The 72089-nt window shown below is 29.8% G+C and overlaps 2 protein-coding genes, 1 long non-coding RNA gene and 1 pseudogene across 5 annotated transcripts; 2 read left to right on the top strand and 2 right to left on the bottom strand.

Moving 5' to 3' along the window:
- Positions 1-10354: 10354 nt before the first annotated feature.
- LOC114396363 (probable serine/threonine-protein kinase PBL3) lies at positions 10355-13855 on the bottom strand. 2 transcript variants are annotated; one of them, XM_028358291.1, is made up of 7 exons: positions 13546-13855; positions 12429-12757; positions 12151-12286; positions 11774-11910; positions 11560-11683; positions 10898-11195; positions 10355-10827 (listed from the first exon to the last, which is right to left on the bottom strand). In XM_028358291.1, exons 1-7 carry the CDS (start codon positions 13607-13609, stop codon positions 10803-10805), a joined length of 1113 nt encoding a protein of 370 aa, XP_028214092.1. In that variant the 5' UTR covers positions 13610-13855; the 3' UTR covers positions 10355-10802. The 2 variants fall into 2 exon arrangements, with proteins under 2 accessions (XP_028214092.1, XP_028214091.1); XM_028358290.1 differs by having other exon boundaries at positions 10355-11195.
- An 8241-nt stretch (positions 13856-22096) lies between these two features.
- LOC114397006 lies at positions 22097-36530 on the top strand (annotated as a pseudogene).
- Positions 36531-38742: 2212 nt separating this feature from the next.
- On the top strand, positions 38743-43927 carry LOC114394524. The gene is made up of 3 exons (XR_003662784.1): positions 38743-38895; positions 41483-41635; positions 43502-43927. It is a non-coding gene; the product is annotated as an uncharacterized LOC114394524 (long non-coding RNA).
- On the bottom strand, positions 39508-45923 carry LOC114394523 (transcription factor MYB124-like). 2 transcript variants are annotated; one of them, XM_028356130.1, is made up of 13 exons: positions 45707-45923; positions 45069-45216; positions 44913-44959; positions 44756-44812; positions 44568-44640; positions 44091-44146; positions 43815-43994; positions 43557-43738; positions 43259-43404; positions 42209-42723; positions 41926-42131; positions 41499-41644; positions 39508-40168 (listed from the first exon to the last, which is right to left on the bottom strand). In XM_028356130.1, exons 2-13 carry the CDS (start codon positions 45144-45146, stop codon positions 40058-40060), a joined length of 1797 nt encoding a protein of 598 aa, XP_028211931.1. In that variant the 5' UTR covers positions 45147-45216; positions 45707-45923; the 3' UTR covers positions 39508-40057. The 2 variants fall into 2 exon arrangements, with proteins under 2 accessions (XP_028211931.1, XP_028211932.1); XM_028356131.1 differs by lacking the exon at positions 45707-45923 and adding an exon at positions 45290-45619.
- Between the last annotated feature and the right edge of the window lie 26166 nt (positions 45924-72089).

The raw sequence follows: 72089 nt of genomic DNA, 5'->3' as shown, positions 1-72089 counted from the left end.
ATTCTTTCTTTTTTTTCTTATTTTTTTAGTTTAATTTTTTTTGTGCGTGTTGGATCGTTTGGTTGTTGCATTTTTGTTGGACATATTCCCAACAATACTTATTGATTGAATATGATCTTTTGCTTCAAATTTTAGTGTTTTGCTCCTGCATTTGTGTTTTTAACTTCTTTCTTTGAAATATTTATTTTTGATGAAATAAGAGTCAAATATTAAAGGAAAAATTGTTATTTCCTTAAGAAAGATCCATTCACAGAGTCCATTGTTAATTTGTTATCGAGTATTTAATAAATATGTTAGGGCAATTTTATCTACTTACATATTTCAATTGACGTTAGTTAACGATGTTAACAAAAAAGAGGTAAAAGTAATGTAAAAAAAGGGGTATCGGGTGTAATGTGAGAAAAACACAGGGGGTACGAGTGTAAAGATGTTAGGATAGTTTTATCTACTTACATATTTTAATTAATTGATGTTAGTTAACGATGTTAACAGAGGGGGGTAAAAATAATGTAAAATAATGTAGGAATATTGGGTGTAATTTGAAAAAAATATAAGGGTACGAATGTGATTTACTCTTTTTATTTTTAATTTTTCTTGTTGTAAAAAAGGTAAATTATGAAAATAGTCATTCATTTTATAACGATTTATGTTTTTAGTACTTAAAAAAGTTTGATTAGTCTTAATTACGCAAAATGTTTTTGTTTGTGATTTTAGTCGTTCCCACTAACTTAGACCGTTAAACTTAATAATTAATAAATATTAATTTTATATAAATTATATTATTATTTTACACGTGTATTTGGGTCAATAATGAAACTGTAAGACTTGGTGTCTAAGTTTTGAGCTTGAATTAAATGTGTACCTTTTACTATGATCCAATAAAGCTTGTGTGATATTGAGTTCAAGCTATAGGTTAGCCTAATTAATTTTGTATAATCTTGTATGATTGTAAACTAAACAATACTAATCATGTGGAAATAATAATTAATTAACAATTGTCTGAAAAGGTTTGAGTTAAAAGGAAGGAACTTAAAACACAAATGAAAAACTTTTGATTGATTAAGTCTAGTGAAATTTTGTTTACGAACTAAAAATGTAAATTTTGATAAAGTGATAGACATTTTCATAATTTTTTTTTATGAAACCATAAAAAAATTAAAAAACTAGAAAAATAACACTTGGGCATGTGGTTGCCAAGTAGGACTAATAATAACTCACATGAATGTTAATATAGATATCACATCATTATTTAATTGTTCTACTTAATTGTAGGGCCTAAAAACATGGACAAAAAATTTATGAGAAATTAAGATCAATCAAAGTTTTTTTAGACTAAAAGTAGAAATTGAAAAAAAAATAAGTACATTAAATAACTGAATTACACACCTAAAAATAATCCAATCATATGTTAATTTGATTTTTTTATTACATTAATTATCTTAATTAATATTATGTGTATTATTAGGCATGTCAGCACTAAACCATTAAATTTAATGGTAAGGATTAAAACAGATTTCTAAAAGGATGTTAGAGATCCGAAAATAACAAAAAAAAAAGTTACAAGAACTAAAACCAAGTAGAATTACATTTAAATAAATAAGAAATAAACATGAATAGTTTAAGAAATTAGAATATAAAAATCAAGCCTAAAAGAAAATGTTAAATTAACATTTTTTTTCTTTGTTAGAAAATTATCCATCCCACCGAAAAAATATTAATAATTTAAAACAAATATTAATTAGTATTCTTAAGCCTTTAAGTATATTGATTAAGGAATTAATATAAGAAAATTATTTATTAAGATACTTAAAATTATGTTATTTTATAATTTTTTTACTTTCTCTTGTAACCTTTAAAAAGAATATTTTCCCATATAATTTAATAATTTAATACTAGAATGTTCTAAACACTAAACAGTGTCAAGTGTGAACATATTTGAATGCACCTTTCACAAGCAAGAGCTCAGGCAAAGAAGATTGAAGAAGACTCACTTCATGTTCACGGTATAAACTAACATCGGAGAATACACCTCTCTGCCTAATCCAACAACAAAGATCCTCACCAACAACCTCAAGGAACACGCACTACTAAAAAAATAGTTTTTTGTGACACACCTTCGACTACGGTTCCCAAAAAGCATCTTAATATATAAAACAGTGATAATTTTGTAAATATGAGATTTTTAAACGAAGATGGTTTTACAAAAATCGTCTTGGAAACTATCGTTCCAAGACGATTTCTCAAAAACTGTCTTAGAAGGTTGTCATTCTAAGACGGTTTTGTAAAAATCATCTTAGAAGTGAGTGTTTCTAATGACCTCTCCCTCTAGGGTTTACTACTTCCCTCGAACAGAAATAGACGATTGTCTCGTTTTGCTCCGTTAACGTTATGGAGGAGACTTTTTGTCATTGATGATGTCAAGGAGAAGCTGTACTTCATCTCCCTTGACGTCAACCATGACCTCAACATCACCAATTTTTTATGAATGCCTCCTCTTCTTCAATCTTTTACCACCAAATTAGAGAACCCATGGTAATAGTCCCTCAAAACTATCGTTCTGGTAGGACTAAGGTATCTCATAAGCTTCGATACTTTGGATCGATCATGAAACTAATTCTCGGTTTGAGCTTAGTCACACATATAGCTCCTTGTACTTCCCCCAAAAGTATATCTTGCGAGGATCAAACTCAGTCCTCCCTCACAAATCTAGCATGTGTTGCCAACGAAGTCACATCCATTGAGTCTTTGTGAATGTAATCTAATAGTGTTGTTACATTAATCATGAAAGTAAGATTTTTTTAATAATAAAATCCATTAAAGTGAAATCATGCAATCACATTAGTTCGAAATTCAAAAAATTAAAATACAAAATGTGTAACTTAGGTGATAATATTAAGTTCGATGAAACAATAATAAATTTCATGGACTTTTTTAGAATTTCCTTATTTTCAGAGATTAATATGACAGTGTGTTACTTTTAGAGACAAAAAAAAAATGATGATTTACTAGAACAATAGGAGTGCAAGTTCACACCTTAGTATAACAAAGTTGTATATTATGTGTGTTTGAGTGAGGGTATGTAAAATTGCTTTTAAAATGGAATTCATTTTGTAAAATTGATTCTAGATAAAAATGGTCAAATGAGCTACAGCTGTTACATCGGTGTGTTCGATGTAGTGTTAAATACATATCTGAAATTTTAGTATTTAACCGAACTGATTAGTGTTGTGTGATTCATGCTATTGACCTCACCTAGGACAATAATACTTTGTTCTTAATTTTAGATAAAAGTGAATTTGAAGTGCAACGATTTATATTTGAATGTATGGATGTTTTTACTCTAAAAATAAGATAGTATAAATTTGTGTATCCACGAAATCTACCTAGAGCTAGTTCAAGTAAAAAATAGTTGTGGACCCTGAATTAATTATTTAAAGCGAGACTAAACATATATACATTTACCTAGGATCATGTTAACTGACATTTCAAGTGATTTTAGACGACTCAATGTGAAACCAAACAAGCACTAACTCTTAGGTATGTACATTTTGTTATGTTATTCTGTGTTGCTTCATTAGGATTACATTACACTGTGACCTGAGAAAAAGATTTTAGGTGTGTTTTTATAGGAAGAGTGGGAAAGAGAATCTATTCAGGTGCACCTATGTGCTTCCGGATGGGGTCACACACACAAAGGAGTCTGTTATGTTAAGTATCCAGATCAGGCACGACAGTATCTTGCATGGGGGATATGAATTGCCCGGAAGTTGCTGAACAGTAGGAGGACAGGAAGAAAGTTGATTTGACAAAAAATGTATTACCGAGCATCTCTTGTTATGTGCCATTCATTTGTGTCAATGATTTTAATGTTATATTTTCACTTTGTGATCTTTAGGAGTTTGAATTGACAAATGAGCTGTTTTTTGTGCCAGAGATGATCTTCCGTCCTGCTGATTTGGGTCTGTCAATACAACATTAATTTTGGTTAATTCTTTGGTTGATGAATTTAAGTGACTGTAAATGAGGATCTTAGTCAAATTTAATTGTTTGCCCTTACTAATTGGTTTTTCTTTTTTCTGCAAAATGCTGAGCAAAATGGCTTGCAGTAAGGAACCAGGCAGGGCTAGCGAAATGCATTGTGCGAGCTGTTAATGCGTGCCATCCACATCTCCATTCTGTACTCTACGAAAGGTAACTAGTTCAGACTTCAGTGCATTTGAATTGATGGTCGCCTTATGTGGATATATGCATTTTCCTTATTTCGACACACTCATTTTTCAACCCATGTGTGCATTTTTTTGCAGCATCATATTAACGGGTGGAAACACCTTATTTCCTCAGTTTGCTGAGAGATTGTAAGTATTTTGTTTGGACCACTGCACTTTGTACCGTGATGTCATAATTTTTTTGCTCTTTGGTGACCTATCTTTCTTGCCCTGCATAACATGGTGTAAATGTTTAATTAATTGATTCTACTTGCTGTAGAGAGGGGGAGCTTCGACCTTTAGTTCCCAATGACTATCATGTGAAGATAATTTACTCAAGAAGAGTAAACCTCTTGCCTAATAGTTTGTTTAATCTAAGTTGATATTTTCCTTAAAAGAACTTACTGTTCTTCTGCAGTCCCATATATTTTCTCACATGTACAACATTAGTAGATTGTTAAGGTGTTGATTAGATGCTGGTGTATGGGTTACTGACTATGAAGTGCTAACAAATTGTTTGATAAATTCTTGTCCAAGCAACCCAAAAGAGTAAGTTTGAAATTACAAAACTAAAATTATGTGAGAATTTTCAGTTCAATCTTTAAAGATTGAGGTAACATCACATTAGTCTAAATTTTTTGTCACCAAATTAGTCTGAAAAAACTTTAAAACATTTGTTTGGTCTTCTCAAAATTTTAATATCAAATTAATAGTTAATATTTGTTATTATATTATTCCTTTGTGTATAGAGTTCCTTGGACAAAGTTTGAAGAAGAAAAGTGATAAGAATCTCACGAGAATCACATTACAAAAGCTAGTTACTGTGGTTAGAGAGTCGCAAGGTATGTACTGGGCATAAGTAAATATGGACCATCAGATATCCTATGCAAAAATTGCATGGCTACAATTTCAATCAGTAAACTGGGTGCAAATTATACTCAATACTGATCCTGGTTTTAATAAATAAAAAATAAATCAAGTTCGTCCAATTTACTATCCCCAGATTCTAACACGATAGATAACAAAAATAAAAATTTAAAAATATCAGATAGTTAAATAAAAAATAATAATTTAGATAATAAATTAAAAAAGAAATATATTATAAATATGAAAAATAATTTAACCCTTTTAGCTATTATACGACACTTGTTAACCACTTATGTCTTTAACTAAGGTCAAATGACCATGTCATATAACATTCACTATTTGTAATACCGTGCAAGTATGTGATGTCTAGCCTCAAAAAAAGAAAGTATGTGATACCTTTAAAATAAAAAATTTAAAAATGCATGTTACTTATCTATATTAAAATGAGCATTAGGAAAAAAATAGTTATTTTGGATTTTGGGAAAATAAAAGTAAAATTTAATTAAGCTATCAATTAAAATGTAAACCAGAAAATTGTGAACGCATAAAATTAGAAATCATTCTGCTCATTGCAAAAAGAAAAAGCTCACATAAAACACAAGTCTTTTTTCCCTTTATAAAATCTTCTCCATGCACATGGTTGAAGAATCAAATCTTTGTCAACATACTTAAAGAATTCAACCATTTACAAAAATTTGACATCTTTATATCCTAATATAATTAAAGCTCACATAAAACACAAGTTCATTTGCACTTTGGCTATAAATTCTACAAATGGGTTGAGCATTTTCAAAATAAATTTAAAGAACATTGCAGCACCACATATCAATTTTTTACATTTTTAAAACAAAAAAAAATTAAGACGATTGTCATGAAAACCAATGTAAAAATTTGGACGGTTTAAAAATTACCATCAAAAGTATTGATTTTTCACGAAAACAGATTCAAAAATGACTCAAAATCGTTTTTGAAAGTGTAAAAAATTCAACTTTAAAAATCTTTTTTTGTAATTAGTCCACAACTGCAACAAAATGATTTTTGGATTTATGTGATGATATTACAACATTAATTACAATCACATAAACTACATTTGTTAGCCATTTTCTACAATATTAATGATGATAATGAAATAATAATTATTATTACAATTTAAAATCTTGTTAACCCCAAAGTTCCCCAAACACTTTAGTAGGATATATATATATATATATATATATATATATAGCCCCAATGAAGTGTTCCGGGAAATTCTAGGGGACAGCTGACCTAACTCTTAATATATCTTTTGTGTTTTCATATTTTGCTTCAATGATGATGCAATGGAATGGGCAGAAAAACCCAATATTTATACAAAATCTCTCCATACTCATGCATGAAGAATTTGGACCATTGAAAAGCCTTTTGAGAAGTGCATTTGAACATACAAGCTTTCCAGGTTGAATCTGGTCAGGATTGGGGGAAAGAACGGCATGAAGAATGACATTGAAAATGCCTCATCGTGAGCTTTTCTGATGACCCATCCATTTCAAACTTTTCCAAATGAACCATATTCCAACTGTTTCATGCTGGAATCAAATCCATCAGGTAAAGCTAGCTAGCCCATTTCCTCTTAGACGTGGCTTCCCGTCTTCATACAAATTTCCTTAATTACTTGATGCAAAAAATTGCTAGAATCTCGACTCTTGAGCATTGACAATTCAACTTTCAGCAGAATTTGATGAATAAAGAGAAAAAATTATAGGATGTGCGCCTTAAAAAAGAAAAGGCGGGGGGACTAATACTGTGGCCCGAATACTTGTTTTGTATCAGTCTTCAATTATAATGATTTATATGGTGGCCCTATGATAAAATAAAACAAAAAGAAGTTGAATTGTCAATAATGATTTCGCAAATTTTATCATGCGATTTTTTTCATGTACTTTATCATTATATTTTTTAATTTTTATGTATTTTATGAATATGTTAAATGTGTAGAGATATGCTAACATTTCCCAAAAGAAGTTTTAAAAAAAAACGACACCATTTGGTAACAAAGCGACGACATCATTTGGTAATTAATAAAGTAACGTTATTTCACAAAAAAAATCAAATATCGTTTTTGTTTCAGTTTTTTTAATATATATTTTTTATTTGAATTTCTAACTTATTAGTCATCTCGGTAATTAAGTAATAGCAGATATTAACACACAAAAAAGTTGAATGCTATAAGTATTTAAAAAAAAAACAATTTTTAAAAAAGACTAAAATTAAAAGAAAGGTATATTAGAGTACATTGCATGGTATATTTGGGTGCAAGTTGAGTATGTGTCAAATAGACACACTGAGAAAAAGGCAAACTGTGATACTTCTCTGAACAGATTCTCTGTTGGTCACACTTTTTAATTTTTTATCTAGACTCTAGGCAAGTCTAGGTTCAGTTTCAGCCAGAGTCCTCTGCCTTGCCATGGTATCTCTTTGCTGAAATCAAACAACATTGGCTTGGTTGCAACAAGAGAAAATCACTATAAATATAACAGGTTAACGTATGTTGCAACACCAAGAAGCCATAGAAGCATTGAAGCACTTGAAAAGACTGTATTATGTCAGGTGTCCCCTAGAGTTCCTCTTAACGCTTCATTGAAGACTTTGTTTAGGTCCAATTTAACTAGTCCATACTGAAGTGTTTGGGGGAGCTTTGGGTGTCACTTGACACTTGAGAGATTACGAAATTTTAAGTGTGGTTAAGTTGGAAACATATGATATTGATGTGTAAACTTTTGTCATTTTTTTCATTTTAAAAAAATGTTGATGCCTTCAATCCCTTTCTTCTTACACATTTTCTTTATCCTTATACTTTTAATTTTTCTTTCTTTTTGTTATTATATCACCCATCATTTAATCTCAGTTTTTTCTCTTTATTTCTTATCTTTCTCTTGTTGAATAGGGTATGTACACAGTACACTCCAACATGTGTCAAAGAATATTTTTTCCTTAAAAAATATATATATCAACGTCCTACTTAATTTTCTCTCTAAAAACTGGGTTATTTCATTAAAAATATTTTGTCGCCTTTTTTATTTCATTTCTCACACATACAAGATGACTCATTTTGGTAAAAAAAAAAAGATTTAATGTATTCTTTATAAGTTTTGGACAATTTTCTACCCTTAAGTTATTAAATTTAATGTATTGTTTATAAGTTTTGGAGCATTTTCTACGCTTGAGTTATTACTTAGGATTGGATTAGGCTCAATTTATTTTCAAGAAAGTATAAGAGTCTATTTAATCTTAGAGTTTGGACCATCTATAGATATTCATCCTTGTAAACCTTGCACTCTACATATTTAGTCTTAGTCATGAAGCGGCTGTGATAGTAAGATCTATTTAATGGATCATCATATTATTTGTATAAAATATTAATTTATTATTTTTACCAATAACTAATATTCATCAAGAAATTTAATTAACTATTATTTTATACCTTTTTAGCCACTTTCATTTTATCTTAAAACTTAAATATGAGATCTTATTTTAAAAAAATTGAAATTAAATCCATTGAAATTAATGACATATTGATAATAAGATGTCTTATAATCAAGGATATTATCAAAATATTTCCTGTTAGACAAGTAATATTTCTCCTTTGAACTAGAATTTGGATGAGTTGGATTATTATTATTATTATTATTATTATTATTATTATTATTATTATTATTTTTTTTTTTTTTTTTTTTTTTTTTTTTTTTTTTTTTTTTTTTTTTTTTTTTTTTTTTTTTTTTTTTTTTTTTTTTTTTTTTTTTATTATTATTATTATTATTTATTATTATTATTATTATTATTATTATTATTATTATTATTATTATTATTATTATTATTATTATTATTATTATTATTATTATTATTATTATTATTATTATTATTATTATTATTATTATTATTATTATTATTATTATTATTATTATTATTATTATTATTATTATTATTATTATTATTATTATTATTATTATTATTATTATTATTATTATTATTATTATTATTATTATTATTATTATATTATTATTATTATTATTATTATTATTATTATTATTATTATTATTATTATTATTATTATTATTATTATTATTATTATTATTATTATTATTATTATTATTATTATTATTATTATTATTATTATTATTATTATTATTATTATTATTATTATTATTATTATTATTATTATTATTATTATTATTATTATTATTATTATTATTATTATTATTATATTATTATTATTATTATTATTATTATTATTATTATTATTATTATTATTATTATTATTATTATTATTATTATTATTATTATTATTATTTTATTATTATTATTATTATTATTATTATTATTATTATTATTATTATTATTATTATTATTATTATTATTATTATTATTATTATTATTATTATTATTATTATTATTATTATTATTATTATTATTATTATTATTATTATTATTATTATTATTATTATTATTATTATTATTATTATTATTATTATTATTATTATTATTATTATTATTATTATTATTATTATTATTATTATTATTATTATTATTATTATTATTATTATTATTATTATTATTATTATTATTATTATTATTATTATTATTATTATTATTATTATTATTATTATTATTATTATTATATTATTATTATTATTATTATTATTATTATTATTATTATTATTATTATTATTATTATTTTTTTATTATTTTTTATTATTATTATTTATTTATTATTTTATTATTATTAATTTTTTTAATTCAGTCACTTTATTTATCTTTTAATGATTTTTATTACCATATTACTCTCATCTTGTGGCTCAATGTGCTTTCTATGTTATTATTCCAGTTTCTGAATGTCAACTGACTTTGTTTCAACATTTTGTATTGCCTTCACTTAATCATGTTCTTTTACAAACTAGCTTTGTCTTAATTATTCTAAAAAAAAAGTCGTGTAATACTAACAGTTTGAATTATACTAACTTCTGCTGGTATAATAATTTTATTTAACGAAAATTAAAATATTTATATAAATATTATAGTTCTATAATAAATTAATAATGATACACTAACAGATCATTTTGGACTGCATAATCATATATTACATGGGAGCATCTGACTGATTTTAACATGGCTCGTTCACAGTGTCCCTCTTGGTCTTCACATACTATATTACTAATGATTGATTTCTTATGAACTTCAGTCCATGCAAAAACAAATGATGTGAACAGTTTTAATGCAACTCTTGGCTAACAATGTGTACATAACAGTTGTACAAATATCTCAATAGCCATAATCAACCAAAAAATGAACATGCAGAATACTGCTTTGCGGAACTTCTATAGTTTGGGGAAATAATGTGCTAATATTCAGTTGAAATTTCATCTAAGTACATGTACATGCCACATTATATCTTGTCAAAGAGGAGTGCTAGGAACACACTTTCTACCACACTCCTTCAAATGCATTATCTCTAATTGGTTAAAATTGATTAAAAACAACAAAATCAAGAGAAAAGATCATTAAACATCATGTAGGACCAACAAAATTTTGTCATCTTCAATAAATTTCAACAAACAAGAGAGGAAGTGTTCAAAATAGTGTGTTCCTAGCATTTCTCCTTGTAAAAACCAACCTTATAAAAATAAGGAATGTATATACAGATGTTCAAAATTTAGAGTACGCAAGCAGATTATGGGAATGCAGTAGGAGTATGATTCAAATGGGACCCTTTTTGCACACTAGACTTTCTGTCAGGAGCATGGACTCTCTTTTGTTCTAATTGGCAGTTTCTTCCTGCAGGTTTTGAGGTTGCAATCTGTTTAAGGGTTTCTAAAACCTCTGTCATTGGAGGCCTTGCCTTAGCTTCGCGATTAAGGCATTTTAGAGCAAGAGTGGCAGCCATGTAGGCTCCTTTTTGTGGGTATTGGCCACCCAACTTGGTGTCCATAATCCGAAATAGTCTTCTTTTGTCACCCAAATATGGTTTTGCCCATTCTACTAGATTCTGCTCTTCACCGGCTTTTGATCTGTCAACGGCACGTCTACCGGACAATAGTTCAAGCAACACAACCCCAAAGCTGTATACATCACTTTTAGCTGTCAGCCGACCTGTTAATGAATTGGAGCTTTAGTATGGTGGTTTGCTTAAAATGAGACAAGTGAAAGTAGTTAGCTTATGAATTCTATCTTAAGGAGCAGTGCTTGGAGCAAACATATTGAATCTAAAAATTGTGACACATATTCGCTTGTTTCAACAAAAACACATGATTAGTATATGTGTGACAGGCCATATCAGACATTTATGGTTTACATATGCAGAAGAAACTGAAGTGTGGTTCAATTCAATGTGTAGGCTCTCATACAATTGACTAGAACTATAGCATGTTCAAATAAACATAAATGATTACAGGCCATTAACCATTTACTAGAGACAATGCAAGGTAACAAGAGTTTACACAAAGCTAAGGTATACCTGTTGCAACATATTCAGGTGCTGCGTATCCTTGAGTTCCCATGACTTGAGTAGAGACATGAGTTCTATCACCCGTAGGGCCAGCCTTTGCTAAGCCAAAATCAGAGAGTTTAGCATTGAACTCCTGTAATCAAATGCATGATAAGAAATTATTTTTCATGATACAACAATAATGAAGAAATTAATACATTATTTTTATCCTCGTTGATCTTACTGCGTCTAGTAGGATATTGGATGCTTTAAAATCACGGTATATAACTTGTGATTTGGCATTATGAAGAAAAGAAAGTCCTCTGGCAGCACCAATGGCTACTTTCATCCTCACTGACCAAGAAAGAGGTTGTGGTCCTCCTGTCACATATAACGAACCCATCAATCACAATGCAAACTACTGTAATGGAATAATGTCATTTTCCAAAGTGCATTAATTATCAAATCATACTCAAATATGTTAACAACAAAGAAGATCACTCTTAAGGAACCAGCTATCTTTGTTGATATCTCTATTATTCTGTGAGTTTCTTTGATGACAGGTAATAGCTTAGTAAACTAATATTACAAGACAACAGTGTAATGGTTATAGTAACATACTTCTAAACAGATGATTCTCTAAGCTCCCTTTGGACATAAACTCATATACCAACAGCCGATTCTCTCCCTCCACGCAATATCCAATCAATTTTACCAGATTCTGATGGTGAAGTTGTCCAAGGTAGTCCACTTCAGTCTAGAAAATGATTAAAGCTTCACTAATTAGACCATCAGTAAAATCCAAAAAAGTATATACATTTCTTAGGGGCAGGGGAAGGGGTGTAATGTAAAGTATGCTTAAGCCACCTTAGGCTTCGAAATGGAAACAAAATACTTACCAGCCACTCCTTATGACCCTGTAACCCTTCAGGCTTGAGTTTCTTAACAGCAACAACCATTCCTGATCCAGGTTTTGAAGCTGTAAGTGTGTGTTCATCAATCCACCCCTTGTAAACAAAACCAAATCCTCCTTCACCAAGAAGGCTGTCGGGGCGAAAGTTCCTGGTGGCATTCTTTAGCTCGTTAAAGGTAAAGGCCTTAAGATTTGGGGAAGACAAGATTTCACCCTCGGACCTCGGTGTGGGAAGATTTGAGAAATCACTTGCTTCACTATATGACAGAATAGATAAGTTGGAAGGAACAGATGAAGGACTAGTTTTTGAAATTCCTGATGCAGGCAAGAGAGGAAAAAAGTTAGTCCCACATATGCTAGAATTTCACAAAGGAAGGAACATGTCAATGTAACCTTAAAACTCAACCAACTACACTCAACCCATTTAGGCAAATTTTGAACAAATACTTTATATGTTACAACAAAACTTTTCATTATCACTTATTAGGACTCCTATGCTTTTCAGTTTTCCCTGCTCTTTTCACATCTAAAAGGACTACAAGAAAAGAGCCAAAGCGTTACTTAGTTTAGTTATAGTCCAAACTCGAGCATTGTATAAGTTTTCACTAACTTAGGTTAACTACAAGGTTAATGGATTGAATGCTATCAAGTAATTCACCAACCAGAACAAACCAAGCTTGCAGCATCCAAAAACAAAAAGGAGACAAGAAAGCTTAAAAAACCCACCAAGAATTCACAATCTACAACACCATCAAACCCATAGCTTTAAAATCCTTGGTTGAAAAAAAAATAAGAAGCAATATTTACAAATGACAAAGTCAAACATGCACCTAGGCACATCACGTACACCCATTCAAAACATAGAAACACTAGTTTTTTAAAAATATTCACAACCATGCTTTCCGTCACGACCGCAACGGTATCACAATTACAATTATGGCTACATCGGCCGTATTAATCTGCAATTTTCTATTATGTTAAAGGATCACGATGAAATCGCGACCCCGATCACAATTTAGAATCTTAGAAACAATATTGTTGCATTGACAAATAAAGAATTGCTGACAGAAAAGCAAAAAGAAACAAAACAAAAAAAAAAGTACCAGAAGGGGTTCTGGAACTGTGAGCTGCTTCTACTTTAGCTGAAGAATCTAGACAATTACCCATTATCCCCAGGGCTGGCAGAAACCTAGTCACACACAACACACTACACTTCTGGTTGCATAAAAGAAGGAGAAATTAAAAAAGTAATGCTCTTTTTTATATTTTCTTATGTGGGGTTTGGTTTAAAGTTTGCAAATTGCAATTGAAATGCTTGAAGAAAAAGGAATTAAATATTGGTTGACAAGAAAGGAAAAAAAGAGGGAACGGAAAGAGAGGAGAAAGTACATGTGAATGACATAAGACATTGCGCGATTGAAGTTGAAGTCGAAGCCAAGTCTTGTTAAAGAAAAGACACGGGAAGCGCGTGGGGTCTCAATGCCCTCTCACGACGGGTTTTTCACATTATGCATTTACAGTATTGCCCTTTTTTTTAATTATGATATTGATATGAAAATATTTTCGTTGGAAGCTTATTATTATTATTATTTACCAGAATCATGAACACGAGAAGAATATTTTTTTTATTAATACAATTTATTGTATATGCAGGGACCAATCAATATTCGAATTTTAATTAAAGAACAATATTATGGATTAAGGGACAATATTACCTCTATGTTTGTGATCGTTTCTCACACAATTGGCATTAAATATCACACTTTATTACCAACGGGATTTTCTCGTTGGGACATCAGGTCATGTAAGAAGTTTCAGACTTTCAGCATTAAATAATTTGTTATTTTAGTTTATTGTTTTGTTCGAATTCATGCTTTTATCCAACGTTCGAGTAGATTGATTGAACGGGTTTTTATGGATATTAAATAATTTTGAGAGTTGACATAGACAAAAATGAAGTAGTCAATCGACAATTAGTAAAAAAAAATCGACAACCCAAATGACTGATTCAGTTTTTTTATCATAATGATTAATGATTGATTGAGTTTGGTTAAATTAACTTTAAAATGATATACATGTAATAAGATAAAGTAACATTAAGCATTAAATTAAGTAAAATTATACTGTAGATAATTTTTTAAAATGAAAAAAAAAATGAAACCTTAAGTACACTTTTATTTCAAAATAAATTTTATCAATTTAATGATGAAATTTGATGATTTTATCATGGAGATTATGTGTATGTGTGTGTAATTTTACATAATGTAAAGATGTGTAGATATTTTTGTGTGTGTGTAATTTTACATGATGTTAATATTTGTCGCTATTTTGTTTAAGTGGTAGATATATGATCTAATGGCAAACATTTAGTTTTATTTTGTATAACATATCATACATTACAATAAAATCGTATAATAAAATGTTAATTAATTTTTAAATTATATAAAATTTATAAATTTAATTTATTTTGCAATTGATAATAAAATTAATTAATTTTTAGAAATTAATAGTTAAAGTGATAAATTCACTTTAATAAAAATTACGTAATTAATACTACATTATTTTGCAAAATTTAATATTCATTTTCAATTAGTCATAAAATGGTTATACATGAACACTACTCTTATACAAACATTCCATCAACACCTATCATTCTTTATATATATATATATATATATATATATATATATATATATATATATATATATTCTTTTCTCATTGTTTTCTCTCCTTAGATGTAGAATAGCATGGAGTGACCCATGCAATATTTTGCTTAATGGTATGTTTGGCTTAGAAAAGAAAGTAAAAGAAAGATAAGAACACTAGTAGAAAGTGATATCATTTTATAGATTATTTGATAAAAAAAAAGTGTAACTAAAAAAGTAAAAAAAAAAAAATTACTCTTCTATTATTTGAATGTACATCATTTGGTTGTATAGAAAGTGGAAAAAATGACATAAATGCTGTTAATAAAAAATAAAATAGTACTCCAAATTTGTCTTATTATATGGTATGAAGGACCTTTGATTCTTTTTTCTATCAAATTTGAAAAGATTAAAACACGAGTTGCATTTATTTTATTTTATCGTTCCTTCTCTTTTTTCTATCAAATTTGTAAAGATACTACAAAATAGGAGAAACGTGATAAATGTTATATTTTTTCCTGTTCACTCCCTTCCTTTGTTCCTTTTTTTCATTTCAAGCAGTGCGTAAGCATAATTAAGCCAGGATGAAATATTAGAATATGATAATTATGTAGGGCAAAATGGTCAAGCACAAATTGAGTGGCTTGCAACCTAAGCGAAAAAAAATTGAGGATAGAATTGTTTTGTGCAAAAAGTCAAAAAATAGAGAATAAAAGATGCAAAAGAAGGTTGGAAGAAATTGATCTGGATAAGTGCATTGGAAGCTGCCAAACAAATAATGAAGTAAGCAAAGGCAAGTTGACCACGTATGAGTTATGACAACTAAATATTGGATTGTCTCCTACCTTAGACTCCTATACACTAATGCTACATAACATCCAAATTAGGATAGGACATTTCATAACCAATGTTCAACCGTGAGATACAAGACTCTTGAAAAATCTAGGAAATTTTCTTTACTAAATGGTCCATTTCTATACCGTGTAAACCATTTGATTATGCTTAATATTTGAAAATGCTTGAGTGTTAATTAATAAAAATGTAAAAAACATCCTTCGAATAAATAATTAATTATAAATATTAATCTGATTTGGTATAAAAATATTATGTGTGTCAGAAAATGAGAAGAAAAAAAATGTACAAAGATTACCTCACTTTCAAAAATTATAAATTCAAATTTATTAACATTTAAAATTACATTTAATAAAATTAAATAACACAAAGAAAGATATAAGATAACGTTTGTTTCAAGGTATGAAAATTTATTATTATGTGTAGACCATGAATATATATATATATATATATATGTGTGTGTGTGTTTTGTCTTAATCTTCCCATCATGATTAATTTAGAGTTCAATCGGGAAGTAAGTAAAGTCTAACAACCAAAAATTATTTTCATCAAGGATCACTTAAGTATTATCCGAACGATTCAATCTTAACTTCAACACATTAACCATTTGTGTTTAATCATTTAGTTCCATAAACATGTTTGTTTGAAACTAGTAAGTTTAGAAAAAAAAAATTAAAATTTATTTAGGGGTTGTATTGGATTAAGATTTTAAAAGAAAATTTGGACATAAAAAAACCTTGAGGATTTTAAAAACATTTTAGAAATATAATGACTTAAGACTTTTGTTATTAAAATATCATAGTTTGGATTTTGAAAGATTTATTACATACAAATTCATAAAGATTTGAAATTATTTTATAAATTTACAAGATTTTAAAAGATTCCACGAATTTTTAGAAAACATTCAAAATTATATAGTTGATGAAAAAGATAACAAGATAAATTATAAGATTTGAATAAAGAATAAAAAAACCAGTTCAAAACTTGTTCACAAATTGTTAACTAAGATGAACAAACAAAGAATGAGGATTTTAATGATGATTTTGATTGAAAACTAACACTACTTAAACATGAAATTCAATAACAGAAAATTTAAAAGTAAATAAATGAAGAAAACCTGTTTAGGATTTTTATCAAACATGTAATATGCAGTAAAACAGTTAACGAACGATAAAGTAAATGTTGTCGGGGTTGGACTTCATGAGATACCCTTCCTCATGTATCATAAGCATATAACAAAATCAACATTAGTTCATACACTCATTCAATATATCTCTATGCACACAAGTTCATCAGTTCCTAGTTCCTTAGACAATTGAGATCAAATTCCACCACTAAATCCCTAATCTCTTAGGGGATGCTAATAGAGAAATTTGCTCTAAGCATAAGCATGAATAAGGAGATCATTGGATTTAAACCCATTTCTAGATCTAAATCCAATGACTGCTCGATCTAACATAACAAATACCACTATAGAATAGGAATTGAATAGCATGTTAAATAAATATAAAAGACTTTTTGCATAAGATATGATTTTCTCTAACAAGTATAATAAAACAGAGTTTCAAATGTATCGTCCAATGAATAGAAAAATAGCTTTGTTCAAAAAAGTGTTCTGACTATTGTCCAACTTTGTAAAAAGGGTATTTTCACAAAGGTTATCAAATGCAAATGTATGTCAAAGTGTGACTAGATACTCACAAGAGAATAAAAGTTAAATAACTTAAAAGTAAAGTAGAAATACTTAAGTTTATAATAGTTCACTTAACCTGAATTACGTTCAATTCTCCTTCACAATCTTTTGAAGGATTCTACTAATCAAAGTTTAATTACAAACAAGTATTTCATCTTGTCATTCCTAGCTACAACAGTATTCTCAAGGTCACTTTGGGCACACCCTTAGACTCTCCCTGTATCTAAGAACACTCAAGTATTGCTTGATACTAAGTCACTCTTGCCTTTCACAAACAATAAATGATTTGATAACGAATGCACAAATTCAAAACGCTCAAAGAGTGGATAAACACTTAAGCGTTATACAATCAAATGACTTTGCTAAGCAAAGGATAACACTTTAAGGCATAGGAATATATCGCCCAATGTATTGGAAGAGTTTTAAAACTTCAATGTATCTTTTGCTCATTTTCTCTTTTTCATCGTGATTGCAAAATTTGAGTTGTTTTTTTTATAGACTTCAGTGAAGAAATTCGTTAGAGGATTAGAGCCTTCCTTAAAGTAATCATTGTCTCACAACTGGTTGTGCGCATTATGTTGCTTTCTTGAGGAGAGAGAAATAGTACAAACAAACACGTGTTTTTCTTCTGCAACTTGTACTATAACAACTGAAATATATTTTCTTTTATTTTGTCCATGCACACTTGAAATTCAAATGTTAATAATTCAAATAAGGGAGACAAAGTGAATTCATAGGAATGTTAATACGCACACTATCCTTTTTTGTTAACATGAATCTAGTATAAGGTTGGACATCACTTATGCTTAATATAAAGTGATTTGTATAAGTGAAGAAGTCCTTTCAACATGTATAGAAGGACAGAGTGTATACACACTGGTTTTAACAAATGATTGCACACTTATTTATAACAGCGCATTGGACGCTAGATTGTAATTAATAAAAACAAGTTCCTATAATCATTGGAAAATTACTAATAAATGCAATAAGATATGATTGTTTTACCATGTGATCTCATATATAGTAAGTCATGTTTCAGTTAAGAATAAACTATTAGACCATCAATAATTTATATCATTATTATCATAAAAATATTGGATATGAATGGATCATCCAGTTATGACATATTGGACAATCTAGACTTAACATGTTTTATCTTAATAAATCTTATTTCAAAAGTTAATTTTTATATTATAATGTATTTATTTTAAAAAATCAACACTATTATATAAAAATTAACTAATAGAATCATTATACATTAAATTATTAAAGCTAAAGTCAAAAAATATTTTATAGTAAATAATATTCATACTCACTAGTCAAAATGAATATTTTTCATCAAAATCAAGGCGAATTCAGATGAATTCTAGCGAATTTAAATTTTTTGTCATGCCTAGCTGCATAGTATTTATGCAATAAATAAAAAATTTTAAAAAATATATTTTATATACTATATCATTAAGAAAATAATTTAAATTTATTTCCAGTAAATATATATTTAATAAGCTTAATTTCAAAATATTTATTATGTATTTATATAAAAAAATACAATTGCATAAATATTAATAATATTTTTTTAAAGAATTATATAAATATTAAACAATAAAATTATTATTAGAATTAAAATTATTTAACTATCAACTAATTAATTTTTATTGTTAAAAAAAGTATATATATATATATATATATATATATATATATTTAATATGTGTGTGTTTTTAAAAAAAATGTAAAAAAGGTGATGGAATGGAGACGAGTATGGGACAGATAATTATATGCCCGTTCCCGTTTTACAAAATAGAGTAATACTCATACCCAATAAGAATGATTTTCCTTTTAAGAATGTGAAAATTTTAAATATAAGTCATATACATGAATAGTGAAAAATAAAAATTTAGTTGTCTATAGTTATATGTACGTATATTAAAGGAACTGGATGCTCTACAGTTTAAAATGAAAGTGCAAGGAAAGCAGTTATGTTTTATATGTATGTATATTAAATGACCAAAAACTCTTCAAAATTAAATAAAATTAAGGGAATGCAATTAACGTTTACAGTCTGGTGATTCATTTCAAATAAATGTAATGCAGTTTTCTTTTTTCTTTCTTTTTTTTAACATATAAGTCCAAAAAATATACGAGAATACAAGTTTATCTTTGTAGAACAATAATATAATGGCTACCAGAACTATCAGTCTAAGCTCTTTTTTGGGATTTATATGCATTGCTTTTCTTTTAGCTTCAGGTAATAATCTTAGAGTACGTTTAATTACTTTACCTTTTTTTTCTGGCTTAAAAGTTATTTTGAAATTTTTATTTTTCATTAATTTAAAAAAATTATTTGAGAGTAAAAAGAGATTAGGGGAGTGAAAGAGAGAGAAAGAGTCAAAGCGAGAACACCTAGACAACACAGAGATACTTCATAGTTCATACTAAGATAAAAGTTGGGACTAACGAGAGGGATTATACTCTCACTTGATGAGTCAAAGTTTTTTAATCTTCAATTACAAAAGATATAATATTAATATTTTTAACAATTATTAGTATTATCGTTCACAATTATTTTTGAAATTATATTTTTTTATAAACTAAGAAAAAGATTCCGGTTTCTAACTTCTGAATTTTTTTTCAAGAATTTTAGATTTTTGTTAAAAAAAAACTTGTCTTTATCTTTTTTTGCTTGATGTTTAAAACTTTGGGCTTGAGAAAATTTCTAGTGATTTAGGCTTTTAGAAGATTCTTGGTATTAAGTCTAAATATATAGAGCGGTTTCAAATATTAGAAATTTTTATCTAGCTTCTTTAAGATTTAAAATTTTGGATCTTAAATAAGTACAAGGATTTTAGTGCACGGAGATGTACCTAATGATTTTTTCTTGAGTGAATTAGTAATTTAGTCTTTGAATTGCAATGATATAAGTTAAAATAGTTCCTAAAATTAACAAAATGGTAACTTGATTCTTAAAAATTTACATTATCAATCAATTCTTTTGAAGAAAAAGATGAAGAAGAATTTTTAGATATCACCTCAAGTATTTCCTTTATTATTTGGTTCTTTTAAAACGCACCAAGAAATTCTCAACTCTAATTTAAGAGTCTTTTATATCCATTGGACTTTTCTTTTAAATGGACTTTTAAATTTAAGCAAGTATGATTAAGTCTCACCAAAATTACAGGCTTAAGTTCGAGCAAATAAACATGTGTTCTAGGGTCAAGCTTAAATTGCCCCAAAGTGGCAGACTTAAGCCTAGACAATAGCTCACAATTTTCAACTCAAAGTTAAACTTAAGTTACACTAAAGTAGTAGCTTAAGCCAAGATAATAGTCTCCTTTTTTCCCACTTAAGCCACCCTAAAATACGCTTAAGCCTAGGCACTAGCATCCTTGTTTTTCTTCTAGAATTGGGCTTAAGTAGCACCAATGTGGTAGGCTTAAGCCTTGGCGGTAAAATCTCAAATTTCTCTCTCTTTTTTCTTCCAAAATGGTGTCAAAGTTTTTCAACTCTTCTCCAAATGATCTTTCATCAAATTTCTTACAAAACACAAACAAACAACTCAAGATCAAGCATAAAAAGTAAAAAATTCTAAACAAACTAAATTTTTATTCAAAAACTTAACTAGAAAAGACACAAAGTTCAAAAACATAAAAAGATACCACATAATTACCCCGTCATAACTATAAAATATAAAAATATATGACAATTATGGATCATCTCAATCGACTATTCCTTTTCTTGTATATTTGATTTTCTTAATTGTTTATTTCTTTCAATCTATCATTTTTATCTTTATTTCTTTCAATTTATCATTTTTATCTTTATCTTTATTGTAGAAAATATAAATTGTTTATCTTAAATCCAAAATGTATTGTATCTATTCAAAATATTTATTTATTATAAATTCAATTATATAAAAATGAATATTTTAATTATGCATTACACAAACTAAAATATTAATTTATTTATATTTATTATATAAATATACACTTTAAAATTGAATCAAAGCAATACAAAAGTTTAAAGGCAAATTCTACCATGTCTACATATTTAAGAGGTACTCATACCTTCTTTAGCTGGATCACTTAATTATAAATACATGTACTTAGAGTGTGTTCACCCCAACTTACTTTTAGCTACTTCTCCTTCTCATTTAAAGTTGAGTCACCAAACACATTTTAGTAAAAGCTCTTGAGTAATATGTGTACAATTATCAATATTGGTTGACACAACTAATTATCAACTTGTATCCGTTAATTAAGTAGTCCAAGGTTGAAATATTAATCATGAATATGAAATAAATTATGTTAAAAAGAAAATACTTATCTTATATGCACTCATGACCTTTGACAAAAATTAATTAATAAAATTAACATACTTAACCATATAGTAATTTATGATTAGATTACATGGTAAAAATTACTTTACAAGCAAAACCATAGCCTATTTTCTCTAATATAAATGTGAATTATGGACAGATGGTGGAGTGAGAGTGATGATGGTGAAGGTGTTCCTTGGTGGTCATACTGGAGCGCTGGTGTTAGTAACACAATAGGTCCAGCTATGAGAATTGAAGCACTCAAGTATATCAGTTACCCTGCTCATATATAACATTTAATTAATTTACATATTTATATTGAAAGTGAAAATAAAAAGCAATGGTATATGAATTTATTGTAAAGTATAAATAAAAAATTTGATAACTATTTTGTCAACTATTTTCTTAGGAGCAATAAAGTTTATTACATTTTTTTTATTTCGGTAATAAAAACTTAAACGACAGGTAAAAAGAAAGAGTACTGCAATACATTTATAGAATAAGAATATTTGAGCCAAATAAGTTTATTTTATCTTGAAATTTTGATAATTAATATAATCGATTTTTTTAAGATGTGTGTATTATCTTAAACCACATATATATGAGACGAGGTATATTTTTTATTTACCTAATTGTGTCCCGTCCCCTTATGAATGGAGGTCAAAATTCTGGAATAAGCTTTGAGAATAATAATTATAATTTTATTATTATTATTATTATTATTATTATTATTATTATTATTATTATTATTATTATTATTATCATTTGGTTCCTATAGTTTCATGATTCTTACTTTTTTGGTCCCTATAATTTGAAAGTAATTTTTTTAGTCTCTATAATTTACATCTTAATTCTCTTTTAGTCCCTATAGTTTTGAAAGTGGTTTTTTTAGTCCTTATAATTTGTATTTTAATTCTCTTTTAGTCCTTATAGTTTGAAAGTGGCATTTTTAGTCTCTATACTTTATATTTTAATTTCATTTTAGTCTTTACCATTAAAATATAAATAATATTATCAATTACAATTAACTACAAAAATATTAGCAAGTAATTTGTAACTAATTTATCGTAAGATAATTTGTAATAAAAAAATAATTGATAATTTATAACCAATTTGTAGCTAATTATTTTTATATTTTTATTTTATAGTAATGACTAAAAGGTAATTAAAATACAAATTATTGAGACTAAAAATATCAGATTCAAACTATACATACTAAAAGAGAGTTAAAATACAAACTATATGAACTAAAAATAACACTTTTAAACTATAGAGACTAAAAGATAATTAAAATGTAAACTATAGGGACTAAAAAGGTAAGAATCGTGAAATTATAGGGACCAAATGAGTAATTTAACCTTCTTCTTCTTCTTTTTCTTCTTATTATTATGAAGGAAAAACAGATATAGGTCTAACTGTTTTTCTATTTTTTTTTAATAAAAAGACAGATAATAAAAATTAGTGCATGGATGTAATTATAAGAATAAGATGGATATAAATATGTGTACACCAAAATATTATATTTTTTATATATAATTATAGATTATTTATAGAATTAGGGGTCTTATTAGAGAATGATGATTACCTGTTTACTTCATGTCAAATGCTTTGGAATTTTTATAAGAAAATAAATTATTTTTTAATGGGTAATAGAAAAAGTGATATAATACTTACTTTTTAAGTTATTAAAAATAATTATAAACATTTAAGAAAGTGTATTTAGCGTTCCTTAATATTTATAATGTTTGAGAATTTCTGTGGAATCTGCCTTGGTATTTATGTGATTTTTTTAAATTTCAACACGTGTGATGTTTTTTAGGATGCTATTGTTTTGGCTACTTGCAGGTCCCGACAAAATCATAAAAAATGATTCCAGGTTAGTGCATTATACATCTCACATAAGAGATCAAAGTGGTAATTTGAAATTGTGGAAGTTCAAAAAACCAACAACTAGATGGTTTCAATTTTAAATTTATCAAGGCCTTTTGGGAGATAATGAAGGGGACATAAAGAGATTTTTATATGAATTTCATTCCAATAGGTGTTTTCCTAAGGGATGTAATTCTTCTTTTATTTCTTTGATCCCAAAGGTGAAAGAGCCACAAAATCTTGGAGAGTATCATCCTATATCACTAGTTGGATGTATGTATAAAATCTTGACAAAGATTCTTGGGAGAAGGTTGAAAAAAGTGTTGCCAAGATTAATTGATCAAAAGCAAAGCGCCTTCTTGGAAGGTAGGAACATTCATAGTGTGGAGGTAACAAATGAGGTGGTGGAAGAAGCTAAGAGAAAGAAAAAAAAGTGCACTGTTTTTTAAGTGGATTACGAGAAAGCTTATGATTCTTGTTTTTGGAATTTCTTGTTTTACATGCTCGGTAGACTTGACTTTGGGGAGAGATGGATTAGACAATGTCTCATATCTACACATATATTTGTGCTTGTAAATGGAAACCCAACGGAGGAGCTTGCACCACAAAAGGGATCTTCTTGCACCTTTTCTATTTACTATTATGGCAGAGGGGCTGAGCGGTATGATGAGGGTGACGATTGAGAAGAATATGTTTGAGGGGTTCTTGGTGGGTTGGAACAATGTTAATGTGAACCTTCTCTAATATGTGGATGACACCCTTTTCTTTGGAAAGGCAATGAAATAAAATATTTTGTGATTAAAAGTATATTGAGATGCTTCAAACTTGTCTCAAGGCTCAAAGTTAACTTCTACAAAAGCTCATTTGGAGCTATTGGTGTTGATAGGGGAACTCTTGAAGACTTTGCGGAGTTGTTAAATTGTAGATTGATGTCTTTCCCCTTCACCTATTTAGGTTTACGGGTGGGTGCTAATCTCATAAAAGAACAAATGTGGAGGAATATTGTGAAGAAATTTGAACCAAAGTTGCTTGGAAACATAAGATCTTGTCCTTCGTTGGGAGAGTGTGTCTCATTAAGTCGGTACTTTCATCATTCCCTCTTTTTTACTTGTCTTTTTTTAAGCTACCGATGTCTATTGAGAATAAGAAAATTACTTGGTTTATTTAATGTGTCTCTTCTTGCAAAGTGGAATGGGCACTTTTCAATAGTGATGATTCTTTATGGAAACAAATTGTGGAATCTAAATATAGTGGTTGGAGGGAACTTTGTGAGGAGGAAGACAAGTGTGATTCCTTTTGGTGGAGAGATTTGAGAAAGTGTTATTGTGATCAAAATGGTGAAAATTAGTTTGATAAAACAAGGGAATAATATATTGGTGATGTAGCTTGATAATGTTTTGGGAGGATTGTTGGTTGGGAGGGGATATTCTTATCGTTAAATTCCCTAGATTATATTTAAATTCAGAACAAAAAGGTGTTTTGCTAAAGGATGTGGGTGTGTGGGAGGGGGGTGTTGGAAGTGGGGGCTTAGGTGGAGAAGATGTTGGTTCGAATGGGAAATCCAATAGCTTGCTACATTGGAAGCTTTGTTGGATACATGTAAATCAGAGCAAGAAGGGAGAGATTTATGGAAGTGAAAACCAGATAGATATGGTTGCTTCTCGGTGAAATCAACTTATGGGGCATTGCATGACTTGAGGATTGGGGGGCTTTTCGAATAATCTTCTGGCCAAGGTGTGAGACTTATAGATTCCTCCGAAAGCTCAATGTATGATCTGGAGACTTCTCCTTAACCGGCTTCCGACGCGGGATAACTTAAAAAGAAGAAACGTTCTTCTTGACCCAACTGAATTGTGTCGTGCTTTCTGTAGGCTGCATGAAGAAAATGCTGCACACTTGTTCTTATTTTGCGGGAGATCGAGCCACTATGGCAGAAATGCTTCCAGTGGTTCAAGTATTGCAACGTCCTAGCAGGTTCAATTCAGGAACATTTCACACTCAAAATCCATCCTGTCTTCTTTGTGATACTAATGTGGTGAAAATGTTGTATGGAGTGCTTTTGTTTGGTCAATTTGGAATATGAGGAACAACTGCATTATTCATAATCAACCTTTTGACAAGGAGGGTCTATGGCAGAAATTCTTGTTTGTTGCATGGTTGTGGCTCTCGGGATTGAAGAGTGGCTTCCAATACTCGTTCTCACTTTGGTTGGCGAATACTGGTCCTTGCATTAATTATGGTATCTAGGTGCAGGGTTTTATGTTGTTGTGATCTTAGTTATATTGGGTGATGAGAGCACAATGATATTGCTGTTGTTTTTTTTTATACCTTTGGTGGGATTAGTTCATTCATTTAATGTACGGTTTGGTTACTACTTATTAAGTTGTGTTTTAGCACTCAATACTGAGTAACCATTTGTGGCAAATTGACCCAAATGGGTTACTTTTACAAACTTTTTTTCAATATGGGTTTGTTTTAGAAATATTTACAAACGGGGTCTCTTTTTTACGTAAACCCAACCCTATCCCGCCAACATACATGGCGATTTAAGCCTTGTGCAGACACGTGGAGAAAATCGCCAGGAGTGTTGACGAGACACTTGCATGAGGAAATCTCCAGTCAAACCAGCGATTTAAGGGCTGACATGGACTGGGTCTTGCCAGTGGCAATGGCGAGACCAAGGTGGTGCAGGGTGCAGGTGCAGGCTGCAGTCTAGCGCACAGAGGAGCAGGTTAGGGTAGGCTAGGGCACAGCTTTTTGAGTGGTATCGCCAACAGGACTGGCGAGTTAAGCTGGTATCGCCATTACTCCTAGCAACATAAGGTTGGTGAATTATAAAAAAAGCTTGTCCTAAATGAAAGATGCACGCATTCATCTCTTCCTCGTGACTGTTACGCTTTTCCTGGTGGTGAGAAGGTTTCCTTGTATTCTTCATCTTCTTTTCTTTAGTTCTCTCAAACTGGGCAAGTTAGTTAATATTTTTTGCAATTTATTTATTTAATTGTTTCTGTTCTGATAGTTAAATTAATTATTTTAGGTATTATAAAGTTTATATGTAATGAAATAGTCTTATGTATTAAGTTATTAGTTTTATTTATTAGTTCTGTATGCTATGTTAGTTTTAAGTCTTAGTTTTATATGGTATGCTTAATTTTAGTTTTATATGTTATGAGTTAATTAAGTTATTAGTTTTAGTTATTAGTTTTATATGTTATGGCAGTTTTAGTTGTTAATTTTAGTTATTAGTTTTATAAGTTACGTTAGTTTTAGTTGTAGTTATTGTAAGTTATTAGTTTAGTTATAGTTTGAGTTTTTTATGCTACGTTAGTTTTAGTTTTAGGTCTTTTAAGTTATTAATTTTGTATGCTAAATTTTTTTTAGTTTTACGTATTGTAAGTTATTATTCAAATATATTAAAATTTTGCTATGTTATTTAAATTTTGTATGCTACGTTAGTTATATGGTACGTTAGTTTGTATTAATTTTGTATATATGGTACGTTATTTGTATAATATATTTTGTTATTCAAAGAGTCTTATACTTTGTTATTTATTCAAATTTTAATTATATGGTATATATATATAATTTAATTTTTGTAAATGTACTTAATTTTATGTACAAATAATGTATAATTTTTTTGTCAATTTATTATATTATATTTTATTTTGCAGTATCAATGACATTTTCCTCGTCATGTTCATCAAATATACAAGTCTGGTCCAATTGATGGTGACGTTTTATGGATGCAAGCTAAGCATGTTTCATAACATATTTGGAATGGGGAAGAAGACAGAAAATTACACATCAGACGAGTTGTCCCCATGTATCAAGGTCAAGAAGAAATATCAGAGGAAATTATTTCTCTACTTCGACAATCTGGTTTTTACTGGATTATGAAGATGGGATACTTAAAAATAAATGTGACACTAATTAGTGTCTTGATTGAAAGATGGAGGTCCGAAACACATACGTTTCACATGAGATGCGGAGAGTGTATGATTACTCTTCAAGATGTCTCTGTTTTATTAGGTCTCCATGTTGATGGATCATCATTAATTGGTCCAACAAATCTTGATTGGGCTGATTTATGTGAAAAATTGTTAGGAGTCAGACCACAAGAAGGTGAACTTCAAGGTAGTGTGGTTAAATTAAGTTAGTTGGCTCACCATTTTTCACAATTAAATAACCATTACGGTAATGTGCAACATCTAAAAAGGTTTACCCGTGCATGGATCCTTAGATTCATAGGAGGTGTCCTATTTGTTGACAAAAGCAGTAACAAAGTTTCCCTAAGGTACCTGCAATTTTTACGTGACTTTAGAGAGTGCAGCACGTATGCATGGGGACCTGTCGTGCTTGCTTATTTATATAGAGAGATGTGTAGTACCACCAATTACAAAACTAAATCAATCGGAGGTATGTGCATCTTAATCTAAATGTGGGCATGGGAATGATGCACAACTTTGGCTCCAAAGATGACTCCTCCCATAATAGAAAATAAACCACTCAGACACACGTTAGTTGTTCAAAAAATTAGATTTCATTTGAAAATAATGGTTAATGTAACGTATCGGCAATGATGATTTCATAATTTTTTGTAGGTGGCTGCGACGTGGAAATCAACATATTGACAATAATGATTTGATAGTTTTTCGTCGCAAATTGGATATTATGAAACGACATGAGAAAAGAACATCGTAATGTATTTATTAAATAATAAATAATATGTCATATTGCAGTGAAAATTAACAACTGTGTTGTTATATGCCGTTTCTATGGGAGTCTTACACAGCAAATGTTATGTCAGCGCTGCCTCCAATTTGTTTGGTTGGAAGTGTAGCGTGGTGCACAGTGGTGCCACTCATGTGTTTCCAAGTTACTGGCACCAACCCGATAGAGTTTTGAGACAATTTGGAATGCAACAACCAATTCTAGGGTGTCCTTCGCAACCCACCCTTGAATTTACATGGCATAATGCTAAAAGGCAAACAAGATGAAAATTGGGGGCAACTGTTCGCCCCAATGATCAGTCAATGGAACAATCGAGTTGATTTTAGGGTCGACGATTATCCTCGACAAGAGGGCCTATTGAGCTTTAACTCCAATTACATGGTCTGCTATAGGCGAAAAACAAAGATGTTTGTTGACCCAAAAAATGCAAACACAACTACATTGGTATGTTTTTGTTTTTTGAATATTTAACTTCAAATTATTTTTTTAATCATGGCCATTAATTTGCTCACCCTAATAATTGCAGGCTGAAGTTGCAGTACGTAGTGTCTCCTCAAGGAAGGAATACGTGGACAGTTGATGATCTCGTGCCTTATGTAGAGAAAATAACGATTTTATCGGAAGAGCAAGAAAGAATCATTGAGTCTGTGTCACATGGTCCAGCAACAGACCATCAATTTCCAGCACAATAGTTTCACATTCTCCACTCAAGTGTTGAAACTCAAGGCATAGGCAGATGAAGGGAGGCTTTTGAAGCGGAAGAATATTCCTAACAAATGGCGGAGCGTGGCCATGGAATGTATTACACACCACCAACATTTTCTCAGTATCTGACACAGACGTATCAGTATCCTTTCAAAGGTCAGCACACTAATACTTCTGCAAGCGAACACTCGTCCGGTGGTGTTGCGGAAACACATCCTATTTTTTCGTGGCCTACTATGACCCCTTCACAACAACATGATGCTCAATTCCAACACCTAATGCCCCATTAGGTACGCAATAGAATGTACCCGAAGCAATACCTGATATGAGTGACTTATTAGGTGTTGATTTGCGTCACCAATTTTCTGCTGAGGTTGACCAAGTAGAAAGCGGGAAGACATCGGGGCAGAAAAAATCCTGATAGACAAGCACGAAGATGGGATTGACCATGCGACACATCCTCACGTCATCACGGACATCATAATGAATGATTTCCATGTCTCTGTTTAAATATGTTATTGTATGTTTCTCATTTGAATTTGACACTTAATCTATCGTATGTAGTTTATGAAGGATACAGTTTATGTCGCGCATCAAACTATAATAATAAATAATGTTAAAAAAAACTAAAGTACACAAACCAAAATAACTAATGTTACTAACTAACGATTTCATTGAAGACCACAAACTAAATACATTCAACAAAACTTCAACCAATACAAGTCACTCGTCTAACATACATAAATCAATTAAATGAACAACTCCCATGGTCAGATTGCATTGGACATCGACGCTTGTTGTGTCCTTCTGCTCCACATCTACTACATTTTTTGTTGGTGCTCAGATGGTTCGAGCCAATCCATCTCATTCCTTATCCTTGTTGATTTTGGCCGACCTTTTGCACGAATTGTAGTTGGGTCAGGGATAAGTGTCCATGCGTCATCAGAAGGAGAAATTGTCGCTTCATTCCCAAGAGACCACCATTGTGCGGAGTAAGCTTTTAAGATGTGTTCATTTGTATAAACAACATCTATATATTGGTAGTAGTTCATGTTCACGTAACCACAAGCTGCAATAATGTGTGAACATGGATAGTGAAGTGCAGAATATTTTCCGCATTGACAATAATGGTCATTCAAGTTAACTGCCCGCTTTTGTCCGCCACGTTGTGTTATAAGATTGAAGGTCTCCTCTACTTCAAACCTTGTCGACTGGATATCATAGACGCGAACGATGTGCGAACAAGCTTGTTCTTGATTTTTTCTAAGTTCTTTAACAAGCTTAGAACAATATACTTGTCCTTCATTTAATTGTCTTTGGGCTTGGCGACCATGATCAACAAAGTATTTTCAACACCTACTATATGTTGATTTGACCAACACTTTTATGGGTATGTTGCGACAATCCTTCAAAACCTTATTTATACATTCTGAGAGGTTGGTTGTCATGTGGTCATATCGACGTCCTTCGTTATCATAAGTCATGGTTCATTTTTCCTTTGAAATGCGATCAATCCATGTTGCTATGGTTGGACTCAGTTGACGAAATCTTTCTAAATTTTGATAAAAAAATATGCTTGCAAGGAGTGTAGCCTGCATGAAATTAGTTAGCAAGAACAATTTTAAGTATATATGAAACTTAAATTAACGTGATCATGATAAATTAAATCTTATCCAATTTCTTCAACATTTCTTTTTGTTTAACATTGTTGAATTTGCGATTGAAATTGCTTGCTATGTGCCGGACACAGTAAACATGATAACCGTGGGGAGGTTGCCAACCAAGTGCTTCGTTAGCCACAACAGACTTGATACTCGCGTAACGATCAGATATGAGACAAAACCATTTTTATCTGTGATGTGTTCACGCAAGTGTGCCAAAAACCATGATCACGTTGTTAACGTTTCACCTTCGACCACAGCAAATGCTAAAGGAAGGGCACCACCATTTCCATCTTGCGATGTGGCCATTAAGAGGGTTCCACGGTATTTTTCGTATAAATGTGTGTCGTCAACTTGTATGATTGACTTACAATACTTGAAAGCCTTTTTACATTGATCAAAAGTCCAAAACACTCTATGAAACTGACGGTGTTCGCGACTAACCGTATTCCCAACAATAAAATCATCATGTAGTATTTGAAAATAGGATCCAGAAGAATGATTTTGCATGTTTGTTAGCCACGATGAAAGTTTCGCATATGACTCTTCCCAATTGCCATATTCAATTGCAATGGCTTTTTGTTTCGTCATCCAAGTTTTTTTGTACGACACCTTATAGGCAAATTCACTGTTTATCCTTTCTTGAATCAAAGAAACTTTTATTGATGGATCTTCTCTGATCATGCCTGTTAATAAAATAACCAAATTTAAATAACCAAATTTAAATAACAAATAACGCAAAAGTAGCATAATATGAAGGCGAAAAATGTACCTACTACACAAGTGGCAATTAAATCTGAATCAAGCTTCTCGTGATCTTGTGTCATAGTCATATTCAGACATATGTGTGGTCCACCCCATTGTGTGACTTTCCATGAATCAGTTTTTTTAGATAAAATTGCCCTCATATAAAAAGGGCAAGGACACTCTTCGCTTTTATTCGAGCAACAAACGATATACTTGTTTGATTTGCTTTCAACAACTTTAAAACTTTGATGCACCTTCATAACATATTGTTTCAGTGCATTTTGACCGCATCTTTACTATCAAAATCCATGCAAACATATAATTGTTGTCCAACATTAAAATTCGATGGCATCTCCAACCCGCAAATGTCCTCCTGATCAGGATGACTCCAGTTGATATTGTTATAATGCAAAGCATCATTTCAAAATGGATTTTGAATTTGTTCTACACCTAATAGTTAAAAATAAAATTTAGGTCAATATCACAATCGTACTTATTTACCATTAAATACAATTGTCATAAAATGATAAATGTATTTACCTATTTTTTTATTTAATAAATTATACCTTCTACTGGGTGAATAATTCTTACTGGATGAATCATGTCGGTGGCTTCATCGTCTGTATTAGATATACCGTCAACACTATCATCTTCATCTAAAGACTCTTCAACGTATGAGTTAGACACAAGATAATCATCATCACCATTATCTTCATCACCATGTAAATTGCTTACATTTCTTGGCGGTTCCGCCTCATTATTAGATAAATTATTTCCACATGATGTAAGAGAATTTGCAGAATGAAATATAGAACCACCAGCCACATCCTTTTCTATGTACAATTCCAGAACTGACATTTGATCTTGTTGGTGAAAACTTTCGATCATAGTTTTAACATCTTCGTCATCACAAATTTGCAACACAACATACTTTCCTGAAACTAAAAATCTACAAGTGATAGCATAAATAATTTCATTATTTTGTAACTTTACCTTATCTCCAATTTTTTTTCAAAGCATTGAAACTAATTCCACGTTTAATCTGAATCGCTTTTTTACTGCCTTCAAAGATTACACCATCAATCTCTTCATATACTCTTCCATTGAAATACAAGATTGTTATAACCAAATTGATCATAAACCTACAAAAACAATATTATAAACAATTAATCATAACAATAATAAATTCAAATTACAAAAATCTAATAACAAAAAGCCTCTTTACTAAAAATTCAAACGAAAACTTTATTGTAACAAAAAATTAATTACTTCAAATAAATATCATGCCACAAACTTAAAAAACTTGTACGCTTTCAAAGTAGAAATTTTAAAGGCACATCAAACCATCAATTGAGTTGCTATTATAAATAATTAATCTTAACAATAATAACTTCAAAATAAATTAATTTATTTAAAAAATTACTACACTGAAACTTCAGCTTAAAATTTTATTGTAACAAAAAATTAATTACTTCAAATAAATATCATGCCACAAACTTAAAAAACTTGTACGCTTTCAAAGTAGAAATTTTAAAGGCACATCAAACCATCAACCAAGTTGCTATTATAAATAATTAATCTTAACAATAATAACTTCAAAATGAATTAATTTATTTAAAAAATTACTACACTGAAACTTCAACTTAAAATTTTATTCTAACAATAAATGAATTACTTTAAATAAATATGATGCCACAAAATTAGAAAGCAAAAACGCTTTGAAAGTATAAAATTTAAAGGCAGAACAAAGCATCACAGAATCTTTCAAAGTAAATATTTTAATTATATTACAAAGCATCAAAGAAGTTACTATTATAAATAATTAAAATTAACAATAATAACTTCAAAATAAATAAATCTAATTCAAAAAATACTACAAACTTCAAATTCAAATTTTATTTCAGACTAAAAATAATTATGTCAAATAAATATGAGGCCAGATAAATATTTGATTGACAAACTTTAAACACACTTAAAGCTCGGAAATTTTAAAGCCACAAGAATAAAGCATCAACACCAAACTAATCTAACACAAAACATATTACAAACTTCAGATTCAAACTGTATTCCAAACTCAAAATAATTACTTCAAATAATTTGAAAGTTGAAGGCTGAGAAATTTGAAAGAAAGTTGAAGACTGAGAAAATTCAAGGTTCAAAAATTTTCAAAAGGCATGAAAGCATAGCAAGGAGGGTTTCCATTTAAAGGAATTGTACACCACCTAACTCACCAGCCCGAGCTGCGAGACCAGCATCTTGTCTCGCCAGTCAAAGTGGCAAAAGCCACCGCTGCCCTAGCCTGTGCCCTAAACCCTGCTGCCCTAATGCCCTAGCCTGACATGCCCTCTGCATCATTCACTGCATGGTTGTGTCGCCAATAGCAGTGGCAATACCACTGGCTATTTCGTCAGTGGTAATGGCTACACCCAATCCACGTCACGCCCAAATCGCCAGTCAAACCAGCGATACCCCATGCATGTTGTCTCGCCATTCCTCCTGGCGGTTTTCGCCACGTGTCTCCACCTCAACCATCTCGTCATGCATGCTGGCGGGATGGGTGTAGCTTTACGTCCAAAACAAACCCCCCTGGAATTAGTTTGGAAACAGACCCATATTGGAAAAAAGTTTGTAAAAGTAACCCATTTGGGTCAATTTGCCAACCATTTGTTGGGGCTGAGAGATCTTGCTCTCGGTGTTATTTTGTAATTTGATACGGTATCTCTTATGCCCTTTTAATGATATAAGTTTTTTGCCAATAAAAAAAACTTCCACGTAAGAGAGGCTTGGGTTTTGTTAATAAGGATCCATTTGGAAAGTAGTTGAATTTTTATTTTATATATGTTTTTAGTTTTTACCTGGTGCTGAATTAATTTGTTTCATACATTATTCTTTAGTTTGAGATGGAGAATTCATTTATTGTTTATGGGTTTACCATTTTATTCTATTTTATTGTGTGTGTGAGATGGAGAATTCAAGTATTGTGCTGGAAAAATAATAGAAAATCTTATAATTTAAGCCTTTTCTCTATAATTGTTACTTATATATAGTTTTTAACCAAATGTCTTTACTCAGTTATGTTGATGGATATTCTAGTATATAGTTAAAGATACACTTTTCCTTGCACATAACCTCTTTACAATGTTACTCCTCCGTAAGCACCTCCACGAATGATGGTAGGGTGTACCTTTAAAGATACTACGACGCTTAAGTTAGAGGTGAAGAGGTATGCAAGTATCAAAATATAAGTTAGAATGAAATTTGTTTACCTGAATCTTGATGGTCCTTTTTTATAGAAGTGAAATTGGATGATAAGATCTCAATTTTCCTCATGAGATAATGTAAATAGAAAAAAAATATGATTTTATCTTATCTTTCCTCTGATAATAGATCATTTTCAATATTTCGAGATATCTCCATCTTTCTAGTAGAAACTAAAAATTTCCTCTTACCTTAATTAGGCTTGTCAGATTTTTCTGAAATTCGAGTAGACTACTCGGCTGGCTACTGAGTATGGATGTTTTCCGAGTCCGAGTAGTACACCTTTGTTCATTCCTTGTTGTTGGAGGGGTATCAACATTTGCATTTCTAAAGGTTAGGAACTCTTTCAAAACAGGGCAAATCATTTTAGTCTTTAGCTCGTATCGCCTCTTAATTTCCCAATCTGTATGGGAATTTATGTGAGGTGTGAATGCAACTCAACTTTCAATTTGCTCATCTTTGCTTATGCCTATTTGTAGACTAGCTTGAAGACTAGCAGCAAGTTGGCACACCCAAATGCTTTCCCTTGGATATTGGCTATGCTTCCTTAACCTTATTTTTGATGGATTTACAAATGCAACTCATGATTTCTTGAAAGCAAGGTGATGTAAGACAAACATATTCTCTTGAAAGCAAGGTGATTTAGACTCTTGCACTTTCAGACTTTCTTGATATATATTTTTATATATTTTTTAGTGATACCAATACATTTTTTAACATATTCTCTTTTATTAATTAAAATTTATTGAAAACGATGTAGTGCAAAAGTGAGACCTATACAATTTTGTGTTTTTTAATAATTTATTTAAATTGTGGATAGTGAGTAAAAAAATATGTTGCTAGCATTTTGTTTGTTGCTACCAAGGACATTGGTTAAGAAATCAATAAGTGGAAAGTTTTTTTTAGTTGAGATTGCATTTTAAATCACATTTGGGTATATGTTTTTGTGTGTGAATCTGGAATATTCGATCAGAACTTAACCCAACTCTTACAATTTCGGAACCAAAATTAGTGATTCACTCTGCCATGATGATCATGTCGCTTTTAGGCGTTAAACTATGTTGACTTTTTGTTGCTTTTACATGTCAAAATTTTAGCTTCTTTCTTTGGCTTTGGATATTGATTTCTCAACATTGTTTGGCTTTCAAAATGAAAGACAATTCTTTTGGTTGAGAACATCTCAAATTTTGATTTAATGATGATCTATTGCTGATTTTTTGAACTATTGGTCTGTCTTACTTAGGTACCCAAATACAAGTGCATGGAATGTAATATTGGGCATGAATTTATGGGATATTTATGGGATATTTGAGGCGGTTTGCTTTTGCAAGAAGCATCCAGATGCAACATGGGATATTTTTCTCTATTGTTGTTGTGGTGCTATAGGCCAGAATTTCGTCTTTTTGACAATAAACCGTTTTGGCTCTTTGGTTAATACCACCATCACTACCACTTGCAAATTTGTTAGCATTGTGATGTCTTCACTATTGAGTGGGAATCCCCTATCAACAAATCAAGGCAATGGGGATGCGTTCTTATGGTATTCTCTGGATTATCATATCAAATCTACCTCAAGTGGCAGAAGCTGCAGAGATTGCAGAGAAAAGCCATGTGAAGATGAACAACTTTCAACAGTGTTGAATTAAAATGTTAATGCTATTGTAGCTCATTAGTTTACCTTTCAAGTCCAACTGTAGTTATATCAATATAACCTTTTTTGTCAACCCCATTTAGATTTAAACATAGGATTAAGTATGTGATTGAATAGATGCTTTTTTTTTTCTTTTTAGAAGTTAAGGGGGGATTTACTTGTATTTTTATTTCCTGTTTTAATTTTTCATTTTTACTTTTTTAATTATAAAATTGTCACGTTATTTTTAATTGTTTATTGTTTTTAAAGATTAGTGCAGAAAATACTGAATTTTTCTTGTGTTTCCTGTACAAATATATTTGAAAACAAGAAACAAATTAAAAACAAGTAGCAGTTTTGTAATTAAAAACTAAAAGTACAAGGAAGACTAAAAGTTTATGCTTCATTTCTTATTTGTTCGTACTATAATTATGATGTGTCTCTCTTTCTTAAGAAAGTTAGATTATATTTGATAATATATTTCTTTAGTTTTTAACTTTTTTTTTATTAGTTGAAAAGTTTGTTTGGTAAACTAATTTTTTTTAATAGTTTCTAATATGTTTTGAAACGTTACAGAAAATAACATTTTTTAAAATACTAGCTTCTAGATTTTTATATTTTTTTCATTTTTATTCTTGATATATTTATCAAATTTCCTAGTTATTATTTTTAAATAAATCATAATTTTATTATTTTTTGTCATTTTATACTTTTCAACTATTCCAACAACTAATTTTACCAAACACTTAAAATTTAATAAGATAGTTTTTCAATTTCCAACTACCAACTAACTTTCTAACTCTTAACTAGTTTTTCAACTTAACTTTCAGTTAACTTTCCAAACTATCTTTACAAGTCATTTCAGTTAGAACTTGTTTGACTGTACGAAGTTTTTTTAATAGCTTCTATAGTTTTTTGAAATACTTAGTATTTTTTAAAACTCTAATTTCTAATTTTTTATATTTTTTTTCATTTTTATCCTCAATATATTTATCCAATTTTCTAATTACCCTATTTAAATAAATCATAATTTATTATTTTTTATCATTCCATACTTTTTTAATTACTTAAATGATTAATTTTATCAAACACCTATAATTTAATAAATTAATTTTTCAACATTCAACTATCAATTAACCTTCTAATTTCCATAACTTTTCAGCTAATTTTCGTGAACATAACCTTAATTTTACAACATCTGAAGCCAAAATTGTATTCTCTGTATAAACGATTCCCAGCTTATCTTATAAGTCCTCTTTATTTTGTGTGTGTGAATATTATTCCAATATCACGTTAACGCTAAAGAAACCTTGCTAAATAGTCGAATGTGATTTTGCTCAATTAATAAGATCCGTTGTCAGACACTTATGCAAGGTTCGGGATTGTTCAAAATAACATTTGAAGTTTGAATGTCAACGATTACTGCGCTAAGTGGGGTGTAAAGGGGAACAAAATGGAATTAGAAATTATCAAGTGGTTGGATCTTGTAGGGTACACTAATTGGTCCAATGTTTACTAGATTAATGCCTTATAAACTGCTACTTAGAGTTTGGTCTTGCATCATGAGATGTGTTGGATGTCATGAGCTTGGTCTAAGGTTAAAAGATTAAAAATATTGTTAAAATGAATAATGATCAAAATATCTAAATGATATATATTCCATTTTAGAGAAAACTGCTAGGAATCAAGAAATTAACACAAAGGAAAAGAACAATTTTATTAACAAAAATTGGAGATAATCTCTCCTTCAAAGGTTACTCCTTTTACAACAAAGCCGATTGTATTCTTAAAACTAAGAACTAACATTTAATAATTAAAAAAATATATATTCTATCCACACAAGGTTTACTAATTTGAATGTCTCTTCTCTACCTTAGTATCCTCCTATTTATAGATATAATGGGCTTGACGCATAGTATCTATTTAATTAATTTTTTTTCCCTAGAGATAAGAATAAAAAAGTAATAAAAAAAGATAAAGATAAAAGGATAACTAAGTCTCTTAACAAAAACTATCTATTCTATATATTTTAAAATCAATTAAGGCGTTGAAGTTAATTGAATTGAATTAGAGTGAGTGGAAAATTGGTTGGTCAGACCAAATGAGTCAAAGTGGGCCTTTTGGTGGACAAAGTTAACAGCAAAGGTATGTACTTTTATTTGTAGGGCGTTCCCTCCCTCTTTTCACCAACTGCTTTTGCCCAAGTCATCATTATCTGCGTACTACTGTATTCCATCACCAGCCATGAACTAGTTGTCCTAACTAAATAAGAATGTAGTGAAAGAAGAATTCTTCTTCTACACAACAAAAGAACACACTCCATGTCAAACAAACCATATCAAAGAGAAAGGTATGCTTGCTTCTACATTTGTGTTCTTATTCTCCATTTGTTGTTCAGTTTTGCTTTTAGGAAATGAAACAAAGTTTTTATTGCTCAGAGTTGTCTTTAGAAGCACTTCTAAGAAAAGAAAATAAGAAAAAAAAATGAAATCAGCTTCTCCTTAAGCTAACAATTAGCTAATTTATAGAAACTCTCTCATATAATTTCTCTAAAAGATGAGAGCATACCTACAAATTAGCTAAAGGAGAGCTAATTTTAGATATGAAGAAGTTTATTTGAGTTTTTTCTTGTTTTCTTCTCCTAAAAGTGTTTCTAGAGAAACTTACCCAATGAGGCCCTAAATTGGTTGACATAGGCTTCCTCTGACCTCTTGGTGACGTTTCCTGGAATTTGTCCTTTTCTTTTTCTTTTATTTTCCGGGAAAATAATGGTGGGGAAGTCAATGTGTCAAATTCTCTTCTTCATGTTGAGTGAGAAAGGGAGGGGGGTAGAGGGACTATTTGTTTATGCATATTTCATTTCCTGCTGAGAAGTTTCCACTTCTCTTTTTCCTAGTTTTGAGAATTCTATACATTTGACTGTGCTGAATCTAGGAAAGAAAGACAGGACAGAAACAGTATCTGCACATCAAAACCAAAATGCCTTTCCAGTCACTTATAGTTATGTTTCAGTACATCAGAACCATAAGGGAAAAATATTTATTACATAACCCATGCACACTCCAAACAACAAATTAGAATCCAATTTCCCAATGCTAAGTTTCTTTCTCTCTTCTATCTATATGCTAATGTATTCATACACACTCAAGAATCAGGATGCTAGTGACTACACAGTAAACTCTGTACAAAAATAGGTTCCGGACAAAATGCTGATTGCTGGATTGGAGAAAAACATACCCAGAACAACAATATTAAAAGAAAACAAACCAAAGAATGACACACTAAGCAAGCCAATTTTATGTGCAAGTTTCAAAAAGGTAACTTTTGAGATGTTAGATATGTTGAAGGCGGAAAGAATGTATCATAACATTCTTGGGGAGCAGCATATGCCTTTCAAAATTTTAGGCACAGTGAAATTGTATTTTTTTCTCCACAAGCCAGATTACTGCCAAGATGAGAAAGTAGGATTCAGAATGGAGAAAGAACGGTTCAATATTTGTATCTCAGATGGTTTATAGACTAGGTAGTAGGGCTCTTTTGCAGGGTGGCGGTTGTGATGAGTTGGCACTTGGGTTGATGGATGGAGATTCCATTCCTAGTGTTTTCCTCAAGAAGTTCCTTTCCTGAAAGAAAAAAGTGTTAAAATAATGGTTAGTCTAATTTCAAATTTCGATATATTCTAACTCTTGACAAAAATCAAAAGAGGTGTAGAATCAAAAAAGAAACTAGAATAAGGTATGTGAATATTTCTAATGCAACAGGTGGTTAGCCCCAAGCTCACAGTATCACCATATAGATTAAACTTATGACAACGAGGATAGAACAAAATGTGCTTTATATGAAGGCTGTTTCCCTGACTGCGTGAGTCATTATACCTTTTATCCCTCTGCTGTAAACTAACGCACAATCTACACTAAAGATGTCGTCAATTTTGGGTTGCTTATGATTCAAACACACTAAAGAGCTTAGCTGAATATGATTCAAGCAGCATGTATGCTAGATGACTATTTTGTTTAGCAGATGGTGATAATATATAACAGCTTCCACTAAACTTTCCACAAAATTAAGTATTGTTTGCTAAGTGGTTTCTTGCTTCAATAGTTTTCAACATAAATATATACTATGAATCTATTATGTCATTGTGTGCTTCACCTATGTGTGGAAAACTTCAGTAAGTTCTTTCACCACATAATCTGTAAGCTACAAAATCCAAATGGCTTTTAGAAAGTCCATGCCATGTATATGTATCGCATTAGTTTCACCAGCACATTATCCTTATGTCATCCTAATACTTGATTACAAACAGATTCGTCTTCTTCATTTACCTCTTTCTTACCTGCATCATCAATATTAGGTAGGGATAGCCTAAATATTTCAAAAACTCACCTCATCTAAACCTGAATGGACCTTGAAGTAGCAATAGATTGACGAATACTTAAGATTTATTAAAGGTATTATCTGTTACATAAAATGGTGAAAATGGAGATAAGGCATCTATGGTTTCATCTACTAGGTACTGACACTTGTGATGAAAATATAAAATGCCACCATTTTTTAATATATAATTGATATTCATCTTACTAAACTAAAAAAAGGAAAAATAAAATGAATCTGATAATCCAACACCTAATCATGTTATGCTTCTAAAGATAAAATCTTATCCCCACTTCAACAAGCTCTACTCTACCATTAACTTAAAAAGCTCCCACCACTACTACTTGAATAGATCTACTGATAAACAGCATTCTGAATGTCCTACTTGTAATTGAGACAGATCTTGTAAGAACATTCCAGAGTACCATTTCTGATACCAGTTTTATGATACATGGGTTCATTTGTCTAGCTAATATGTCATATTACTAATAATATAATCAAGCTACTTGTCACTATTACTAATATAGTCTTTCTGTTGGCCTTAAAATTGTTCAATAAGCAAGTGCTTGGGTGACTTACACTTTCTGAAAATTGTGGGCTGGGAATTCCTGCTGCCAAGGATCTAAACAGAGGGGTTACTTGAAGAGGGGAGCTGAACTCCAATCTTGATGAGGCAGAAACAATCCCATCATTGTTTATCTGTTCCTCAAAACACGGTAACGTATCTGCCAGAATACATATCATATTAGCACTTCTAATTCAATAAACTATTAGGGTATTAGCATATAGAAAAAAAATTTAATTTTAGAAAATATATAAAACTAAGCCTAGATATAATTTCCAGCTTAGGAACAATTAAGCACTCTAGTGGTTAAGTCATTATGTGGTATTCATTAACTCTTTGAACATAAATCAATTATTTACATGGTTAATTGTTCCTGAACTGAAATTTTTACCAAAAATACTTTTCTTTTTATTTACTTAACACAGAAATGGATTATCTTACCTTGATCTACATTTAAAGTAGACAGAACCACTTTCCCATCATCTCTACCTACTCCTTTCTCATCTTCAAGTTGTTCAGACTTCAATTCAGTTCCAATATCCTGATGAAATGAAGGCTCCAGATTATCACCAGCTGACTCACACAGGAGAATTGATCCTGTACTATATCCAGAACTGCCTGGAGAGTCTTCATAACGGTCCACTTGCCTAGAACATATTCAGAAATTATTAGACATTTCACAGAGTGCACAGGTAAAGTAATATCTTTAATGAACTTAAAGTACCTCCAACAAGCCTGGCCTTCCTCATTACCACTCTTCAAGTCCTCAATCACATCTTTAAGATCTACTAGCTGTAAATCTGGAATCTTATGTCCAGGTATATCTGATTCTTTGGTTCTGTTCAGAAACTCTTGAAGAACCTGGCCTTCCTCATTACCACTCTTAAATTTCTCAATCATATCTTTATGATCTACAAGCCATAAATGTGGGATCTTATGTTCAGGGATATCTGCTCTGTTGGTTTGGTTCAGAAACTCCTGAAGTACCAGGCCTTCCTCATTACCACTCTTCAAGTTCTCAATCATATCTTTAAGATCTACAGGCTGTAAATCTGGAATATTATGTCCAGCGTTATCTGATTCTTTGGTTCGGTTCAGAAGCTCCTGAAGAACCTGGCCTTCCTCATTACCACTCTTCAACTCCTCAATCATATCTTTATGATCTACAAGCTGTAAATCTGGAATCTTTTGTCCAGGGATATTTGATTCTTTGGTTCGCTTCAGAAACTCTTGAAGAACCTGACATCAATTCAAACAAGTGTTATAGAAAAGAGTATAAAAAATGACATTTATCATATTTATATGCTCAAGAACAAGCAGTTCATGATGGGCGTCTTAATATCAAGCTGTGTTTTCAATATTAGAATATATGCTAGCAAGATGATCTATGAAACTATTTCGAAGTTCTCATAGGTAAGATTAACAACTAATTTGATTCATGTTTCTCTTTAAATAAATGCTTCAGATTCATAAATAGGGAAATTGTAAATGTTATAGAAATTATAGTAACATGCAACGCCTAATACATTTGATTAGCTTTTAACACTACTAGGGTGGCTAAAGAACTAAGCCAAGATACATGTTAAATGGCTTTCATATTTATCATATAAATAGGTTGACAATTACAAGTTGCTTTCCGTTGATGCTGAAGTTCTAAAGGTATAACCTATTTGGGCTCAACTCATCACATGAACTAATAAGTTCATTTTTGAAGAAGCACACAAGGTGTTCAATATTCAAAACTGGAGTAAGTATAGAAATTATCAAGCCTCACCTTCCATGCGTTTTCAAAACTTTGGTCCATGTTCCCTGCATCAACTTTTAGAGCTAGTGAACTTAGTAACTCCGCCTGTTGCATCAATGCACTAATCTTTGGGTAATCTTTTTTGAGAAATGTTCCTTGAATCTTGTAATTTTGGGCTGCAGAATCATGATAAACCAATATCATCTTACAATGAGAGGATGGCCAAAGTTTTGTTTGCTGAATATATTAACTATATCCTGATTTCTGTTTCAGGTTTATAATTTGTGAATCAAGTTCCAAAACTAAAGTTCAATTCAAAGACAACTACCCAAACTGCTAAACTTGGGATTGCAAACATGATGCTGGTCTGGCAAGTTGTTTGAGTTATGAGAGTTTTGAGCCAAGACTGCAAGTGGTGCTCTTGGTTGCTGATTTATTGGAGTTTCATTTCGTAAATGTAATCGGTCCTCAAATTTGATCTTTTCTGCATTATAATGGATATGGGTCCTCCTATATTGCAATAGGATAACATGTTAACACTTCTCTTTGTCGATTTGTGTATTTTGATAAATAGAGTATACAGTACCTCAAATTCTTAATAGGTACTCCAGATTCTGATGTTGTATCCATATTATTACAATGTTGGAACATCACCCTCTTGTTATTTGAATTGATGTATGATGTGCTGTTCTCTTTTGCTAAAGCTTCATATTTTTGTTTCTTCCTGCAGAGTGTGGAGAAACGATTTTTAACAGCATTATCCGTTCTGCACAGAAAGCATTGCATTAAGTATTAACCGTTCATAAAGCTGCTATCATGTATTCAAATGAACTCGTAAAGAAAAGAATGAATTTTTGGTTACCTGCCTGAGACCACCTTTGCTATTTCTGTCCATCTATTACCAAATATTTTTTGAGCCTACAGAAAAAATGGCAAAATATAAGATCACATTTATCCATGTGTAGTAAAGTGCAGTTAGTGCCATCCACAGGAGTATACATATATACATATGAGATCCAGGTTGGTTTGGTTGTAACCTACTCCTAATAATAGGCTAGGCTGCTCCTCAGTACTCAAGTTCATCAATGGATTTTGTCTACTGCACAGAGGCATCAGACAATAACAACAACAAAAGCCTTATCCCACTAGGCGAGGTCAACTACAAGGATCGCACGATACCATTCAACTTGGTTAAAGACCAAAGTATCAGACGGAGAGGAAAAATAAGAACTTCATTTTTTCAATATTCCCTATGCTTTTATTATAATATAAGCTTCTCAAATTTCCACGGCATCCATTAGAGATGAGAGTAGGTTCTGAACACAGGGAGCACCATTACCTCACATAAGAGGATGTCTTCCTCAGCTGACCATCCACCTTTTTTGAAATCAGAATTCAAGTAAGTGTACCATCTGGAATTTGATTAGTAATCAAGCATCAGATTGATAGTCACCAAGAACCCAACAAGATCTCTTGAACCAGTCAAGATCAAAATTCAAAAAATGTAGACAATTTTAAAAGTTTCACCTTCTTCTGCACTGTCTTGTCGTTTTGTCTTTGAACTTAGATGCAATAATTGCCCAACTGCATACAATTAATTGAAATAAAAATCACTTTAATTCACACATCAAGGAAGAAAGTAGCGTGCATGACAAAAGAAAAATTATCAAAGAGTAGTGAGTACTTCTCAGTTCCATGAATACCAATCTCCTCTCTTAGTATATCATCCTCCTGAAATTCACATAACCAGTGTGAGAACTAACTAAATGAAATAGATTGAAGAGAAAACAAACGTAAAAAATAAATAAAAAATGCAGACAGGTAAAGAGAGAAGAAGTACCTGTTGAGTCCAAGTCACAATGTGACGCTCCTTCTTCTTAGATTCTCCATTGTCCTGCTGCTTCATATCTTGCACCATTTATCTTTTAGAGTGCTTATTTTATTGGCGTCTCTCTTCTTGACGCTCCTTCCCTTAGCCAACTTGCATGCTAAAGCCAAAGCTTTATAATTAGAAGCTTTTATGATTTGTAGAAAAATTGAAAAAGAAAAAAGGGAAATCACCACTTCACCCCTTCTCTTTCATCCACCTTTACACCGTAATAAGCATAAATTTCATTTCCAAAAGTCCTCACCAAAAGGTATTCTCAATTGAGAAAGGGAAAAGAAAATTGATATTACCATCTGTGATCAAGGCAGAACAAAACCAAAAGAACACAATCCAATGCTAAATTAAAGAACCAGAACTACACGAAATAAGAGAGATAGAAAACGGGCAATGGAAAATATTTAAAAGAAGGTACATAGGATAGGATAAAAATCGTATTTTTATCCAAACCCAACAAAGTACTAAAAAAACCTATTTATTTGATCCTGTACTGTAATGTAACAAATTGCCCAGAAATGGTGGGGGATCTAAACAAATTGAGGAACTTTAGGGATACCCAAATGAGTAAAATCAAGGGTGAATTTGACAAATACCTCGAATACAACAACGATGTTTTGATTTGTGTTACGTATTTCTGGGGTTAAACAGAGAAAAACTGATAACAGCAAGCACAGAGCCTCGTATGAGAAGCAAAGTGGAGAGTGAAACTGGGTGTCTTTTAGACCAAAGTACTTATGTTGATCTATGACTGTCTGAGTCGTATTTACTTGTTTTGTTTTTTTTAACTTTCTCTCTCTTACTTTTTTTTAAAACGGTCACACACCTCTGAGTTGGTTGGTTCTCTTTTCTTGCAAGAAAGAAAAACATAGAAAATGCAAGAGAGATGAGGTGAACATAAAAACTAACATTAAATTTAATAGTTTTGAATAAACCGATACTTTGGTTAGTGCGCGGGTATGAGAGGAAGTTTGAATAAAACGCTGAATTCCATGAGAAGACTTGTGCTGCGTGCACAGGGCAGTGTATATTAATGGTCTGTGGGTCATGAATTAGGGTGGCATAGACTATTGCACACTTTCTCCTCTTGCAATGTCCACTAAGGATATTATTTTTTTCCGATGACTATTTAAGATAACATCATACTAGTATATGTTTGGAGTTTTAACCCGAGGTAGTGGTGAAATTTAATTTTGTTTACACATAAAATTGATTATGTAATATAAAAAAATTTATTTGATTCTATCTCTATGTAAAAAAAATTTAAGTCAATGATAATCATACACTATGAATAAGATTAGTGTCTTATCCAATGAATCAAGAAATGTTCATAATCTCTAACTCAGAAAAAACAAAATTTGGTTGCAGCGGTTCATAATTACAAGACTCTATGGAGTGTGTATGTATGCATTGTGAATTTTTAAGGACACATGAGAATGTACGTGACCTAACATGCTAGGGGTGGCAAGCATACCCGTTTGCATTGACATTAAATGGTTCATGTGCCTTGTTAGCTTTGGTCATGCTAATTGCTCCACTTCATCAAAGTTTGGGAGGTTTTTTTTTATATTTTTTTACTTCTGGTTTAAAATTTTGAAACAATCCTTTCATATATCTTTTTGAATAAACTATTGTTCAATTCTTAAATGAGTCTAACTAGATTTTGTGTCTGTGCAATACAATAAAATATTTTTATGTTAGACGTAGATTATAATAATTATTTAAATTATAATTTATATATTTTGGTTATATTTTTAATTAAATATCTTTGATGAAAGTCAAAGAAATGATTTTTTATACTCCTATAAGTATTTAATCATTTGAATTGATTTTCTTTAATTGAGTAAAATACATGTTTTGTTTTTAATTAAAGATTATAATTCTTTGATTGAATTATTTTATGATATATATATATATATATTACAATTACAAATTTTTCATGTTCGCTCTCTAAATTTATTTATGACACTAACTTGCAACATGTAATATAGAAAAACATTTGAGGTTTTATTACTTACATGTAATATAATTTTCGTAAACAAAAATTATGTTATTCAAATTAAAACATTAGATAGAAAATTAATGTTATCAAAGATATCATAATTAGTTGTTTTTACCTCATTTTTATGTTTTTATTTTTAAAAATTAAAATTCATAAATATAATACATAAATGCATGATAAAAAAAATCATGAATGATTAAATTTAAATACTCATTAATATCACTATTATAATCATACCCTTCCCCCCCCCCCCCCCCCCCCAATACCTAAAAATAAATGTTTATATAAAATTTACTTTCTATTAAATGTTCCACTGCTTAATATGATTTATTAAACATAAAAAAGAATAGTCTAAACTAAAATGCTCTTTTTTGGATCGTAAAAAGTACATCAAATTTTTCTTACTTTATACTAATTTTTGTATTAGTGTGACGCACAATTTTTTTTATATTGTACTTAGATTATAATAATTATTTAAATTATAATTTTATTTTTTACAAATATTTTCAAAATGACTTTTGTAATTATATATCATTAATGGAATTTAAAGAAATAATTATTTAAATATTTTATATTTCTATACATATTTAATTATTTGAATTGACTATTTTTAATTTGATAAAATATATTTTTTATTTTTTTGGTTAAAAATGATAATTCCTTAATTGAATTTTCTTTATGATATATATGTAATACTGCTTTTTCTTTTATAAATATTAAGTCAAAATAATTTTAAGATACATTTGAAAAAGAGTCTAGCTTAATTGTTAAAGAAAACACTTGAACTATTGTAAACATTTAATACTTGTCTTCAATTCCTATGGATAAAAAAAAAAGAAAAATAGATTAATTTGTCAATTGTTTTATACATGACTATCACACTTCATCAAATTCATTTGAACAAAGTCATGGCTGATCAAATTCATTTATCAATTTGAATTTCATCACAAGTAAACTTCTTCAAATTATATATATAATTTGATTCTTGTTAATTTTTTACTTATCTCAATCTTTAAAATTATTATCAAGCCTTTCAAGATTTTCACTAAAATATATCATCTCATGCAAATATAATAATTATAAAAAAAAATACAATCTAGAGTGTGTTTGGTAAGCATTTTAGTTAGTTTCTAATAATTTTTACTTGCTGAAAATTTTATTTGATGGTTTGATAAATGAATTTTTTTAATAGTTTCTAGTGTTTGTTAAGACGTTATTTCAAGTTTTAAAATGTAGTTTTTCAGCTATGTATTATCAAAGCTACATTTAATTAAAAACTTATGATTCAACTAGTTTTTTCTTCCAAATAACTTTCTAACTTTCAGTTAATTCTGTCAAGCATAACCCCAACGATAATGAGTACAGAAAGATTAGAAAGTTAAACACATATATTACAATTACAAACTTTTTATGTTTTTTCTTTTGTTCTACATGTCTTGAGTTAAAAAAAAAAAAAGAAAAGAAAGGGCAAAACTTTTGAGGTATTATTAATGTTATTAATGTCATTAATTTCATTTTTAAAAAAAAAGATAAAGTTATTATGTTTTTCAAATGAAAACATTAAATAAAAATATTAGGTAAAATATAAAATTAATATAAGAAATTAATTATTCACAAATAATAAAAAATTAATAAATGCATGAATTAAAATAATAGTAACTAATTAATGAATGCATGAATTTAATTAATAATAATAAATGTGAATTTAAAATTCATTATCCTTCTCCTAATACCTAATAATAAATATTTTTTGTTGGAAAAATAACAATGAATATTGTTTATGCAAATACCTAATAACAAATGTGTGTTTAAAATTATTCTTTTTATTAAATGTCCAACTAATATTAATGATTCATTAAATAAATGAAAATAAAATAAAATAACTAAAAATTAGTTGTCTGAAAAGAGTCCTTATCTTCGAAGCAAAATTCTTTTACTTTATTTTATAAAAGATCTCTTGTGTCCAATATGGTTACCAAGTTTACAATTCATAACTTTTATATTATAAGAATTGCTTATTATTATTTTTTATTTTTTTAGAATTATATGTTAGTATGTGTGTGTAAACATTCATGAGTATATAAGTTAAACATATTTACAAACAAAAGATATTAATGATAAAAAAAATACTTTAAATTATAGGTTAAATTGATCACAAGTTCACATTTATCAAATTCTCAATTAGGTTCTTGAACTTTTTTTAATTGAGTCACCTGAAATTTTTTTTTAATTGGGTTGAAAATGTATCCGCATATACCTAGTTAGATTTGCAAACAGTGGATTGATGCTTCTAGAATATGTTATAAGTACAACTGAGTCACTTGTGAGATTATGTAGAGTTTCAACCTTTGCAGGTCAAATCAACCCAAGTATTATTTTAAAAGCCTCTCACAATTGTTTGACTCTAGTGCAACAAACTCTAAAAGCAACAACTCATTATGTGTCTACAACTAAATTTTTTTTATAGTGGCAATTAGACGGAGGACCCAATTAAAAAAAGTTCATAGACTTATTTTAAAATTTGGTAAAAGTATAAGGACCCGCAAAATAATTAAACCTAAATTATAATAGTATTAAGGTGTTTTAAGTTTCAAAATCAAGCAACCAACTTACATATCATGCATACAAGCTAGGGTTTCAAACTATCAACCATTAGGACTTAAAATGTAAGTAATATAAAACTAAAACAATTTTTTAAGCAATACTTAGGGTTTAAGCTACTTATTCATTAAAAAATTTACTTTTACATGACATAAGCACCATGAAACCCAATGTTTTTCTTCTATACACATATATATACACAAGGAGACTAAGGGGATCTCCATACACATGCATATAAGACTATATAAAAGTGACAAAATTCTCTTCCCCTTACCTTGGGTGTAGTACGTGAGGTAGAGAGAAATCAAGGTGAGATTCCTTAAGCTAGCTTCTATGGTGCCTCAAGCCTCCACTTAGCAAGATCAATGATGAACTTCAAGTTTGGTGTGTGTATCCTGAAAGAGTTGCAAAGTTTTGTGCCTAGGGTTTATTGGAGACGACATAGTTTGGTTTAGGGTAAGGGAGACCAACAATATGTTGTATTTATAGTGAAACTTGGGATTCAATCAGTAAAGAAATTATTTATTAATTGCATGATTGATTACCTTAATTTAATCCATATTTTAATGAGATTAAAATAGCTCATGTTTGCCCCTAATTGCCACAGTTTAATGTGTGTATGGATGTCATCAATTTATAATGTGTTTTCAAATTTTTAAGAATGAAAATCTTAATTTTTCCTTATGGAATGACTCTAGACATTAGCTTTTGAAATTTTTCTATAATTTCTAAAGCCCTTTAAGATTTTATAATTGAGTACTCAAAGTTACATTTGAACATTTTGAGTCAAAATTAAAGAATCTATATAAATTACAAAAAAGATTCCTACAATTATAAAATAATATCCTAAACACATTTTCATGTTTAGAATAACATTTTATCTTGTGTTTTATATTTATTTACTATGTTTATACCCTACTGTGTATATGTTTTTAAATGTAAGAATTTCTAATTAATTTTTTAAATCTCATACTTCTTTAAATCTAAATACAATTCTAGGTTCTTGAGATTTTTTTTTTATTCCTCAGGGTACAAAATTGATATCTAGGTTTCTATGTAATGTTTATGTATATTAGTAAGATAGTCAATATAAAAAGCAAAAACACAAATGTATATAAAAAAAATATTATTAGTATTATTTTCTAAAATATCGAGATTGTTACACTTAGCACACACCATTACAAAGAGCTACTTTGGTTCCAGGGATTATTGATACTTAGCACAACCTTCTAACACTTAATGTCCTTATTAGGATCGATCTAGCTAGGAAGGCCCAAATATACTCATAAATTTAAATGGTCAAACGACTATATAGGGTGCAATTGAATATTTGCATTATAGTTTTATATTAAATAATGTGATGTAGACACATGGATAGAAAGTATCCATTGATTAGCATCAATTAGATCTATACAAATGTATTCCTCTTTTAGGGAAATCGAGTAATTAATGAAATATTTTGAGTATGAATTTTAGTCTTTATCTCCCATTTTATCTTCCTTTAATTTAGCAATAGCATTAGGGTTATTTTCTCTCTAACATTTGGTATTTTCATTGAGAGTTTTCTGCCTCTTCCATGAACATCTACCACGACTATTTCTCATGGCTGCCACTGCCACAATCTCCACCGCCCATTGAAGACCTTTATGTCATTTATATTACCCTTACCCCAAATCCCACCACAATCATTGCCATCTCCATTCACGTCTTATTCTTGCTCTCTACAAACACTGTAGACACTGGCCACAGTAGTTCCACACCACCAACCACACTCACATCTATAATATCCTCCACAAGACCAATGCTCGCAATTTCCTCCATTGTCAGCTTCCTACAACTACGCACAACAACCATTATCGCTACCATTGTCTTTGTTGCTGCCATGACCCTCGCTACAATGGCCATCAACCCTATGCTTATTCCCTCCTTCGTCATACCCCACTGATTGAGGCCGTACCCGAATTAAATAAACATTAAAATGCAATAACTAGGAAGTGATCCTAGGTCGTTTCCCAACGAGCAATGATAAACCAAATGTTCATAACAGATAGTAGGAAAATAGTAACGAATTGGGGGGGTTGTTTGCTTTTGTAAATTAAACAACGAATAGATGTGAATTATAAAATATCAGAATTAAAACACTTTGTTTTCCCTTGATTCACAAGCAAGTCTCTTATCCTAGGTTACGAGAGTTTATCCTTTATCAGTTCAACCACTTAATCCAACCCTAAATTAAATTACTAAGCGAAATTTAACATAAGGCATTCATTATGTGATTAAGCAACACATACACCAATTAATCATAAACGATCATTAAACATGAACGTAAATTAAACGCAGAGACAATTAATCAAGCACTAAGCATGCATGAATTAATAGCAACAAATTCAGAGTAATTAGTGAAGAGGAAAAACTGAACAGAATTTAATAGTAATAATAGAACCTCAAAGAGAACTGTGTTTGATCCTCAAGAGAAAACAACACTGGAGACTTAGCCTTCCATTAATCAATAGAAAACGAAATTATAGATTGAAGAACGAAATTTTATTGCTGAAACGAAAAGTAAAAACTGGAATTGCAAAACGAAAAAGTGTCTAAAAGAAGAAAAGCTTAAAACTAAAAACGAAAACAGGAGAGAGAGGAGAGAAGAGAGAGAGGAAGGAGCCTAAACTAGAACCTTGGTGCTGTTATATAGTTTTCAGCCCCAAAGCTTACAAATCTGTTTTAAATCCAAACCCATAAATAAAATAAAATCAAATCTAGATAAGATAAGATAAGATAAGATCTAGATGAGATCAAATCTAAATAATATCTAGATAAGATAAAGTCTAGATAAGATAAAATTTTGTAGAATAAAATAGTTTGTCCTCTTCAAGTCCAAGCCCAATTCTGGATTCAAGTCCAATGCTTCATTAATTCCTGAAATTAGATTAAAAAACATCAAATTAGCTGAATGAGCCCAAATAATAAAATTGCCTAATTAATTTGACAATTAAGACTAATCAGTAATTAAAATTGTGCAAAAAGGGTTAAGAAATAAGAGAAAATAATGGCACATCACCCACACTAACCCTAAGCCAAATCCATGCGTCTTTCAATTTTTTACACATCCACACTACCACACTTGACCATTGTTACGACAACTCTGCAAGCCTTCCTAGCCATCCCTACCATTAATTTCTACTTTTACCAATCTTCATCATCCCTAATTTTTAATGCCTATGAAAATCACAACCCCACACCTTCAATGTGCATTCCAAGTCCGCACCCCCAAGACATTAACTAAACACCATAAATACCTTTTCCAAAACCGATTCAATGACAGTTTGAAGTACCTTTCAGTTCCACCATGCCTCATTCCAACCCTTTATTCAATCACAACCAATAGACGCATCTCGGTGGTTTGCACTTTTACCTTCTGAAAATGCTACAACAAAGCCCTCATTTTTCTCTTGAATGTCATTGATTTCATCAGCCTTGCACCATGATACACTTATGCCTTTTCCATCGTTGGATTCTTTGCAATTTTCAAACAACCCTTTACATAAATCACAACCATCATATAAGTTTGATCTTGCTCCTAAGTATTCTCCTCCATTGGATGCTTTTGAATATCTTCAACTCCCCTTGCACATATCACCAATGTCAATTCCCTTTCCAATTAGTGTGCTTTTGGAATTTTCTACATACCTTAAGGGCAAGGTCCAATCTGAAAGGGATGGTAATGTTAGGATCGACCTAGGAAAGCCAAATATACTCTTAAAGTTAAATGGCAAAAATACTATATAGAATTCAATCCTTGAACCACTTGATTAAGGAAAATAAGTCACTACCACTTGTTCCAATCGTTGTTGGTATATAGTGTGGAGTTGAATATTTGTACTATAGTTTTTATATTAAATAATAAAATGTTGACACATGGATAGATAGTATCCATTGACTAACATCAATTAGGTCTATATAAATGTATTCCTCTTTTAGGGAAATCAAGTAATGAACAAAATATTTTAAGTATCAATTTTGGGGGGTGTTTACAATTAGGATTTCATTGGCTTTTAAAAGACTTTTTTTATATAAAAAAAAGTCATGTGATATTCAATCAAGAATTTTAAACGATAAAAATAAGTCTTGTGATATCCAATCAAGACTATTAGGATTTTTTAAAAAGTACAATGAAATTCATTGGTATTCAATTAAGATTTTTTATAACTTATAAAAAGTATCTTGGTATTCAAAAGTCTATAGATTTTAGAGGATTATTTTTTTATTGATGAATTTCAAGTGACTTTTTGGTAGGAATATAAATATGTCAGCCATAAAACAATCCCACCTAAAACCTTAAGGTTTTTGCTAGACTCTTTTTTTTAGCCATCAAACTTTTCTTTATACGTCTACAAATGCATATGCACATTGCCATAGTTTATGAAATGGGTTTCAAATTTCTCTACTTGTATCAGGGGAGGGTTAGGGCAATGTGTGGGTTTTGTTTCTAGTCTATCTTATAGAGAATCTTTGTTTTGCCTAAGGCTTACTCATTGGTATTGTGGTGGGAGTTAGGGTCAAAAAGACAGTGCAGAGGTAGTCATGTTCTCGTGGTTTTGTTTATTGACTAATGACAACATAAGGAAGGTTGTAACTATGGAGGAGTTGGTCAAATAGGTTATTTAATATTTGCATTGCTATGTCAAACATGATATAACCTTTTGTTAGTTGTTTGTATTGTGTGATTGCTTCTCGAGTATCTATGTTGGGTGCAATTGACTTTGTAATTAAGGATGGGTATGTCTCTTACCTATTCGTTTATATATTATATAGTTTGATTTTCGCTTATAAAACAAATGATTTGGGAATTGAATTCTTCCCATGTAAAAAACATTGGCACCAATTGAATTCTTTTACATAATTTAAATATAATTTCTTATTTTTTTATTGAAGACATTATAAACGTTGTAGAAATTCATTACTTTCTTCATAAAAAAGATTAGAAAAAAAATTGTACTCATTTTACTTTTCTTTATCTAAACTTTATCATTTTTAACCAAATCTTGTAATTTTGAATTTTTTGTAAAACTTCAAAGAGTTCTTTAAAATCTTGTAAATCTACAAAGTTTTTTTTTTAAAATATTATGAATTCTTGTTATAAATCCATTAAAACCCAAACTATAAAATCTTAATCATAAAAGTCTTTTAAAAAAATCTTAAAAGTCATTAGATTCCTACAAAATCTTTTAAAATCCACAAGAATTTTTAGGCATAAAAAGTCTTTTAAAATCTCAATCCAATGCACCTCCTTAGTCTTTATTTCCCTTTTTATCTTCCTCTAATTTAACAATAGCATTAAGGTTATTTTATCTCTAACATATTGATAGGAGGTTGACCCAAGCATTTGCAATTGGGCCTTAGTTGTTATTTAGCTTTATTGAGTTATTTGTTATTTTCCCTAAATTGGCCAAGCTATGTTGGACATTCCTTTGTAATCCACTATTTGCTAAGTCTTAGTTTGTATTTAAAAGGGTATTGTTGCTATGAATCATTATCAATTAAAAACTCATGAATGTTCAATTTTATTTCTTTTATAGCTTTCTTTAATGGTAGTTTGTTGTAGTTTAGAGTAACCTAGCTTTTAGAACTCTATCAAGGTGCTTTCATCCCCCTTACTCTACCTCTCATGGATATCCACCATCCTTTTTCCTATTATCCATTCTCAGTCCCCCCATTCAACCATTGCCCAATCTTCCACACCCATGGAAAATGGGTGATTGATAGCAACATTGAGTTGTTATACTTTTGGAACCTAGAAACCGATGTTACATAGTATGAAACACTTACACCCTCTCAATCATTAAGGTTCCCCACATATCCCCATGAGTTTACCCCTTATGTTTACACTTCACCTATCATGTCCCCCACCTCTTTTCTAATACCCACAGTGTTTTACCATGATTATAGTTTCCAAATAATCCACACAACCAACTATCCATTTGCCTCATCTCCAGAACTCAATTCTTTTGAAATTCCTAACAACCCCTAACCCTAATCTCTCCCATTGTCTAATTCATTTCCAAATCAAAACACACCAATTTGTAGACCCACACCCTTTTCCCCACATAGCATATATACCTCATGCACATAATCGGAACCCTGTACCTCCGCACACAACAAACACGGTCACACATTTTACCATCACACAATTCTAATCGCAAGAGCAATTTTCATCTCTTACAACAATGTCTCCACCTAAATCTCCTCCACAACTTCCTGCATCTCCAAACCCCAGGTGTTTTTGCCCTCTCAGTGGGTCTCGAGCTCACTCCCATCTCCATTTGTAGGAACAACCTACAAGCATTTTGTGTCGCCATTGTCGTCGTCGTCATGCGTTGCAAACCCATCCACGTCTTCATTGTTGTCCTCCGCACTCTTGTCAATATTGTTGTCATCATCCTCTACAAGACCATTCGCAACACTATTGAGGTCGATTCTGAACAGTTCCTCGTCTTCACGGAGGTCAAGCTTCCCATCATCTCCCCCTTCGATTTCCAACATTCCATTTTCTCTCAATCTCAATCGTTGCCAACAGTCACAATCTATACCTCATCCTATTTGCCTATCACCGCTAGCCATGTCACCTACCTTGATAGGAGGCTAGCATAAGCATCTCCAATTGGGCCTTAGTTGTTATTTACCTTTATCGAGTTATTTGTTATTTTCCCTAAGTTAGCCCAACCATGTTGGACATTCCTTTGTAGTCCTCTATTTGCTAGTCCTCTAGTTTGTATTTAAAAGGGTATTATTACCATGAATCATTATCATTGGAAAATCATGAATGTTTAGTTTTATCTTTTTTATAGCTTTCTTTAATGGTAGCTTTCTGTAGTTTAGAGTAACCTAGCTTTTAAAACTCTATCATTCTTATTGTTCAAGGTCTCAGGTTCACAATTGGTACTTCCTACTTAGAGTTTTGGTAGGGTTTTGTGTGATGATCCTTCTATTGGTTCTATAGTGACACAAAAATCCAAGAAGAGAAGAGAAAGAAGCTTAAGGTTCAAGCTTTGGGAAAAAGAAGATAATCTTTTCCTTTTGGGGCACAGGCTTTATGGCTTAACTAAAAGCTATAAAGGAAAAGGTTCGGGTTATAGACAATATTTGACCTAAATTTGGACTAATAAAACACTCATAAAGACTCTTTTATTTTTGGGCCATTAGTATAAACCCATTTTTTTGTGAGTAGTATTAACCCATTTTAACTCTCCCTAATTATATCCCAAAATACCATTTATTTAATTAATTAATTAAAATATTTTCACTAAATATATATATTTTAAATCAAATTAAAATAAAATATTTACTAAAACAGAACACATACACATATATTAAGAATTTTGAAATTTATTATAAAAGAGATTAACTAAAAAAATTTCTTCAAATGGGAGTTTCTATTAACAAATTGTTTAAGTAAAAATATTCATTTTCTCTCTCTTAATACAAAGTTAAATAACTCATGAATAATAATTATTTATATAAATAACTCTCTCTAATTTTAAGCAACTCAAAATCACATGTAGCACATCAAAATAATTATTTTTGATAAACAATTTATTAAACAACTCTCGTTGTAAATGCTCTCTGACATGGATAAAGTGACATAAACCTAACATGTAGCCGGAATTTTATTAGTATTAGTTTTCACTTTTATTAACCAAAACTTGAAACATTGTGTCTGCTATTGTAGTCCTCAAACTAACCTTTGGATGATTATTTGATATATCCCAAATTATTAAATAATTTATCAATAAGAATTTAATGCTCATGCACGGATAATTAAAATATTTTTATTTTATCATTCAATCATAAATTATTATTAATATAATTTTAAAATAATTATTATAAAAATAAACAAATTTATTATATATAATAAATTATGATTGAATATAATAAAAAGAAATTTAAGCTATAAATGCATAAACTTTTTCTCTATTAATAATGTAATCATCTCTGTTTTTCTTCGTCAGTATATATAATTGATTTAGACGAAGTAAATCTAAGTAATCTACGATAAAAACTTTCGGTAGCAAACTCACTAAACCTTTCAAGTTTCAACGTACTTGAACGCAGTCAAAGCAATTAAACAACTGCGTTTTACAATAATTTTGTACTAACTACTAACTATTACATAACATATCGATCATTCTAACGAGGACAAGACGTTGGTCGCCTACGTGGAGGGTTAAAAAAGTGTACATGAGAGACTGAGTCACCGAGAGCTACCTTATCCAGTTTTTTTAATCTTAAAAAAATAGTGGAGCCGTACGTAAATAATAGCTACAAAAATTTTTATTACATAATTTATTAACCCTCTTGTTCAATATATAAAATATTAAATTCTTTTTATATTTATAAAATATTAAATTTATTTATTTTCATTTAATAGTATTCTCTTAATAAATATTAAAAATAAAAATATTTCATATTTACTTGTAATATACTATTAATGTAAAAAAAATACATTATTAACCGAGAGACTTTTAGGACAATTTTTAAAATAATTATTATTAAAATGAATAAATTTATCGTATATAATATTTCATAATTAAATGATAATATAAAATATTTTACATTAGTGTATTTTGATTAAATTTAAATGTTTATTAGAAAATATCATGTTACTCTTAAATTATTTTATAGAAATGATCATGTCTAAGCTATGTAAAATTGTTTCATACACAAAGCATTTTATACATAACTTCTAAAAAATTGAATTAAAATAAATATTATTTGTACGAATAGTATAAAAGTTAATACATTATATATATATATATATATATATATATATATATATATATATAAAGGTTTAGTGTAATTGTGTGTTTTATCACACATGCATATTCTTATTTATAAAATAAAATAAAGACTATTAATGAAAATAATCTCAAATTATAGTTGAGATAATTTCCTAATTATAATGATCAAATTATGTTTTTAACCATATCTAATCACAAATTAATATCCATGATAAGTTTGTTAGTTTAAGTAAGGTCTTGAAGCTGAGTATATGGATGCATGTGATTGAAAAGAAAAAATCTCACTAAAAGTAATTAATCAGATTTTTCTACAAAAATTAGTTATCAACAAACTCAAATTGAATATTTCATACCACTAATAATATGGTAACAAAAAAACATCAAATCAAAAGTCATACCACAATCTTTGGTCTCTATTATAGTTTTCTTAATAATTTATAAAAAGGAAAAACAACTTAAAAATATATTCAATACATATTCAACTAATAATTGTAAAATAATTATTAAAAAATATTGTAAGAAGAGTCAGAGTTATTCAAAATAAATATAGAAACAATAAATGTGTCTTTCCATCTTGGTCTTATTATGGGTAAGAATGATACACATTCAAAGGAAAGAATGAAAAAGAGAACGAAAAAGAGCAAGCTTCTCATCATCATATACAAAAGGAGTTGCAAGTAAATGTGAATGACACATGAAAAACAGATTCTTTTAGAAGAGGGAATCTATGAGGAAGTCCAATATATAAAAGGAAGGAAAAAGGAGGGATAAAAGGTTTGGTATAAAATGGGGAAATGATGGGCATTATCACTAGTAAGAGTCGGTGATATATATTTCTGTCCCACAAGCAGCCATCAAGGAGTAAGATGACCCATAAAAGCTTTGAAACGTTATTAATTAATATGACCAACCTCTGGAACCCTATGCAAAAGCTTTGAAACGTTATTAATTAATTCATACACAACATGGCCTTCTATTTTTTTCCTTCTTTTATTTAACTATATATTATATATAGCTTTCTTTCAAAAGTTTTCAAAAACTTGTACATTCAAGAGGTGATGTTCTAATGAACCTATTTCAAAAAGGGGAGACACCTTGCACCTCTCCTTATGTCCTCTCCAAGTATGCCATGATTTGTCATTTTTCGGCTACTCATTGGATATAGACGCTCAGCTCTTGAATTTTTCTCCTTGTCTCGGATGTACCCTATTAGTTATCACACAGCTTCCCCTTTTATGTATCGTAATTAATGGTTCTTTGTGTTATTGGCTCATAGAGAATTGACAAAGTTAATTTAAAACGCGTCGTGTTGATCTTTTTGACAAAATTGCACGCTTGTGGTGGAGATTATTTATTGGACCCATTTCTTAGTATTTGACGATTTGATCTAATTAATGCAAGAACTACTTACATTTAAGTAATAATTTCAAAGCGTTCGATCACGGGGCCAAAATGGTTTCACAATTTTCTTGCACGTGGTCCTTGCAATTCCAGTTATTGTACTATCAACAACATTTAAGAGTTTGTCCACGACAGGTGCACAAGCCAAAGAGAAAGGGAATGGAATAAGCACTACGGAACGGGATATGGCACTGTACGACCGTATGAACTCCCACTCAATATTGTTTGTTGAGTATCATAATATGGAAGCTTTTAACAAAGGAAAAACAAAGTATCATGATAAGGAAAATACTAGATAATTTTTTTTTGTTCAAAATGAATTGCCATGTTCATGGCTAGATTCCATTTGTATGTATAAATAGTTTGGACCACTTTAATTATTTAACAACCAACTACCTTCGAAGTTTTAAAAAATTCAGTTCAACTTTTCAATTTTTTTTTAGTAGCGTAAGCATTACCCTCTCAGCAGAATAATATTTTGATCAGATCATAAACAATAAATTTAGATATTATGCATATATATAAAAGATTTTAAGAAATATCTTCTATAATTGTATTAGAGTTTCAAAATAAAATTATCCAGTTGTCTTAGTATAAAAAATTATAAAATTAGTGATGATAAATTGGTAGCTAATTTGTAATTAATCTCTAATAAAATATAATAAATACAAATTAGCTATGAAATTGCTACTAAGTCAATTATATAAAAATTATATTTAACAAGTCATTTCAGTTAGTTTTTAATTTAAAAAACTTATTTAATTATTCTATAAATAATTTCTTTTTAGTAGTTTTTACCCATTTTTAAAACGTTATACTACTATAAATAGTGGCCTTTAAAATATTAGTTTCTAAATTTTTATATTTTATTCTCTTTTTATCTTTGAAATGTTTATTATATTTTCTTTATACTTTTTAAGTAAAACAAGATTTTATTATTTTTTATTTTTTTGAATAATTTTTTATTAAAAAATTATTTTAATTATGACACTAATTAACATAATAAAAATTTAATCTCTACTTAAGGGAAATATTTTAAGATATAGTATTAGATTAATAATAGAATTAATACATAATACGAAAAATGTAATAATTGAAAATAAAAATATAATTAAAATAATTTATCTATAAATAAAAATTACAAAATTTAAAAGTAATTACAAAATATATTGTAGATTAAAATTTATTTAAAATATCATATAAATATATCGATATATGTTATTTTATATTTTTTAATTACTTTAACATATAATTTTATCAAATATTTATAATTTAATAAGTTAACTTAATTGGTTTAAACTATGTGTTAGTTTTTTAGTTTTTGTTTCCAAATATTATTGAACATAGCTAAACTCTTTGCCACTCCTCTACAAATGGGGTCTCTCAATGTATCACACCACATTATAACACTACAACTATTTGATCCAATATAAATATGATTTACCAACAAAGATTGACCCAGTTGATAAAGAATATATTTATAACTTAAAAGAATATGAGTTTGGTTTTCGATATCAATGTGAAAATCTTATTGGTAGGTAATCTATAAGTGTTTTTTAAGTCTTGAAACTTATCTTGATTTTGATAAGTCCCCGAGACTCTAAGTCACCTAAAATTTATCGTCATACAAAAAATACAAATTTGATCGAATATAATAAAAAAAAAGTCTTATTATATATATGACAATTCATTATTAGATAATATTACCCTAGACTCTAATACTATAAGCAAAAAAAAATTATCTTATATGATGAACTTAAATATAAGTAAATTTAACCACAAATTTAATAATATTATTTTTAAAATACCCTTTGATTAATTGTGATTCTATTTTCATGATTTTTTTATTTATGATATCAAGTTTTAATTAAGGATGTTTTAGGGAAAAAATATTTTTATTTAAGATTATTAATATTAAATGATTTTAAATAGACTTTTTAATTAGTGTAAAAATACTTATACTTAAATCTAGAGGTAGTGGAGTAAAAAACTTCAATATGGTATTCTAATTAAATTTTAATGCGTATTCCTCTGTAATTAATAAAAGTAAGTCAATAAATATTTTGAATCAAAAGTAAGTCAATAAGCTACTAATCGGCAAGTTAGAGCCTATTTAATTAACCCAAAAAATAAATATTGGAATGTTGCTGAATTAATTTAAATGGATTAGTATTTTTGAAAGTCAGCCTAATTTTTTGACAATCGAGTTTCACTCCTTTTGACGGTTCAACATTTCCTATCGCCCCCTAACGAAAAATATAAAAGCAGGGAATGAGAAACCATGTGTGGGAGCAACAGGCGTAATTCCAACGACTTTTTCTTGCAAATAGAAGTATTATTAATGACACATGCTTGATATTTTCTGTCTTTCCATTACTTAATTACTTAATGCCCCTATGAAACATTTCAAACTTATTGAATGTTTGAGATGCTTGTACCAAGTCACAACTTTTTTTGTTTTTTGAGGAAACCAAGTCACAACTTGTTTAATACATTAACTAGTTTGTGTAGGTAGTTCATATATATTAGTATTATTTTGATCTCTTAAACAAGCAATGCAGTTGAATATAAAATATTTTATTTCAAAACCAAGTGAAAAATGGCATGCGGGGAAAATGTAATTACACAAGCCAAAAAAAAATTGGTTAAGTTGGTAATATGAAAATCGACAGATTAATTTATCTCATTGACCCTAATGAATCCAAAGTTACATGCAAATCATGATGTTAAAGAATAACAATGGAGCATGTTGGTGAGGCCCAAATTCCAAAAGAGATTGATATTTTGATCGGATAGGGTGGGACTTACCGTTTCTTCTATCCACAAGCCTCTCAAATCTCACCAATCAATAACGGCGTGTCATATATCATCCTTTTGCTTTTGCACAAAATCAGGAAATAGCAAAACAAAATTAAAGAAAAAGACAGGAAGAGAAATACGAGGGGGCTTCACTTCACGAACCTCTCCAAAACTCTATACTTAACAAAAGGAAATGCATGTATTAGTCATTAGGTACAAAATATTCAACGAGGTTATGATAGCTTACCACTTATTCGATCGGTCTATAATGGCGATTTGCCTAGACATTTGGTTATACTTCACTTTACCAGAACCTACTCTGTGCCTCCTTTGGTTTTATTCACAAGCTCATCACTTTACATTTAGTTGTGTCCTCACACCCATGGATCACTATGGGTTGGAATAGATTTAATTTGGTTGATCTAAATTGTACCTTTAGTTTTCACTATGGCTTGCTTTTATCATTTATGCATTATCTAAATGTATGGCTATCAATCTGAAATAGTGTTACCGTGCAAAATCTAGAGTGCATTTTTTTTAGAATTTATATTACAAGAAAAAATGTTATACACTAATAATGTAAAATATTTTATATTGTTATTTAATCATAATTCATCATTATGTATGATAAATGTATTGATTTTTATGATAATTACTTTATAAGTTATATTAATAATAAATTACAATTAAACGATAGTTTACACTGTCAATGTATGATCATTAAACTCTTTATATTAACCATATTATTAATATGAATTATTCAAAAGAAATCTGATTAAAGTAAAGTCTTTTCTTCAATGATATTTTTTTTATATTCATAAAATTTAAATGAGACTTACTTAAGTGGACTAAATCTAGTTCTACTTTTTAGTTGTTAGGTTTTGTAATGATTATTTTAAAGGATACATCTAGAATGATTTCAGGTAAGTTCATAATATAAAAATCTTTATATGAACAGTATATCAAAATCAAACATTATTTTATGAATATAGTTTGTGTAGTCTAAAGTTTGCTTGCCCCTGGCCTTTGTTCGTTTTCATCAGGTTCAAGAACAGGTACTTTCTTCACACAAATGGTGACCCTTTCTTCAATTTTCTGATAATAAAACAAAACCAAAAGCGCATATAGAAAAGGGAGCAAAACAAAATTAAAGCTAGAAAAAGGAATGAGAATACAAGCACAATATAATTGAAAATAAAAAAGTGGATGAGTTTCAAAGCACTTTATCTTCATAATAAATAATCTGAGTATACATGAAAAATAATAAATATCAACCGCATAATCTAATGCCTATATTCTCTCCACCATGCATGTATCCTAAATCCTAATCCGTGCATATTCTCACAGAAGAAAAGCATGTGTGTGGGACAACTTTGTATGGTGGACTATCTTTTCTGTGAGGATATAGTATACTTGGGCTCTGTTTTAAATTTTGCCTAAGTACATGTTAATTAATTTGTCTTGTTGTTTTGTGTTTTGACACTCGGCTGATAAGTTTTTCATTACAACATAATTCTTACATTTTTTTTTTTAAATTTCTAAACAATACTATTAACGAATTTTCATCATGCCTTTTAGTTAAACGAATATTGGTATCTGCCAAAAAAGATGGCAAGAATGTCCTAAAAGAAGACATGAAAAGATCAGTGTGTGTTTTAACCTACATATAAAGTTTTATTATTGTATTACAATTGCTTAGCAAAACCAAAACAGAGAGTACAAGCATATACCCTAGCCTCCCTAGTGATTTAATTTTCATTATCCCCGCTCCAAATTACTATAAACTATCTTGTTAAGTACATGCATGGTTCCTTTTCGGCAAAAATAAATCAGAGACAATGAACAACAATGGCAATTACAAACAGACATTTTTTCATTTTATTGAATAGAAGGCAAAATGCAGAGTTTTAAAGTGTCTAATCTCATGATCAAATGAACAAATTTGACTAATTAGGATATTCTATCATATAAAAAGTGAAAAATATATTAATGTTTGAATTCATGTACTTTATTTGTGATATTTTTCTTTTGAAATGGCTAAACTCGTTCAGTCTCCACGATTTTTCCTTAAAAATATATAATTTAAGCATATGTGCTTGACGGAGGATCTATGGCCAGGAGTTTCCAATTGCTTTATCTGATGTACATGCAATTGTCACTTTTCATTAATAAAACAAGTTTCTTCTCTAAAAAACTTATTATCCTTTTAGTTATAGACATTTTTCTCTTTTAATGAGAAAATAGAAAAATATATAGAGTATAATATTAGAGAAAACGGTCATACATTGTGTAAAAAGTTTTACATCTTTATTCAATTACAATCTATAATACATGATAATTTTATTGATTTTTATAATAATTACTTTAAAAATTATATGATATTTGATAAAAAAAAATTAATTAAATGAACTACCTTATTATTTTCTAATTTTTAGGGTAACATATTAAGTTAGTTTTATCATATATGATATATTTATCTTTATACAGGGTGTGTTAGGTAAAACTTATAAGCTAGCTGTTAGGAACTAAAAACTCATAAGCTATGCATACTAATTCCCTGTTTTTCTTTATGCATATTTTTAATGAAATGAGGAAAAAGAAAAACAAATCTTCATTTTGAATTATCCTCCCATATGCATGAAAAAGAAACTGAGAACAAAACGCCCCACGTGTAAAATGGAAATCGAAGCTCATGTTAGTAAACTTTATCTAATACTAATATAGCTTTATGTGGAAGTCGGGGCAAGTTTGGAATAGACCCTACATTTGAGTCGTTAAGATGGCAAGTACTATTCACATTTATCCTTAATTTTAAAAAAAATTCTATTTTATAATTTTCATTTTTTATTTTATCTTTTATTCTTTTTTGTGTAAAAAAAAAAAGTAAATGGTGTTTTATAGAAATTTCAAGAAGATTACTTACACTTAATTGTAATTTTTTAAAAATAATTCAGTGAGTTAGGTTTGAGGATTCATCACCATCCTAACGGTCACCAAAATTCAAAGAATAGTTATAAAAATAATTACAAATTATTTATCAATAAAATCTTAATTGTGAGCAAAAAGGCAAAATTTGAAATCACGATATTGTGAAATATGAGTTTGATAAGGTTTTGTAACTTTTGTTTGGTTGGGATTCCTACGTCCTTGTGTTGTGGGAACTGGTAACCATACTTTTGATATTAGTGACACCTTTACAAAGGGATGTGGATTTTCACTTCACTCACTTTAGCTTTCTTTTCTACATAGCATGCCCTTTTGCAAAAGAGAAATATGGTTTTGGGAATCCAATGCCCCCTCCTTGTTTGGTTCTTTTTGCTGTGTCTCTTTGGAGATAACAAGATTCCCACATGTTATCACTCTCATATATTGGCCAATTACTCCTTTAAAATTATGTTACTGTGTTTGAGATATCAATCTTCTCTTCAAAAGCCAGTAATGCAATGATACAGTAATCTTGTCACTGCCTTTCTACGTACTTATTATGATGTTTTGTCAAATTTATAACAGATATTTACCAAATCAACAAAAAAAAAAGTTCATATATATTGGAGATCACTGTTGCAACTCTCAGAACAAAATTGGACCAAGCCCTGTTTCAGAATTCAAATTCGACCAATCCTTTTTTCAGAATTTGAACATGATCATATGTTAGTAATGATGGTGACACAAGTTGAGCTACCTATCAACGTCTTTGGATAAAAATAAAGATTAAGACATCTTACTTTAATTTAATTGGGTGTGAAGGCCCAGAAAAATATGAGGTTTGATCAAGACACGAGAAAGCGACATTTCTCAATTGCCTCAAATTCTGGTCATCATAAGTACTTAGAATAAGTCCAAAGTGCAGTTAATTTGCTTAATGGTTACGTGATACTATAGCCACATGAGAACATGAATCATTATGAACTTAGTACTCCGAAGTAACGATAATTTTAAATCCTCTTATAATATATATATATATATATATATATATATATATATATATATATATATTTTATCGGCCGACAGAAATTTATTTATAACACATGATCACCAGCTTAGCAATCCAATTCCAAGCCCATAAATACCCAACCCGGGACATCAACATATTGCACCAGTTTAGACCCAACTTAAGCCATCTGATCTCATTTTCCTTCCCATTACAATGATTTCCATCCATTATAAACATTATATACAAGACAAAGAATTTGAATACCACTTAAAATATCTTTCTACTATAATTCTCTTATTTGTTTTCATAGTGTTAAAATATGTCAAAATCTTCTAACATTTAGGAGTCGAGATAAAAAATAATATATAAACATTATTTTCTACCTTACTATCATATATTTTTAATAAAAACAAAATATTACCGAATCATTGAATCAAAGCAAATAATATTTTGAATGCAATGATCCTAATAATGCCTATAGTAGTCAGACTTGAGGCAGTAATATTACATACTTTTTATTATGTTTTCAATACATTGAACATATTCACTTGTCGATTTAATACTTTCTTAATAGTAAACTAGAAAGATTCGTAATTTTTTTTATAAGAAACCATAACATTATTAATTAAAAATCCTAAATGATGTTTTAAGTAGGTAGTGAAGAATGTAGGAAAAGGTCACGATGGCTCAAGTAAATATACCAATTAATAAAAGATAATAAAGTGTGACAACATAACACATATTTTTTTACCCTAATAAAAGAAATATTTACCCAAATAATACAACCCAAAAAATATTTACATTAATAATATAAAATACTATTTATCCTGAGAAATTGGTCTTCCCAAACCGATTTCTCACCTATATTTTTTACATGTTATGTATGTCCTTTTTTTTTTTTTTTTTCTGAAGCACCTAATATTATCGGTTCCGCAAAAACTGGTTTCATAAGTTCATTTTTTTTTTAAAACTCAGTTCAAAATGAGATTTTTTTTGGTTTTTTATTTCTTATTTATTTAAAAAAAATTCTATTTTTTTCTTACAGTTTTTTAAAACTGTTTTCTTTGTTTTAGTTTTTTATTTTACTAATTTATATATATTAATTTATAAAAAATATAATTTATCTAGAATAGTATTTAAAAAAATACATATATTTAAATACTCAATATAAATATAATTTACTTAAATATTTATGAAAAATACATATATTTAAGTGATCTAATTCTTTTACCTAAACAAATTAAATATATAAAACATGTTAAATTTTAATAGTTTGCATTGATGATTGATGTAAAACTATAAGTACTTAAATAAAATTTATCTAGAATAGTAAATTAGACTTTAGACTTATTAAACTCCTTTTATAATATAATTAGCTAATTACGATTTAATATATCATATTAAAAAATAAAACTTAATGTAAATTGGAATTATTATTATTAAAAAGACATTGCGATTGAACTTAAATGATAATCCATAAAATAAAACAAGATTACACATAAAATTCCTAAAACATACATAACCAAGACCATAAAAAATAAACATAAACGATAAATAAAGTCATTGCTCAAACACATTTCATGACATGTTGCACACACGAAATACATATTTCTTGACAAGAGATCAATTCTCCTTCAAAAATATTTGTGTTAAATATTAACAACATATGAACATACAATGCAAATTTGTGAATACCAAAATTATTGGTAATCTAAAATACAAAAATAATACCTTGATAACATAGTGTGCAGTGTAATATCCAAATAACATAACCACCTTTAGAGTATACCATTCAGTGCAATAAAAAAATAAGAAACTAGCAAGAGTAAGAAACTTACCTCTCGTAGAACTAAGACAAAACCAATAGCTATATATTGGCCAAAATCTTTATCTTGTATGATTGCTCGTCGCAAAGTGACATCAATAGTCCCTATAGGATCCTGAAGTTAAAACTCTCATGAATGAATATCCCAAAAATAGCAATGTAATCGTTAGAGACCTAATTAAACTTGACTACCTTGACTGTAACTCTCATGTCACCATAACCGTTTGGGATACAAGTTTTGACAATAACGACTGTTAAAGGTACACGATCAAAAATATAATTAATGGACCCTAACGATGTACTGTGAGGTGTGTCATCAGCATTTACCAATCCTACAATTATACGAATTCAACAATAAATTGAATGTTTAGGTGTATCAAATACAATAAATTTTTTACGATAGATGACCTTGTGGTTGAACAAAATCTAAAGCATATAACTATGAATTCCTATTAATTCATGTTGGGTTTCATGGTGGGCACTCGTTATGAATTCTTGAGTTGGGAGTGGCTCCCTAGATTGTCGATTCATCATGACAGCTTGTACGACCCCTGCGGGACCATGAATAAGTGTTATTGAACCGGAGGATAACAAATTTGGGTTAGAAGGATGAATAAAGGATGAGAGGTCTGAGTCATCAATGTCGAGAAACTCCCATGGATTATTGTCCATGATGATTGAGACTTTGTGAAAAAAATAAATGGTTTGAAGATGACGAGATATTGAAGTTTACATCTATAAATTACCCATATTTATACAAATAAATGAGTCAAGATTTGAATGGAAGAGATAACATAGTTTTGGGTCGTTGATTATTGTCAGTGTTATCTCGGCCACTCATGTTTTGGCACTAAGGATGAATTGCAAGATTCCTGACTAGTGGACAATAACCTCGTTTATGTCAATGTGTTATAGGTCGTTGATTGTCATCGGTGCTATCTCGACCACTCCTTTTCTGGCACAAAGGATGAAGCTTTGCATGATTCCTGATGGGAAAACAATAACCTCATTTACGTTAATGCGTTATGGGCTGTTGCTTGTCATCAGTGCTATCTCGACCACTCCTTTTTCGACATAAAGGATGAAGCTCTATAGGATTTCTGACAGGTGAATAATTACTTCATTCATGGATTGAAATCTTCAATTCATAGTAATTTTTTTTGTTTTTGGCCACTTCGTTAATGCATTTGAGGACCGAATCGAGACCCAAAAGTTGTCTTAATGACTTCATTGACATGAAAAATACGAAAATGAAACATTATTTTAACTAAAACAGCCAATACAAATAACAATCTAAGTGCCAAAAGTTATCTTCATGGATTGAATTTTATTGTTTTCATGTAATTCATAGCACCGGTTGAGATCACATCAATAATATAAATGATTTACATTGAGTCTTAATTAATTATGTTTTATTTGCGTTATTCGAAAAAAATAGTGTTTAGTCCAATCGTCTGATAGAAAACATTGTGCAGTCACATCGTCTCGAAACAATCAATATGAGATCAAATGTTTGGGAAAAAGAAATGTAGGGTCAAATCATCTCGAAGAAATGAATGTTCAGTCAATTCGTATAAGAAAAATGTAGTGTTCAGTCAATTAATGCATTATTCAGTGTTCATTCAATTAACAAGGGAAATTGACAATTAACATAATATGACATAATTAACAAGGGCAAACAATCAATGTCGTCTATGTCCATTAGTTCTTCATCTGGGAGGTTGCCTACTTCTTGCGGATTGTGGACGTTCTCGTCCATATTCTTGTGGTTTAAGTTGTTCATCAGGAACAACAGGTTGTTCTTCATGGACAAAGTCATTAGTGGAAGAACTGCTAATAATACTTTGGTGAAGGGATGCAAACGAAGGTATAAGCATAGTTTGCATGTACGCATAAGCAGACTTCATTGTTCGAAGATCTATATCTATGAGATTACTCATAAAGTATTCTTTGCTAGCCTTAAAGAACTAGGGATTGTACCCATAACCTTCTTAATGATGATGAGGTTGTGGCATGAATTCATATAATTAAGCATGTGGTTGTAGTCCTTAATCATGCATACTGATAATGATTGGTGGACTTTGTGGAGGATGTTGTTCAGTTTCCATGTCTGGAGCTGAACACGATGTGACAACAACATTTGGATAAGTTGCAATCCGTGTTAGACAAATTTCTGAATTTACTTGGTACCAATTCATGCAATGACTCATATATTTAATCTTTCCTAGAATTGGTTGACCGATTAAAACATATTTGCGTTTTTCCTTCCAAATTACAATCCACCATTGATGTTCCTTTTCCCAATTTGTGTCAGCATGATGGACTTTGTCTAGATTATGCGGTGAATTTGATATGTCTTGACAAAGTCCAAATTGGAGCATGACCCTGTCAGTTTGATGTCATACTACCATTGAAAAATAGATGAAAGCTACATAAGCACTCCATATTTTGGAATCCTTGTATATATTTTCTAGAAGAAATGACTCAAAACCTTTGTAAGGCATCCAATGGAATTGAAAAAATAATTTGCATTATTAATTTTGAAAACAATGTAATTGAACTTTGAATAAATAAAACAAAAAACAAATGTTTCCACCTCCTCGTTACGTATTTTGTCAAATCTTGATCTGTAGCCTATCACCGCGGGGATTCCAGAAAATCGTAGCACTCTCCCGCTCCATCTAGTGAAATGTAATATGTTAAAGTCAAATACATTACCAAAAATGGACTTTGTTTGACTGAGAAATTTCTGTTTACCTAGTTGCAAGTGGATATGACGACTCACCCTCGATCCTTGGTTGAATGAAAGACATGTGATACCATGTCTAAGACTATAACAACATTGTACATCCTCCAATTTTTTTGGATATGGGATAAATAGTCCTACACATTTCTTTGTACATATGTGCTAAACATGTCAAACCCTAGCTGAACTGGACAACCCAATCAAGATCTACTAACAAGGATAGATACATCAGGTGAACTTTGTTCCCTGACTTGTTTGGTTCGAAATAATACATGCAAAAATCAAAATAATAACAACATCTTATTTGTGAATCACAACATAATTAACATACAATTAAACAAAATGTATTACATACTTCTCCATATCTATGAAGGTGTTGTTTTCAAAGAAAAGGAGCAGCTATAGATGCCATGGTTTAGGCTTTGGTACTAACGTCAAGAAGAAGTTAAAAAGGGATATATGAGAACGAGAGAAAGTGAGTTTGTGAGTTAGTGTATATGATGACAATACATGCATTGTATTTATAGAAAAAAAATCTAACAGTAACACAGTTCATTTGGTGGGATCTTGATCGTTCAACGTGTGTTGCTCCAATGGTGATATCTAGATCATTCATTTTGTTGGTGGGATCTTGGTTGCTCAACATGCGTTGCTCCAATCGGTGATATCTAGGTTGTTCATTTTGTCGGTGGGATCTTGGCCGTTCTTTTTGAAGTGTATGTGATAAACCATTAAACATTATAAATATGGTTTGCACTAAGGTAGTCTGATCCATCACCTCAATTAGAAACCTTTCTGCAACCCTAAACCCTAAGCCACGACTTCACCAATGCGATTGTGTATTATGATGGCGCCATCATAACAACTAAACAT

The sequence above is a fragment of the Glycine soja genome, chromosome 18 (assembly GCF_004193775.1).
Source record: "Glycine soja cultivar W05 chromosome 18, ASM419377v2, whole genome shotgun sequence".
Classification (NCBI taxonomy): domain Eukaryota; kingdom Viridiplantae; phylum Streptophyta; class Magnoliopsida; order Fabales; family Fabaceae; genus Glycine; species Glycine soja.
Note: the sequence above shows the minus strand (reverse complement) of the source record. Positions and strands in the feature narration are given on the sequence as shown.

Bases quoted from the DNA above. Each gene is read 5' to 3' on its own strand.
- LOC114394523 (XM_028356130.1), bottom strand. From the start codon at position 45,146: ATGGTGCAAGATATGAAGCAGCAGGACAATGGAGAATCTAAGAAGAAG. The intron at 44,960-45,068 runs GTACTTCTTCTC...TGTGAATTTCAG, and splicing joins TTGTGACTTGGACTCAACAG to GAGGATGATATACTAAGAGA. The intron at 42,724-43,258 runs GTGAGGCTTGAT...AATTGATGTCAG, and splicing joins GTTTTGAAAACGCATGGAAG to GTTCTTCAAGAGTTTCTGAA.
- LOC114396363 (XM_028358290.1), bottom strand. From the start codon at position 13,609: ATGGGTAATTGTCTAGATTCTTCAGCTAAAGTAGAAGCAGCTCACAGT. The intron at 12,758-13,545 runs GTACTTTTTTTT...TGCCTGCATCAG, and splicing joins CAGTTCCAGAACCCCTTCTG to GAATTTCAAAAACTAGTCCT. The intron at 11,684-11,773 runs GTAAGATCAACG...ATTTGATTACAG, and splicing joins CCAATATCCTACTAGACGCA to GAGTTCAATGCTAAACTCTC.